The following is a 72,089-nucleotide window of genomic DNA, read 5'->3' on the forward strand; positions in this document are numbered from 1 at the left end:
GATGTAAGGTGTTTGATTAGTTTGGTAAATTCATCACATGATATAAAAAAATGATCAAGGTTTGTTGAATTTAATATGGGAAATTGATCATTGTTTGGTGAATTTGATCATTGTCTAGTGAATTTGATCCTATAATTCATGAAATCCTACTACCTGTATTAAGTGACTCTAAATATTTCCTCATATTACAAATTTTATCCTAGACTGAAATTTGATTCTATATCTCCAACTATCTTTTTGTGGATTGTAGAATTTGATAGTGGCCTAACAAAATGGATTATGGTCTAGGGATTTTAGTGTAATATCTATAAGAAAAGAAACTTTTCCAAAGTATTGATGGAAATTATTATGTTCACCTTCTACACTATGTCAAATTACTTTCATTGACTTCCATGATTTACTTTTTCTTTTTCTTTTTCTTTTTCCAGCTTAAGCTAATAATTTTTTTACTATAATTTCACATATAATTATGTATTTAGGTAATCAACCTTTCTTTTTTTACACTTAGATAATTTATTCACCCAAAATCACTTTATATTTTAACTTAGACCTCTAATCAATTGTGTAATGTCATTTTAAAAATGGTAATAGAATTTATTTTCATGATGTGCATTTAGTGTGCATATTAAAAAAAACAACAAAAAGGACATACAAATACTATCTTAATTTAAATATTTTTTAATTTAAATAATAAATCATTTTAGTTTTATCTTAGTCTTTGTAACACCCTCTCTGATAGTGTAAATATTGTCATTTACTTTACTATACAAAGACTTGGTAAATTATGAGTTATGTAAAGTTAAAAAAAAAAACTCCAAAAGTTAAAGTTCACTATTTGTTTTCATTTAAAAGAAAATGTTATGTTAAATCATAGAATTACGGGAGAAGATTTGAAAAGAGAAAATATTTTAATTTTCCAAGAAATTGGGATAGTTATATCCTCCTCCCTTGGAGATGAAAAGATCTTAGTTTTCGAAGCCATAGAGGGGACCAGGGAGAGGGAGAGAATCTTGAGCACGATGTTGCCGAGGCCAAGAGCCAATGGAAACCCGGAAGTTAGAAAGTTCTTGGGTGGACAATTACAAGAGGCTGGGGGATTTTTGGACGTAATAGCCAAACTCATTGGTTGGGAGGAAAAGTCTTATGTTCGAATTAATTCGGTGAAAAGTTTAAATTAGATAGATAAATACACTGAACTTTTGGGTTGAATATAGTTCAATTCTATGCAATAATGTTTTCTATGTTCTCCAACTGTGGAAAATTACAAGAGGCTCAGGGGATTTTTGGACGTAATAGCCAAACTCGTTGGTTGGGAGGAAAAGTCTTATGTCCAAAATAATTCCGCGAAAGGTTTAAATTATATAGATAAATACATTGAACCTTCAGGTGAATATAGTTCAATTATGTGGAATTAAGGAATTAAAACCGATATTGACTCCTGAATAAGAGGTTTATTTTATAAGTAAAAAATTATTTTCTTTAAAAAAAAAAATGAATATATTTCCTAGTTTAGACATAACCATGTTTGGGGTAAGTTACTCGTTAAATATAGTTGTATAAAAGATTTTGGTAGGCATTCTTTGTACTAAAAGAAGATATTTCTATGAATAGAAGGAAAAATGCAAGAAAATAACGTAAGTGTAAAGACCATCATCTTGAAAACCAATATAAAGGTTATTATTGTATCATAACTAGTCCATGTAACAATGCTTGCAAGAACAAAATGTAGAATAGATATAAAAATGTGTAATGATAACCCTTGACATGAATCACGGTAAATAAAAAAGAAAGGGAAACCTACACTATAACATTAGAGATTATCCAAGCAAGATGAGAAATTCTCATCCAAAACCCTAGGTGGGTTAGGGTTTGTTGCAGAGGAGCTTCAACAAGAGGGAGGAACAAAAACGCAGATGGAGGGGGGTAGGGACAAGGTCATTACCATAACCTTCCTTGTGTAGCCAGAGCCCATGATGGATATGTGAACAAGTGTCCCCATGCGGGAAGAATATGAACAAACATATAGGACACCAACTGGAGAATGCATGAAGCTTCTTAATGACTCAAACCATGTCAATATTTTTACCAAAGAACAATAATACATATCATACCCATGCTCAGTTATAAGAATAACATAAAAGTTATGTGCATGTGAAATATCTTATTACAGAGATTTTATGTATATAACAATATGAACACACACACCCAAGGTTTCGTAAGTTGGTAAATGAGTTACTTTATGTGCATGTGAAATATCTTATTACAAAGCCTTCATGTATAACAATATGAACACACACACCCAAGGTTTCGTAAGTTGGTAAATGAGTTATGTGTTTCTCAAACCTTAGATTATGAAATGGTAGGAAGATATACCTCATTCCAGTGGTAATTAATTAATTAATTAATTATTATTATTATTATTATTATTATTGTATTTACCCTGATGGATGTTAGAAGTGGTATCAAAGCCAAGTTGCAATACTATGATCTAACTCGACACCTAAATAACAAGATGTACATGTTGTTTTCATAGAGAAAGCTTAATAAGAAGAGGAGTTGGGTGTACTTAGCCAGTAAGACCAACAACATAAGTTGGGCCGACATCCACCATAGGTGTGGGTATAGTCAGGTGGAGAACATCGAAACCCCACAACTATGATTTTGGAAATAGTTCAACAACTGAGGGTTGAGATGGATCATTTACGAATTGATAATGAAATATTGATGAGAGATCAAGAGCTAATTTTAAAGAGCCTCTCTGACTGACAGAATCATAGGCATTCTATACCAAGCTCTAGCAATGAAGACCGAGATGAAGCGCAAAGGCAGAGAAGTGGAGATATACCAGTGAGAAGCCACATTTAGCATCTGGAAGGAGACAAAAATGAAAATGATGAAGATGGAGAAGGATCTGACAATGTTTCAGTCCCAAATAAAAGAAAGAAGCAGAAGATATAATTAAAAGGGGAATTCAAAAAGATAAAACCTCTCATTTTTGATGGAGAAATTGAGGAAGTTGGTGAAGCCTGGTTGATCAATATAAATAAGTCTTTTCAAATAGTTGAGTATGATAACTTGAAGGTGAGATTAGCGGTTTACCAACGACAGGGTAAAGCCATATTGTGGTGGGAAGAGATAAAAATGGTCCATGCTATTGATGAGTAGAGAGTAACTTGGGATAATTTCAAAAATATTTTAAGTATAAGTATCTAACTGAGTGGGTGAATTAGGTACTAGAAGATATGATATTGATGTATATAATGCAACAACCCAATAAGTGGGAGGAATAAATTCACTTAGTGGAATTCAATTACAACAATAGCTATGATGAATCACTTAAGATGAGTCCTTTTGAGGTCCTATATGGAAGAATTTGTAAGACACTAGTCAACTGGAACAACCCAAAATATAAGTTACTTTTGGGACCAGATATGCTGGATGGAACAAACGGTGAAGAAAGTTTGGTAGAATTTGAAAGTTGTCAAAGATAGGAAGAAAACATGTGCAGATAAGAAAAGGTACTACAAAGAATATCATGTGGGGGACCATGTTTACGTTTGAGTGAAACCGAGGAAGAGTGCCTTACAATGGGATGGGTGTGCAAAATTAGCTCCTCAATATTGTGGACCTTTCCAAATTTTGGAGAGAATTGGACCAATTGCATATCAGCGTGTGTTACCCAACCATATGCGAGTCCATAACATGTTTCATGTCTCTTTATTAAATAAGTATGTGTATGACTCTAGATATATTATTAATTGGCAAGATGTACAAGTAAGAAAAAAGAGGAAAATGTGTAAAAAAATTTATCTTTGTATTAATTAGTCATACCTGTTAAGAACTATTATGCATTAATAAAATTTCCCTGTTGTGAATAGGTCGAACCCAATGGAGAATTCATGGTAGAGCCTCTGCACATTCTCGATCAGAGAGAAACAACATTACAGAGGTGAGTTATCACCCATGTTAAAGTGCATTGGAGACACTTTATCCTAGAAGAGGCCACCTAGGAATATGAAAGGCTCATGCAGAAAGCATACCCGAACCTGTTCCAAGGGAAAAGATGGACGTTGAGGATTGTGTTTTGCTTAAGGGGGGGAAGATGTAATACCCTCCCTAGAAGTGTAAATATTGTTAGTTACTTTACTATGCCTTGGTAAATTCTGGATTAGGTAAAGTTAAAATAAAAAAACTCTAGAAGTTAAAGTTTATTGTCTGTTTTCTTTTAAAAGAAAATGTCATGTTAAATCATGGAATTACAGGAGAAGACTTCAAAAAAGAAAATCTTTTAATTTTCCAAGTAGTTGGGACAATTATATCCTCCTCCCTTGGAGATGAAAAGATCTCAGTTTTGGAAGCCGAAGATGCAACAAGGGAGAGGGAGAGAGATTCTTAAGCAGGATGTTGCCAAGGTGGAAAAGTGGTTGGGGTGTTCTTGAGCTCGCCAGGAGCCAGTGGAAATCTAGAAGCTATAAATTTCTTGGCTAGACTGAGAGTTTTGAGGTCCAAGAACCTATATTGTTTGTTAACCAACTCTGGAAAATTACAAGAGGCTTGAGTCGAGGGGAGTTTTGGACGCAATACCAAACTCATTGGTTGGGAGGAAAAGTCTTATGTCCATAATAATTCCCTAAAAGGTTTAAATTATGCATATAAGTACACTGAACATTCGGGTTGAATATAGTTTGATTATATGCAATAATTTTTTATATGTTCTATGGAATTAAGGAATTAAAACAGATATTGAATCCTGAATAAGGGGCTTATTCTGTAAGTAAGAAGTTCTTTTCTTTAAAAAAAACGTGATTATATTTCCTAGTCTGGACATAACCCTGTTTGGGGTAAGTTACTAGTTGAATAGAGTTGTATAAAATATTTTGGTATGCACTCGCTGTACTAAAAGAATATGTTTCTATCAATAGAACGAAAAATGAAAGAAAAGAACGTAATAGTAAAGACAATCCTCTTGAAAACCGTATGAGGAAATATAAAGGTTATTGCTGTAGGAGAACTAGTTACTATAACAATGCGCGCGGGAACAAAATGTAGAATATATATGAAAAAGTGTAATGATAACCCTTAACATGAATAAATGAATAAAAGGACTAGAAGCAGGTTAGCCCATGAGGAACTAGAGGTTCATCTTGGGAGGAATCCGAGTTTTGTGGGACTTTTATAAGAAAGACATGGCACAATACAGACGAATTTTGTCTACTTAGTGGTGCCGACCAAACTTGTTATAATAAGACAATAATAAACTTGCAAAGATTATAGAGGAATAAAAAACTATTGTTAGAATAATTTGAATATAAAGAAACAAAGTGACAGGTAATCATTTCTTTTTCCGCCTTAGGGTTTGAGATATCTAAACAAAAATAACGCCAATCATAAATGCATGATATACTCAGAACTGAGGATTAATTTGAAGATATATACATATATATATATATATAATAAAAAAAACTTGAATACCATTGTTTGATCAGAGCAACCAGACTTTAGAATTAATTGATAAATTTTCAAGAAATTCTCTATGCATATATGAATGGTATTAACAATAACTTAACATAATTTTCAATGGAATAATGTACCATGGCGTAGGGTTTGTACCCACAACGTCGAGAAGGAAACTTTCAACTGTTTCAAAACTAAAGATACAATCACTATTAAATCTTGAAAGATAATACAAAATTTCCAATCATGCGGCTTATGCCCAACGAATCGTGAAAACAAATATCGCTATACAACAAGACCCTTGAAGCAAGGGGCCAAAGTAGATAAATCAAGGTGTCAAATTGTAGGCCCATGACCTCCAAAAAAAATAAAACCATGATCATTTAGGATGACATAAAATAAGAACTTGGAAACAAAACAGAGACTCAGAGTGAGAGTTGAATCATCATGCAAAGGGACCTAGGCAGTTTCGAAGTAGTAGTCGTTTTAGAAGGTCGACCCGACATACCTATAGAGTAACCTAGTCGTAAATAAGTAACCCTAATTCAATTTGGGGAAACCAAGAAATTCCCTCTGGAAGATAGCATCGCTAAAAAATTTACCTCATGAATATGTTGGATTCGAAGCGGGAAGGTAAATATCCTGTCAAAGGGTTAAGGCCAGTCATATTTTGTAATCCCTCTGGAGGAAAGCATAAGAATATATGGAAGAATGGCTACTGGGAAGAGTTGCAGATAGCCAACATAACCACCCTTCCAGCAATTTGGCACTTGCAGCAAAAGAGAAGTCAAACCATATTGATTACTTGCATTCATTTGAATCAAGGTAAATAAAAAAAGGGAAACCTCCACCATAACATTAGAGCTTACCCAAGCATTCTGAGGAATTCTGATCCAAAACCCTAGGTGGGTTAGAGTTTGTTGCAGAAAAGTCTCAAAAAAAGGGAGGAATAACAATGCAGATAGAGGGGGTCAAGGACATGGTTGTTTCCATAACCGTCCTTGTGCAGCAAGATCTAATCGATTGTCGCCTAAACAATCGATGGTGGATATGTGAACAGGTGTCCCCATGTGGGCATAATATGAATAAACATCTAGGTGTTGGCATTATGATACAAGTGTTGTCCTTGATGGCAACTCACTCAGAGGTTGATACAGGTGATGGCAACTCAATTAGAGGACAGATCTTAGTACAGCAGGTCAAGTAAGATATATACGCAGGTTCATTGTGGCAAATTAGTGTATACACGTGGGTTGGACGTGCCGAAGTTGCGTATGCGTATACACGCACTTTCACACAAGGAAAAGCGCGTACATGTGGGAAAACTTATGTCTTGGCCCGTGGTAGTTAGTCCTCGGTATTTGAACCTATGGTTTTGGACCTGGTATCGCCTCAGAAGTGTTGACCCCAGGTATTGGGCCCTTGGTATTGTTTATTATGGTTTTGGACCGTGGTATTGAAAGAAGCCTAACCTATATAAGGAGAAGATCATTAGGAAAAAGAGATAAGCAAGGAATGGACGTCTGACGAAGTGGGAAGATCTAGTATTGCTGGCTATCTATCTGTGATGCTTGGCTATGGTTGGATATGATAGCGAAGGTATAAGTAATTATCCTTAGATCTGTACGTGGGTTGTCTCTGGTGAAAGCGCGTATACATGCGGTTTTGATATAGTCAAGTAGCGTATGCATTATGAGATTTGGTGTTTCAGGTTGCTGTTGATTCTAGTGGTTGTTGCAGAGTTCTGGGCTCTGGTTTGTGTTTTGTGTTTTGATGACAGGGTTTCAGTGATTAAGTATTGGGTGATTTAGAGATTTATGATGCAAGTATAAGTTGATGATTGTATTGTAGCAGTGATTGTTTTGTACTCCTGGATCCAGTCTGAAAATTTATGAAACGTGGTCCCTAAAGAAAAGAAGGTTGTAGCCTTCTATAGGTCAGCACCTACGTACTAGTATATTAGCTAGTACAAGAGCTGAGGGGGTTGTAGCTCCCTTCCAGAAGTAGCTGGAAAACGAGAGAGGGTTGTAGCCCTCTGCAGGTTGAAGCCTGCGTGCTAGTAAAGGACTGCACCAGTACATTGTAAAAAAAGTTTCTTATTAAAGGACGAAAGAGACGAATTGCAGCAGGTGGTTTTCACCCACATTGGGTTTCCACCTTATATCTTGGTGTTCATGTGTGCTTCTTATGTGTGATGATCTATTCTGTTTTACTGCACCTGATTACTGTTATTATGGTTAGTAATGTTCTGATGACTTTACTGAAGATAAGCTAACTGAATTATAAGATTACTGCATATACGCTAGTTGCATTTAACACAGTTGCGTATATACACTGATGTACTAAATTGAAGCCGCGTATATGAATCTGAGTATGAAATTGAAAAGTATCTGATTTGATAATACTGATTCACCCCCCCCCCCCTCCCTCAGTATTATTTCCAACACTAGGACACCGACTTGAGAACGTGTGAAGCTTCTCAATAACTCAAACCATATCAATATTTGTACTAAAGAACAATAATACATATCATACCAATGCTTAGTTATAAGTAGAACATAAATGCTATGTGTATGTGAAATATCTTATTACAGAGCTTTTATGTATAACAATATGAACACACACACCAAGGTTTCATAAGTTGGTAAATGAGTTATGTGTTTCTTAAACCTTAGATTTTGAAATGGTAAGAAGATATACCCCATTTTAGTGGTAATTTTTTTTTTTTTTGGATCTTGATGGATGTTATAATCTTGGTAACAACCTATTTTTTGATAACATCAAGTTCTGTTTATTCTTGCTGCTAAACCAATGTAGCATTTGTGTTGTTTCACTTATTCTAGTTGATGTGACATATATAAATATGGTGGGTTCTTTGGTAAATCAATTTACTTGATTGATGGGACATATTTTAGAGTTTAGCACTGTGTCTCGAAAAAAAATGAAATATATATATTATTTAATGAAATTTTATAGTATGTGTGGTTAGAGGTTAACATTAAGTTTCTAGAAAAATTAATTATATTTATATTATTTAACAAATTTTAAGAATTTGTACATTTAATAGTGTGAGTTGCAATTTATTAATAAATAAAATTGGAAAATATAAATTTTAAATAGAAATTATATAAATGTGTATATATATATATATATATATATTTTTGTTGACACAATAATATTATAATATTTATATTGATTATTAATAATATAATATTTAAGTAGAGATTATATTAATGTTTTTATATTTTTTTGTTATTATAATAATATTATTATATTTATATAATTTTAAATATAAAAATAAATTATACATTCTAAATTAATATTAAATTAAAAATATTTTTAATTTTAATAACAAAATTGATGTTGTTGAATGAATATAAATATTTATGTTGTAATAAAGATTTAATTTACTTTAAGTAATAGTAAAGAAGATAATAATAAAAAAATTCATCCCTCAAAGAACATTTTCATTATATTTTTTTCTTGTTTTTTATTATTGTTTTATAGTGGCCGTTAAATGCTTTTTTCTTGTTTTTTATTATTGTTTTATAGTGGCCGTTAAATGCTTTCAACACTACAAGAAAAATAATATTATTATTACATAAAGTGACAATTTTCTCTTTTATTTGATGGTTTAGTATTTTTATGTCACGTTTTTTTGTTTTTGTTTTTGTTTTTTTTTTTTTTAAATTAAAAGTGTTTGTTATATACTTTGTTAGCTTTATAGTTCTAGAATTTGTATTATATATTTATTTAACATATTATTGAATAAATTGACATAACACAAACATAGTTTTATCTCAAATCAAAATCTATTAAGCATTAAGAGATCAAGAGGGATGGAATTTCTTAACGGGTAAATATTTTTATCATTTAATTCCATCTCATGTATTAATCTCTTAGATGGATATATGATGGTTTATTTTTTAAAATGTGATCATATACATGTTTATATACATGATTTCTTAATTTTTTAATTACTTTTTTAATGTACATAAAATAAACTTATTCTAAAATCTATTTTAATTTTATTTTTCCTTTGCTAAAAAAGGTTAAATATTTGTTATTATAATTAGTGTTTATATCATCCCGTGTTTTTTTGGAGAATTTTACATTGGTGAAACAGGGCGGTCTATTAATCAAAGGATTAAGGAGCAAGTTGCTCATATTAAGCACAATAGAGATGACGGATGGAAGATTAGTAGTTGTTGGGTTCATGCCCTATCCTCCTAGATTCTTTCCCTATCTTATCTGATTCCTTTTCTATTTCAGAGAATTTTACATTGGTGAAACAGGGCGGTCTATTAATCAAAGGATTAAGGAGCAAGTTGCTGATATTAACCACAATAGAGATGACGGATGGAAGATTAGTAGTTGTTGGGTTCATGCCCTATCCTCCTAGATTCTTTCCCTATCTTATCTGATTCCTTTTCTATTTCACTCTTCTCGTTCCCATTTCTGCTTTTTTGGGTCTCCTTCTCCTTAGGTTAAGGTATTTCTCTCCTATCTATATATATATATATATATATATATTAAGGTATTTCTCTCCTATTATATATATATAATTATAATTTTTGTTGTATTTAAATATATTTAAATTCATCATTTTTATGGTTTTAATACATATTATTTATTAAAGAATGTTAAAAAAAATTGTTTATTTTACCACTATGTTAGTTTTTAGATTAGTTAAAATCTATCTAATTGATAATATACTTATTGGAAATCATTATTCTACCCTTTGACTATTAGTTTAAATTCCATTAAAATAATATCTATTATTTGACTTGTAGTTTTCTTATATTAAAATAATAATAATAATAATAAAAATAGTAATACATTTTTTTCCAATCTAACTAACTAAAATCCCTTCTCATTTTTCTAGGTTTTCCTCGCCAGGTCAAACATAACCGTTTTTATATTTGTTTCTTTTCGCTGTTCAAAGGTCCATCTCCCTATTTAACCTACGTCTATGATCTAATTCTTCATGTGATTTCTTCCGAAAATATTTTTATTCAAAATATAAATCACAAAAACCTAAATTCGAATATTATTAGTGATATATAATAAAATTAAATTACATAAATTTATAATCCATATATAGAGTTGTCTAGGCTCTTTCCTTACAATAAATATATAACTTTATAAAACATTATATAATCTATAAATTAAAGAATATGATGCCCAATGAGTCTTAACCTTGGATAATTACATATATAAAATATTGTTGTTTTTATTTCTTTCTTTTTTTAATGGATAATGTTCTGAATGTTCTCATGAAATAAAATAAGTTAATAACTTTATAATCTCAATTATCAACCTCTTCTGATTTTCCTTCCACATTCCAATTCTCTATTTCATTTACTTAATCATTTGAATATTTGTTTCCATCTACACATTTTGATTCTCTTTTTTATCCTTTGATCCTCTTAAATATATTCTTCTTAAAGATTTCCTTTAATCCTCTAAATATTATTCTTCATGAATATTTCAAATTACATTTTCTCATTTTTAAAAGATTCAATGTGTGAATTGGAACTTATAATTTATCTTTACATTACCTAAACCTTCATTGCATATTATTCCTCCCTCCTATTTATTTTTTTAATATAAACATTGTGTTTACAAGTTACGCTGGTCTTATTTTCTCAGTCTCAAATGAGAAAAATAAATCCCAAAACATATATAAAATTTCCGACAATGCCACATGAATATCTGAATATATACCCACATGAAAGTTGTGATGTACACACGTGAAAACATTAAATACCCCAAGCCACTTCTCCATGGTCCCTTTTTTAAATGTGCTTCATCCTTATTGTGGTTACTTGCAAATCCATAAATATATAGGACATGACAATGCATTAATTAATCTTTCCCATTTATCATTTAACCTACTCTATATTTATATTAGTTAGTATATTAGTTAGTATTTTATTTGTTTGTTTGTTTAGGTTAAAAGCATTACGATATTTAAGTCGTAAATAATGTGTAAACTTTTTTAGAGTGCAAAATACAATGTGTTCTTTACATGTAAACTTTTTTAGAGTGCAAAATATAATGTGTTATTTTTCATTTTTAAATTGTATTTTTGAATGCTAAATAGAGTATATATAGTACTAAATAAAAAATTTTACCATAAAAAATTATATATATATATATATATATAAGTTGAAGTTGATATTGGCATACATTAGTTAACTGTGCTATCCCCAGACCTTGTAAATATTTTAATTACTGCATATCAAACAAACTATTTATTTTCTTAGTTACAAGAAAACTATTTCTGGAATTTAATTATTTTTTAAAATAAAGCAACAATTATCAATAAATATTGTTTTTACTTAATAATCAATTGTGGGAAACAGTTACCTGCTCCTAACTGATTTCTTGAGAATTTATTCAGGAAGATCAAGAGAATAAGGGTATTTGAGATCAAGAGAGAAAGAAAGGAGGAGAACTCTGTGGTGATAGGTCAGGCAGTGTTTAAGTGGGTATGTCTAATTTGGACCAGATAGTAGTGAGACTGTGAGTTCTCATAGAGAAGAAGTTCCTGTACACAAGGACAACTCAGGGGGAGACTATTTGGTTTAATAGTCTCAAAAGTTTTAGACATAAGTAAGAAAAATATGCTATGTAAGCTAATCACTATCATAAATATTGATCTAGTGGAAAACTAATCTTCATCATAAATTAGGAAACTGTTTAGATGAATTATGGCATTTTCATAAGAAATTACTAAATATTTATTCCATACAAGAAAAGGAATTTTCAGTGCTCAGTTAAATATTATAGTTCGTTCATAGTAATTCATTCTAGAAAAACATAAAAGATTGAAAAGGGAGAAAAACTCTCTCATAGTTATCCGATAAAAAAACAAGTAAAGAACCATCTAGGGTAATAAAACCTCCTTGACATAGATTGTCACTTACATAGATTGTCATTGAATGCATCAACCAAATAATAAGGAAATCAAGTTGTCTGTTACAAAAGATCTCGGCTTCCCAAGTAGTTGAGAGGGTTTGGAAGAAAAACTGAGCAAACCGAGAAAAGTAGTTCATACAACAACATCCTTAGAGAGTTGGAACCCCAAATCAATTAAACTGAATAGAGAGAACCATAATAGTGCGAGATACTCGGTGATAGATACATCGATTTTTGCCGCGAACCAAACATTGAGGGAGGGTTTCATTCTGCCTTCGCCATGGCACTGCGACCCCTTCCATTCCAACGAGGAAAAAGATGGGGATTTAGATGGCCTTACCTAATTAATAAGACTGAGGGAACCATAATGAAGGAAATGAAAAAAAATGAGGAAAACAATATACCTGGGATAAAATCGATAGAGAAATCTCTCCGCTGGTGACGGTGGCGCCATGAAACCTGAGCCCTGTAAGAATAACCATTTGTTAGACATTGTGTAATGACACTGTAACAAAGCAAAGCTATGAACTAGTATTCAAATGTGACACATTACCAGCGTAAGGGAATAAACCTCTGCATCAAATGTCGGAGCCACCTCTCGCAAGGAAATAATGAGAGGGAGAATGCACCTGATGGGGCATAGAAACCTGAGATGCACATCCTCCGTTCGATCCTCGAAATGTCCAGAGACTGTCGATCTAGAGGGAATTGCAAACCGCAGTCGGAGTATTACTGCAATAACGGCTCCAACCAAGAAGCATCACCACCTAGGCCGAGTAATCACAGCCAGTTAATGCGAAGTGGAGTATGGAAGGATTGGTAAGTAATTACAATGCAAAGGTCCGGACAATCACCGAGGGTGAAATATGTACACGACATAGGGCTAAATAATAGATTGATATACGGATGGACAACTATTGTTACATAAACCAAAATCAACTTGTGTGATGACAGGTGGACTAGTTCAACAACGAACCATCCAGTTTATAGCTTAGTATCGAGTCATTTGTAACACATTATTAAACAATCAATTGCATTGTATTATATATATATATATATATATATATATATATATATATATATATATATATAAGTTCAATGCCTAATGAGATTATTGCTTAACAATTTCTTGTATTGATTACATTTCATTTCATAAGTGTCAAGATAGATTTTCGTGGGTTATGTGGTGATGTGGTAGTATTAAGTAAATATTTTTTTTTATTATGGTATTATTAGCTAGTAGATGTGTGACATATGGTATCAGAGTTAGGTTTCCAAAACTGAGACCTCTGGAATATAGAAATAACAAACTCTGTGATATGCACGTAGGAAGAAGGGGCGAAAAACATAAGGAAAATTGGGAATTTTCCACACGGGTCTATAATGGGAACATGACCAACGTCATTTTAGGAAGGCAATCCTGAGGTGTGGGTGCAACTTGGTGATGAACTAAGAAATACCAATCCAGATATTATGGTGACTGTACAAGAATTGAAAGGTGAAATGGCCTGGCTCCGGGCAGACAACAAAAGATTAATGCAGGAGCAGGAAAAGATCCTGAAAAGTTTATCAGATGGACAAAATCATCGACCACTAGTCCCCATCCCTGAGCACAGAAATATGATAGGGGAAGAAGAGTTTTGAACTGAGAATGTGGAAACAAAAGGTGGTGAAGACAATCAAGAAAAAGAACAAGATAATGTGTCCAACCACAAGACTCAGAAAAGGCAGAAAATTGAAGTCCAGGGGGAGTTTCGGAAAATCAAGCCTCCTCTCTTCGATGGTGAACAAGAAGAGGCGATAGAAGCATGGCTCATTAATATGAACAAGTATTTCCAGTTGTACGAGTATGATCATAATCTGAAGGCCCATTTGGCCATTTTCTAGCTACAAGGGAAAGCCACACTGTGGTGGGAGGAAGTAAAAATAGTTTGCAGAGTCAATGAACAAAGCGTATCCTGGGAAAAACTTCAGAAACATTTTAAAGAAAAATATCTAATGGAAAGATTTTATGATGAAAAAACAAAAGACTTTCATTACCTCCGACTGGGTCAAATGACCATGGATGAGTTCATAACAAAGTTTACATCATTATTGAGATATGTCCCTTATATTCGTGAAGAAAAAGCTAAGGTGAAACTATTTATCAGTAGTATTTCGTTGTTCATGAAGGAACAACTGGAGTTTGACAACCCAAAAACCATGGACAAAGTTATTCGTAAAGCACGAATCTACTACCAACAAAATAAACCAAAGGGAGATATGAGCAAGAGGTGGGATGACAAAAAGGGAAGTAAATTTATTCCCAGCCACAAGGGGAATAAGGGCAACACCAACAAAGGATTATATAAAGGTCAAACTAACCGAAATATGAATAAGAATCAGCCCAAATTTGAAGCACCAAGTGAAACTAGGACAAACGAGAAAGTTGGCAGCAATGAAGCAGAATTAATTAACAGACCACCTGTACAGTGTTGGGGATGTGGAGGCCCGCATTATGTCAAAAACTGTCCTCACCACAAGGGAGCAGATCAAATCTCACAAATACAAGAGGCATCTACTGTGGGAGAAGTGGCTAGGAGCATTCCTAAAATTAATGCAGCCCTTGAAGATCATCAGGTAAAATTTCAACCAACCATGGTTGAATTTGAAGGTACTGTTTTTTACCAAACCTGTTCTATTTTAATTGATCCTGGGGCCACTTTAAGTTACATTAGTCCCAAGATAGTGGAACGATGTAAATTGCAAGTTGTTAAATTTAAAAATCCTTGGTTAGTACAGCTAGCCACATGAGCAAAAAGGAGAGTTTTGTCTAAAGTAAGTAACTGTCCTTTAAAATTAGCTAATCAACCTATCATAGCTGATTTGAATGTGTTACCCCTGGGGTCATACGACATCCTTATAGGAATGGACTGGTTGGAAAAACACTGGTCCCTCATCAACTGTAAAACCAAAACTATTAGTTACCGGGATGAGGAAGGGGAGAGACAGGAAATTCAAGGTGTTCAAAAACCTCTGCAATTAAGACCTATAACAACTTCCCAATTAGAAAAGTGCATTAGAAAAGGCTGCCAAGTTTATGAAATACAAGTAGGGTATGCTGACTCTAAAGATAAAACTGTTTCATTAGAGAATATACCTATGATACAAAATTTTCTAGATGTATTTCCTGAGGAAATTTCGGGTCTACCCCCAAAGAGAGACATAGATTTTACCATTGAGTTAATTCTAGGAGCTGCCCCAGTTTCCCAAGCACCTTACCGAATGAGCATATCGGAGCTAACATAATTAAAAATGCAACTTCAAGAGTTGCTTGATAAAAAGTATATTTGTCCCAGTGTGTCCCCTTGGGGAGCTCTGGTATTATTTGTTAAAAAGAAGAGCGGAACCCTGTGAATGTGCAAGGATTACCGTAAGCTAAATAAGCTGACCATTAAGAACAAATACCCCCTCCCCCATATAGATGAGTTATTTGATCAGGTAAAGGGAGAAACTATATTCTCAAAGATTAACCTCCGATCAAGCTATCACGAGATCCTGATAAAGGAGGAGGATATAACAAAAACAACATTCAAAACTTGTTATGGACATTATGAGTTCATAGTGCTACCTTTTGGGCTGACTAATGCCCCAACAACCTTCATGTGTCTCATGAACAATATATTTCATCAATACTTAGACAAGTTTGTGTTAATCTTTATTGATGACATACTGATCTACTCTCGGAACATAGAAGAACATAAGGAGCATCTCCGTATTGTTCTGCAAGTCCTAAGAGAACACCAACTGTACGCCAAGTATAGTAAATGTGATTTCTTTAAAGAGAAAATCCAGTACTTGGGACATGTCATCACCAAGGATGGAATCACAGTAGATCCAGAAAAAATAAGAACTATCATGGAATGGTTGGTACTGAAAGATGTAGCTGACATAAGATCATTCATGGGTCTAGCGGGATACTATCAAAGATTTGTGGAAGGTTTTTCTAGAGTGGCATATCCTATTACCTCTCTGCAAAAGAAAGGAAAAGCCTTCAAATGGACCCTCGACTATCAAAGGAGCTTTGATCAGCTCAAACATCTACTTACCACCACACCCATTTTGAGCATTGTTGATCCCAATAAAGAGTACGTGGTTTGTATGGATGCTAGCAAGGAAGGTGTAGGTGGTGTATTAATGCAAGAAGGCAGGGTTGTTGCCTACGAGTCAAGAAAGCTTAAAGAGTACGAGAAAAAGTATTCAACATACGACTTGGAGCTGACAGCGGTGATTCATGCCTTAAAGATGTGGCAGCATTACCTGTTGGGTAAGAAATTTATGTTGATGACTGATCACCATAGTCTGATTAACTACTTCAAACAACCCACTTTAAATGCTAGGCAAGCTCATTGGGTAGATTTCCTAAGTGAATTCGATTTTGAAATCAAACATTTGAAGGGGAAAGAAAACTGAGTTGTTGATGCCTTAATCCGAAAGGTAAATTGTTTATATGAAATTTGTTTCAGTGAATCACAGACAACTTTTTTTTAGCAGATTCGTGAAACAACCAGACAAGATTTAGTATACAAACATTTATGGTAGCAAGCAAAAATTTCAAACAACCATGAACAACAATTAGGATAAGAGATAAATGCAGAAGATTTATTGATTTATAGAAAAAGGATATATGTTCCTAACCAGAAACATCTTAAAAATTTAATTTTAGTTGAATATCATAAGGTCCCTTATTTAGGCCACCCTGGTTACCATAAAATGATTTATGCCCTGAGAATAATATTTAGCCAAATGTCTGGAATGCCAGCAAATAAAAGCTGAGCACCAACACCCAGCAGGATTACTCCACCCTCTGCCTATCCTGGAAAGGAAATGGGAAACCATATCCATTGATTTCATTACTGGACTGCCTAAGTCAAAAAGACAAAATGACTCCATCATGGTGGTAGTGGACAAGTTGAGAAAATCTGCACATTTCATACCTGTCCAGTCAACTTATAAAGAAGTACAAATTGCTAACATTTTTATGCAATTTTTTTTATAGATTGCATGGAATACTCAAAACGATCATTTCTGATCGTGATGTGAAATTCACATCAGCCTTATGGAAGGCCCTTTTTGAAGGTTTGGGCACACAACTACACTTCAGCATTGCTTATCATCCACAAACGGATGGACAAACGGAGCGAGTAAATCAAGTAGTTGAGGACACACTGAGAACTTATGTAATGCAACAACCATCAAAATGGGAGGACTACCTGCACTTGGTAGAATTTTCATATAGCAATGGACCAGATGTGCTAAGCTAGCACCCCGATTTTGCGGGCCTTTTCAGATTTTATCTCGAATCGGACCAGTGGCTTACCAACTGGCCTTACCTAGCCACATTCGTGTGCATAATGTGTTTCATGTTTTTCTACTTAAGAAATACATTTATGATCCTAAACATGTAATCACTTGGCAAGTTATTTAGGTAAAAATATTTAAGAAATTTCTCTTTTAATAAAGATTTCTTAATCAAACCGATTGATGAATTAATTTTTTTGTTGCTATGTAGGTCGAACTGGAAGACGAGTTCTTAATAAAACCTCTGGTTATACTAGATTAGAGAGAAGTAATGTTGCAGAAACGAGTTATCACCCAGGGTAAAGCGCAATGGCAACACTATGGGCCAGAAGAGGCCACCTGGGAAGATGAGTAGGTTATGAAGCGGACGATTATGGGTTTGCTTTTAGAGGGAAAACATCAGGACTATGTTACATCTTAGGGGGGAAGATGTGATATCCCTAGACCAAACAAACTATTTATTTTCTTAGTTACAAGAAAACTATTTCTGGAATTTAATTATTTTTGAAAATAAAGCAGCAGTTATTAGTAAATATTGTTTTTACTTAATAATCAGTTGTGGGAGACAGTTACCTACTCCTAACTGATTTCTTGAGAATTTATTCAAGAAGATCAAGAGGATAAGGGTATCTGAGATCAAGAGAGAAAGAAAGGAGGAGAAAATCTGTGCTGATAGGTTAGGCAATGTTTAAGTGGCTATGTCTGGTTTGGAACAGATATCAATGAGACTATCAATTCTCATAGAGAAGAAGTTCCTGTACATAGGAACAACTCGGGGGGAGACTATTTGGTTTAAAGACTCAAGGTTGGGAGGCAAAGAAACCATAAGCAAGGTCTGGTTTTGGACTGAAGTAGGAAAAATCTGGGAAACAACGGTCCAAATAAGTAAAAGAATTCTCATATTTTAAGCTAGAAATATATCATGTGTTGATATGATCTATGCAAGATAGTCAATATATATATATATATATATATATATATATATATCCTATGTTTGATATCAGCTATGTAAGCTAATCACTATGATAAATATTTATCCCGTGCAAAACTAATCTTCATCGTAAATTAGGAAACTGTTTAGATGAATTATGGCATTTTCATAAGAAATTACTAAACATCTATTCCATGCAAGAAAAGGAATTTTCAGTGCTTAGTTAAAGATTATAGTTCGTTCACGGTAATTCATTCTAGAAGAATAGAAAAGATTGAGAAAGGAGAAAAAAACTCTCATAGTTATTCAATTAAAAAACAAGTAAAGAACCATCTAGGGTAACAAACCCTCATTGATAGAGATTGTCACTGAATACATCAACCAGATAATAAGGAAATCAAGTTGACTGTCAGAAGACATTGTAAGCGATAGATTAAACTCTCTTTTTTTATAGCTTAATACATTTAAGAAGCTAGCCCAAATGAGAAAGGGGCAAACCCTGAGTAGGTGTTTCCAAAGCTTGAGATATTCGAGGATACTTCGACACCTTTTCCCTTAACACAGAGTACGAATGCTAGGAAACAACGTAATTTTATAAGAGTAAGGGAGACGAAATGTGGTAAAAATTTCGAGACAAACCTAGCTAATTAAACGAGATAAACAATAGCGAGAATACAGTTCTAGAAATATCTTAAACATTCAAAGCACTGAAAGGAAAAACATAACAGTAAACTCTAAGAGAATCTTCCAATAATTTCAAGCCTTAACTAATGCATAGTGACAGAGCATAGCTGCTTCAATAGAAATTTGAAGTGCTTAATTTGTATGGAAAATGGCATTATTTGTAAACCCTTTACTTATGAACTATTAAATTGGACGGAGGTACTGTGGCAGAAATCACCACCATTAGAAATTATACAAAGATACGATGAATGAGGTCATTAGGACAAAATTCATAATATTCATGAAAACATAAAGATTGTCATAATTTAAGTTACAGGTGACTAAGCCAGGGTATTGGATACACCAACCCTCAGCCCACAGGCCGTTATAAATAAAAATCCATACCCAAAACTTTTAAGAAACTAGGAGGACAAATACCCCTTTCAGTTACAAAATATCTCGGCTTCCCAAGTAGTCGAGAGGGTTTGAAAGAAAAACTGAGTAGAACTAGTAAAGTATTTCATACAACAACATCCTTAGAGAGTTGGAATCCAAAATCAATTAAACTGAATAGAGGGAACCATAACAGTGCAAGATACCTTGTGATAGATAAGCCAGTTTTTTCCTTGAACCAAACATTGAGCGAGGGTTCCATTCTACTTCGCCATGGCACTACGAACCCTTCCATTCCAACAGGGAAAAAGACAAGGATTTAGATGGGATTACCTAATTAATAAGACTGAGGGAACCATAATGAAGGAAATGAAAAAAATATGAGGAAAACAATATACCTGGGATAAGCTCGACAGAGAAATCTCTCCGCTGGCGACGGTGGCGCCATGAAACCCAAGCCCTGCAAGAATAACCATTTGTTAGACATTGTATAATGATACTGTAACAAAGCAGGGCTACGAACCAATATTCAAATGTGACACATTACCAACGTAAGGGAATAAACCTCTGTAACAAACACCGGAGCCACCACTCGCAAGGAAAGAATGAGAGGGAGAATTCACTTGACTGGGGGCATAGAAACTCAAGATGCACATCCTCTGCTCGATCCTTGAAATATCCAGAGACCATTGATCTAGAGGGAATTCCAAAGCCGCAGTCAGAGTAGTACTGCAATAAAGGCTCCCGCTAGGAAGCATCACCAACTAGGCCAAGTAATATGCAACCAGTTAATGCGAAGTGGAGTGTGGAAGGATTTGTAAGTAATTAAAGTGCAAAATTCCGGACAACCACCGAGAGTGAAATATGTACATGACATAAGGATCATTAATAGATTGATATATGGAGGGACAATTGTTGTTATATAAACCAAAATCAACTTGTGTGATGACAGGTGGACTGGTTCAACATCGAACCATCTAGTTTATAGCTTAGTATCGATTCACGTATAACACATTATTAAACAATCAATTGCATTACATTATATATATAAGGTGAATGCCTAATGAGATTATTTCTTAATGATTGTTTGTACTGATTACATTTCATTTCATAAGTGTCAAGATAGATTTTCGTGGGTGCTGTGGTAGTATTAAGTAAATAAATTTTTTTATTATGGTATTATTAGCTAGTAGATGTGTGACATATGGTATCAGAGCCAAGTTGCCAAAACTGAGACCTATGGAATATAGAAATAACAAACTTTGTGAAATGCACGTAGGAAGAAGGGGTAGACAACATGAGGAAAACTGGGAATTTTCCACACAGGTCTGTAATGGGAACAGGACCAAAGTCATTTCAGGAAGGAGATACTGACGTGTGGGTGCAACTCGGCGATGAACCAAGAAATACCAATCTAGATATTATGGTGACTGTACAAGTATTTAAAGGTTAAATGGCCCGGCTTTGGGCAGACAACGAAAGATCAATGCAGGAGCAGGAAAAGATCTTGAAAAGTCTATTATATAGACTGAATCATCGGCCACTAGTCCCCAGCCCTGAGCGTGGAAATATGATAGGGGAAAAAGAGTTTTGAACTGAGAATGTGGAAACAAAAGGTGGTGAAGAAAATCAAGAAGAAGAATCAGATAATGTGTTCGACCACAAGACTCAGAAAAGGAAAAAAATTGAAGTCCAAGGGGAGTTTCGAAAAATCAAGCCTCCTCTCTTCGATGGTGAACACGAATAGGCGGCGGAAGCATGACTCATTAATATGAACAAGTATTTCCAGATGTGCGCATATGATCATAATCTGAAGGCTCATCGGGCCATTTTCCATCTACAAGGGAAAGCCATAATGTGGTGGGAGGAAGTAAAAACAGTTTGCGGAGTCAACGAACAAAGCATAACCTGGGAAAAATTTCAGAGATATTTTAAAGAAAAATATCTAACAAAAAGATTTTATGATGAAAAAGCAAAAGAATTCCATGATCTCCAACTGGGTCAAATGACCATGGATGAGTTCATAACAAAGTTTACATCATTACTGCGATATGTCCCTTATATTTGTGAAGAAAAAGCTAAGGTGCAATGGTTTATCAGTAGTCTTCCATTGTTCATGAAGGAACGGCTGGAGTTTGACAACCCAAAAACCATGGATGAAGTTATTCGTAAAGCACAGATCTGCTACCAGCAAAATAAACCAAAGGGAGATATGAGCAAGAGGTGGGCTAACAAAAAGGGAAGTAAATTTATTCCCAACCACAAGGGGAATAAGGGCACGGGTAACAAATGATTATATAAAGGTAAAACTAACAGAAATATGAATAAGAATCAGCCCAGACTTAAAGTACTAGGTGAAACCAGGATAAATGAGCAAGCTCGCAGAAATGAAGCAGAATTAATTAACAGACCACCTATATAGTGTTGGGGATATGGAGGCCCACATTATTTAAAAAATTTCCCTCATTGTAAGGGATCAAATCAGATCTCACAAATACAAGAGGCATCTACTGTGGGAGAAGTGGCTAGGAGCATTCCTAAAATTAATGCGGCCCTTGAAGATCATCAGGAAGAATTTCAGCCAACCATGGTTGAATTTGAAGGTACTATTTTTGACCAAACCTATTCTATTTTAATTGATCCCGGGGCCACTTTAAGTTACATTAGTCATAAGATAGTGGAACGATGTAAATTGCAAGCTGTTAAATTTAAAAATTCTTGGTTAGTACAACTAGCCACGGGAGAAAAAAGGAGAGTTTTGTCTAAAGTAAGTAACTGTCCTTTAAAATTCGCTAATCAACCTATCATAACTAATTTGAATGTGTTACCCCTGGGGTCATATGACATCCTTGCAGGAATGGACTGGTTGGAAAAACATTGGTCCCTCATCAACTGTAAAACCATAACTATTAGTTACCGGGATGAGGAAGGGGAGTGTTAGGAAATTCAAGGTGTTCAAAAACCTCTACAATTAAGACCTATAACAGCTTCCCAATTATCAAAGTGCATAAGAAAATGTTGCCAAGTTTATGCAATACAAGCAGGGTATGCTGAATATAAAGATAAAACTGTTTCACTAGAGAAAATACCTGTGATACAAAATTTTCTAGATGTATTTCCTGAGGAGATTTCGTGCCCAGCCCCAAAGAGAGACATATATTTTACTATTGTTAATTCTGGGAGCTGCCCCAGTTTCCTGAGCACCTTACCGGATGAGCATACGGGATCTAATAGAATTAAAAATGCAGCTTCAAGAGTTACTTGATAAAAAGTATATCTGTCCCAGTGTGTCCCCTTGGGGAGCTCTGGTATTATTTGTTAAAAACAAGGATAGAACCTTGCGAATGTGCATGGATTACCATAAGCTAAATAAGTTGACCATTAAGAAAAAATACCCCCTCCCCTGTATAAATGAGTTATTTGATCAGGCAAAGGGAGCAACTGTATTCTCAAATATTGACCTCTGATCAGGCTATCACAAGATCCGAATAAAGGACGAGGATATAGCAAAAACAACATTCAGAACTCGTTATGGACATTATGAGTTCGTAGTGCTGCCTTTTGGGCTAACTAATGCCTCGACAACCTTCATTTGTCTCATGAACAATATATTTCATCAATACTTAGACAAATTTGCGTTAATATTTATTGATGACATACTGATCTACTCTCGGAACATAGAAGAACATGAGGAGAATATTCGTATTGTTTTGCAATTCCTAAGAGAACACCAACTGTACGCCAAGTAGAGTAAATGTGATTTCTTTAAAGAGAAAATCCACTATTTGGGACATGTCATCACCAAGGATGGAATCACAGTAGATCCAGAAAAAATAAGAACTATCATGGAATGGGTGGTACCAAAATATGTAGCTGACATAAGATCGTTCATGGGTCTAGCGGGATACTATCAGAGATTTGTGGAATGTTTTTCTAGAGTGGCATATCCTATTACCTCTCTGCAGAAGAAACAAAAATCCTTCAAATGGACCTCCGACTATCAAAGGAGATTTGATCAGCTCAAACATCTACTTACCACCGCCCATTTTGAGCATTGCTGATCCCAGCAAAGAGTACGTGGTTTGTACGGATGTTAGTAAGGAAGGTGTAGGTGACGTATTAATGCAAGAAGGCAGGTTTGTTGCCCACGAGTCAAGAAAGCTTAAAGAGTATGAGCAAAAGTATTCAGCATACGACTTGGGGCTAACAACAGTGATTCATGCCTTAAAGGTGTGGCGGCATTACCTATTGGGTAAGAAATTTCTGTTGATGACTGATCACCATAGTCTGATTAACTACTTCAAACAACCCATTTTAAATTTTAGGCAAGCTCGTTGGGAATATTTCCTAAGTGAGTTTGATTTTGAAATCAAACATTTGAAGGGGAAAGAAAACCGGGTTGATGACGCCTTAAGCTGAAAGGTAAATTATTTATATGAAATTTGTTTCAGTGAATCACGAACAAATTTTTTTGAGCAGATTCATGAAACAACGAGACAAGATTTAGTATACAAACATTTATGGTAGAAAGAAAATTTTTTGAACAACCATGAAAAATGATTAGGATATGAGGTAAATGCAGAAGATTTGTTGATTTATAGAAAAATGATATATATGCCTAACCAGAAACATATTAAAAATTTAATTTTAGATGAATATCATAAGATCCCTTATGCAGGCCACCCCGGTTACCAAAAAATGATTTCTTCCTTGAGAAAGGAATTCTTCAGGCCTGGAATGAAGAAGGAGGTAGCAGAATACTTAGCCAAATGTCTGGAATGCCAACAAATAAAAACTTAGCACCAACACCCAGAAGGATTACACCATCCTCTGCCTATCTCGGAATGGAAATGGGAAACCATATCCATTGATTTCATTACATGACTGCCTAAGTCAAAAAGACAAAATGACTCCATCATGGTGGTATTGGACAAGTTGAGCAAATCTGCTCATTTCATACTTGTCCAGTCAACTTATAAAGTGGTAAAAATTACTAACATTTTTATGCAAAACATTTTTAGATTGCATGGAATACCCAAAATGATGATTTCTGATCGTGATGTGAAATTCACATCAACGTTCTCGAAGGCCCTTTTTGAAGGTTTGGGCACACAACTACACTTCAACATGGCTTATCATCCACAAACGGATAGACAAACGGAGCGAGTAAATCAGGTAGTTGAGGACATGTTGAGAGCTTATGTAACGCAACAACCATCAAAATGGGAGGACTACTTGCACTTGGTAGAATTTGCCTATAAAAATGGGTACCATACATCTTTATAGATGAGTCCCTTTGAAGTGTTACATAGACGCAAGTTCATAACACCCTTGAGTTGGAGTGGTCTATAAGACAAGTTGATGTGAGGACTGGATATGCTAGAAGAAATGGAGGAGATGGTGAAAAAGGTATGAGCTCATTTGAAATCTGCTCAAGACCGGCAAAAGAATTTTTTGATTGGAAAAGAAGCTTTCGGGCATTCCAAGTAGGGGATCATGTGTACATTCAAGTAAGAGCCAAGAAGAGCAACTTGTAATGGACCAGATGTGCTAAGCTAGCACCCCAATTTTGCGGGCCTTTCCAGATTTTAGCTCGAATAGGACCGGTGGCTTACCAACTGGTCTTATCGAGCCACATCCATGTGCACAATTTCTTTCATATTTATCTACTTAAGAAATACATTTATGATCCTAAACACATAATCAGTTGGCAAGATATTCAGGTAAAAATATTTAAGAAATTTCTCTTTTAATAGAGATTTATTAAGCATACCGATTGATGACTTAATTGTTTTGTTGCTATGTGGGTCGAACCGGAAGGTGAGTTCTTGGTCAAAACTATGGTTATACAATATCAGAGAGAAGTAACGCTATGGAAACAAGTTATCACCTAGGTTAGAGTGCAATGGCAACACTATGGGACGGAAGAGGCCACCTGGGAAGATGAGCAGGTTATGAAGGAGACCTTTCCGGGTTTGTTTTTAGAGGGAAAACATCGGGACAATGTTACATCTTAGAGGGGGAAGATGTGATATCCCCAGAATTTGTAAATAGTTTAATTACTGCAGATTAAACAAACTATTTATTTTCTTAGTTACAAGAAAATTATTTCTAGAATTTAATTATTTTTTAAAATAAAGCAGCAATTATCATTAAATATTGTTTTACTTAATAATCAGTTGTGGGAGACAATTACATGCTCCTAATTGGTTTCTTGAGAATTTATTCAAGAAGATCAAGCAGATAAGGGTATCTGAGATCAAGAGAGAAAGAAAGGAGGATAAATATGTGATAATAGGTCAGGCAGTGTTTATGTGGCTATGTCTGGTTTAGACCAGATAGCAGTGATCATAGAGAAGAATGTAGTGCCCCGCTCTAGTTGACTAACAGTGATATGACACTAACATTCATTTAGCCCTAAGGCCCACTCATTATTCTTTGAGGACCTCAGGTTGAGGATCCAGGCACATGACTCTATTATTAGTGGTTGAGACGTTTATGTATGTTCTCCATTGATGTTATGATAAAGATAACATTAATGGTTATGTATGTTATCTATTGGTATTATGATGATTGTAGCATTAATGGTTATGCATGTTCTCTATTGATATTATGGTGATTGTAGCATAAATGGTTATGTTTGGTCTCTATTGAACTTATGATAATGATGGCAATAAAGGATATGTATGCTCTCTATTGATATCATGAGGATGATAAATTTGATGGATAGTTATATTTCTATTGATGTTACGATGTTGATAACTTGATGGATATGTAGGTTTCCATTGATGTTTTGATGATGATAGCCATGATGGATGTATCCCCTATATTAGCTACTTACATTAGTTCTGGTTCACAATGAACAATGATGTGAATGACCAGGTGATGGTAATAATGCTATTATGACAATGACTAACACTGATAAAAAAAAAAAAAAAACAAACAAACAAACCTGGTTACTGATTATTATTGAGTATGGCAGGAAACCACCAGAGGCACTCGCACATGACGAGTTGACGACACCTAGTTTGATGAAAATTTATATTATTTTATCTTTGAAATTCTAATCGATTTTGAAACCTGCTATATATGTTTATCTATATTCTGATGATATGGTAATGGTTGCAGGCACATATGAGTTGCTTGGACGAATGACTCACATATGGGTGATGGGGTTGTACAAGTGGATGGAACTACATGGGAGGGGTGTGACAGTGTCCCTGATTTCACCCACTAGCACTCCCGCCGTGACTTGGGCTGGAAGGGTTGAAACACCTTCTCCTTGAAGATAACGATGCCATGACGGCAGGTTCCCAAGTTGGGTTGCTCATGAGGATTTTACCGGGGGGCGCGCATCAAGGCAGATTCCTTGATCCCTGACACCATTAGTCTCACTATAACAGACAACATAAGAGATGATAGCGGTCTATGATGTTGCACCTATACTTTCCCCTTGTAGTCACTGAATGCTTGAAGGGCAAGTGGCGTGGCACCCTTAGAACTTCAAGGGAATTTCTTGAAGGGCACGACCAACCTGGCACCCTTGGCATCACAAATAAAATGTTAGGCGTGGCACCTTTGGAACTTCAAGGGACTTTCTTGAAGGGCACGACCAACTTTGCACCCTTGACATCACAAATAAATTGTTAGGCGTGGCACCCTTGGAGCTTCAAGGGAAGTTCTTGAAGGGCACGACCCAAACTTGGCACCTTGGAATCATTAAAAACAAATAAATTAATAAATATAATCAAGAAATGAAAACTAAGAAAATTTACATCAAGGGTAAATGATGTTAGAAACCGAGGTAATTAAATCAAAAATAGAACTTGGGTTAAAAGGATCATAGGTAGAAATAAAATAGATTACATTAAAAACTCTACCCTTCCCATGTTGGAAAATATTAGGTAGATTATGTAGCTTAATTAGGGAAAAAGGGTAAAGAGGAACATATTATAAGGATAAATATTAATCCTAAACTAATTAAACCTAATTAAGAGAAGAGGAAGGTGAATTAAAATAAGAATAATAAAAGTATGGGGGATTTACGCAGTGCATTATATTAGATATCATTTAAATTAAATTAAATTTAGAGAAATGTAGAGAACTTCATGTGGCAACAACCAACATAAGAATATCCATCTAAGAGATAACTTGAGTTAAATTAGGGAGTAGACAGGGGATCAAATCTTGACTCATTAATTGAATTTTAGTAATGAACACAAATTAAGGAATAAAAAGGGGGATAAAGAGGCAACTAGGAGAAGAAATAGGAATCTTGTTGAGGTGAGGAAAATATTAGTTTTAAATTAAAATTTAAGTAAATAATTTTGGGAGACCCTTGATGAGAGAGTGACACTTGGGTGGGTGAACAATCAAGCTATTGAATTATAAAAAAATAACTAATTATGCATGACATGCCAAGTGTCACCTATGAGGACTCCTATAAAAGAAGGGGCAAGCCATGAGAGAAGGGACTTTTTTTGGGAACCCTATTGTTGGATGGATGAGATGATGTCAAAGCAGTGATTACGATCCTATAGTGAGTTTGGTGAGGTAGAGGATTTTAGAGAGGGGACTCTTGATCCAAGGAGTGCTCTCCTCTACCAGTTATTGCAATTCTCCATTGTACAACCCCATTGCAGCTCGGGGGTCCGCGGGGAAGAAGATTACCCAAGGAGTAGGCTGGGAGGTTAACTGGTGGGTCATCGCATTCGGATCAAGTACATTGCCATTCATTCATGGAGGTGACCGACAACAAGGGAATACTAGCAACAACAAAGCAAATGGAGTCTTGTCTTCTGGTGAACGGTAGATATGTGTTGCAATACTATTTTGGTCTTAGTTAAATGTATGTAAATGTTATGATATGTTTCTTGAAATGAAATCCTAATGTGTTTCTCTTCTAGTTGCATTTTGTTGTGATTTTAAAGAAAAAAAATGTATATAGTCAGGATGTGGTCCTTACACTTGGTATCAGAGCTATGTTGAACCCTTGAGACCTATGGGCCCATGCATGCATGACTAGTTTTGTTAATTATCTTCTTTTGATCAACTATGGCATGGGGAATTTGGGTAAATTGTATGAAAAACAAGCCAGGACCATAACAATTTCTCACATGTTAATGTCCCAACACCATAACAATTTCTCGCATGTTAATGTCCCATGGCCTGTCATTAAATTTTTCAATTAACAAGAGCAGCAGTCAAGTTGAATATTAGGAAGCCTATTTTAATGTTGCATACTTGGTTGCAAAGGAAGCATAACTATATCCACTCAAATTGACTTTTCAAAAAAAAAAAAAAACTGTTGAATCTTTGACGTTTTAGTTTTAGACTTGAAAAAAAAAAAAACCAACTATCATATAAAGAAGGTTCGTCCCTACAGCCGAATGCAAGCAGTGCAATATAGGAACCCATTTCATAAGACATATTTCATTATTTTTAACACTCAAGCTATTTATAATTTTCTTAAAGTTTGAGTTTATATGTCCATTCTTTTGTTAGTGGTTGAACATCCCTTGAATATTAGTACTGCATCATCATGAAATATTGCCTGTAGATCATTTGCAGACGACTGATATTCCATTATTGTGTTACTATTTTGTTGTAACTTGTGTATTATAGCATTTCGTTTTTTTCTTAAGCAGAACATTCAGTAACATCTGAGTTCATGTCCTTTAGCAAATTGAGATGAAAACAATTGATGATTCCCAAAATCCCAATGCAGATGTGTTCCATTTCTTTTATGATTTACTTGCCAGTAATTTTGACCTTAGTAGGAATGTAGAAAAGCCCACACAGCTAAAACTAAGAGCTTGCTTTAGAATGATTGCAAGTTTGACTAGAATTGTACAAAACTTAAGTAGAAAATTGCTAAGGATTAAAGTGTTCCAAGGGAAGACGTCTCAGTTGTTATATATATATATATATATATATATATATATATATATATATATAGGGTTGGTCCATTTGTGGGTGTATAAAAGAGGCAGGTCAACTGTTTGACAAATTGCCTCAACGCAATTTCGCTGCATGGAATGCGATTATTATAGGATATGCACAACATGGGCTAACAAAGGAGGCCCTTGAGCTCTGTTCAGAAATTGAAATCACAGGAATGAAACCAAAGACATAAATAGGCAAGGAGTTTTTGACAATTAAACCTTTCTGGTTTTACAAAAACATTTCTGAATGGGGATATTATCTGGGAAAGTTTTCCATTGGGAATTCTCAGTTTACATAAGATTTACACCTCAAAACTTTTCAAGTTTTTTTTTTTTTTTTTGTAAAAATTATTTGCCATAATCACCTTCTTCAAATTGCTTCAGAAACACTATCCGAAAGAGATGTAGCAATGTCTGGAAGGTACATAGGCTCGTGCTTCTTTTCTTCCCGACACCAATATTCAATGCGCAGGCTTACACTTCTGAGAACAACAAAAGCTTTTTCTGGAAATTGACCCATGGCTGACTCACCAGAGAGCATCAAAGCATCAGCACGCTGCCTTACTGCTTCTGTCACATCAGCAACCTCAGCTCTTGTTGGTAAAGGATACTCTATCATTGACTCAAGTAGCTGAGAGGCAACAATAACTGGCTTGTTGAGTTGCCTGCATAGCTGGACTACGTGCTGCTGGACAGCTGGAACTTGCTCAAGTGGAATTTGTGCACCAAGATCCCCTCTTGCCACCATGGCACCATCAGATGATTTAATGATATCTTCTAGATTATTGAGAGAATCAATGCTTTCAATTTTAGCAATGACACCAATATCACTATCACGAGATCGAGCAGCAATATAGCTTTTCAAATGTTTGATTACTTTTGCTGATTTCATAAAAGATATTGCAATGAAATCAACACCCTCTGCGATTCCAAAATCTATATCAAGCCAATCCTTGGAAGAAATTGTGGGAAGCATAACATTCCTCTCACGCACCAATCTTCCCTGCCTCCAAAATGTAAGGTTAGCACGTGGCAATAGCAAACCAGGATCTGTACATTGGCACTTCACATCTGGACCTTGTTTCTTAATCACCTCAAACCTTACCATACCACCATCTACAACTAGTTCATCGCCAACTTTGACATCTTCTGCAAAGCCATCGTAATTGACTTGGATTGTGTGAGGTGGAAGAGACCCATTGAAATCACAAACACTGAAAGTCCAAACTTCACCGTCCTCGACTTTAACTGATGCAGCGCCTTCAAGATCCCCCATATGAATCTCAGCCCCCTCTGTATCCATCATAACAGCCACTGCATAACCCTTCTCTTCGTTCAATTTCCTCACATTCCTGATAACATTGTGATGCCAATCCCTGGTACCGAGCACATATTAATCCTCGCCACATTCATCCCTTCCATGGCCAGAGCTTCAAGCTGTTCGAAACTACAGGAAACGGGCCCAATCGTGCACACCAGCTTCGTCCTTTTCGTACTTCGAAACCCGTTTTCCTTCAAGTCAGCCTCCGTTACGCTGTCCACCTCTATAACCGATGGCGCCATTGCGGCACTTTTCTTGACCATAACGCCATTAGAAAAACCGTTATTGTTATTTGCGATCTCTGGCTCTGAAATCACTGGAGATTTACCGGTTTCCAGTACTGCGGAGATCTTATTAATCCGTAGCTTTTGCCTGGGCTTTGGTGGCCGCCATTGAAGGCTTTTAATGGAGGAAAGCACCGGGATTCTAACCTGGAGCGGGGAGTTGTGAATCAAAAGTGGATTTTGCATCAACTGCGCCATTAGCTTGAAGGTATCAATTCGAGGTCTGTTAGTGCCCTATATGCTTAAAAATTAAGCTCAGAAACGCCTGGAAGAGCGAATTTGAACGATTTAGCACTTCCTCAACATTCCTTGAAGCAGAATGATACATATGTGAACCCAGCCTACCCACAAAATATATAAATCAAATCCAGATTTTAAGCTGAGACAGTGAACCTGTCTGCCCTCTTCCAGAGCCGCAATTCCGGTGCCTGCCTTGACCACGCTGGCAAATGTGAATTCATTCAATCTCATTCGTGCTCTCTGCATCCGCCCAAATAATTTTAAGGCTTCCTCTGCGGGTCCATTATGAGCATACCCAGTGACTATGGTGGTCCATGTGATTGCTTCCCTTGATATAAAAAATATATATATATATAGTATAGATCCGATCTTTAGAAAAAGGCTAAGATCTTACCAAATGCCAGCTTACAAGGCAAGCATAAAAAAAAGTAGCTGTGCCTTTAGATCGATCAAAGATCGAGCCTTGCAACAATGAAGTTTAAAAGTAGTTAATCACCAACTTATGACATGTAAAGACAATGTCAATATGCAACAAAATGAAGACAGATCACCAAATCTTCTTAGCTCCAATATGCTGGTCTCTTATGCAACGTTACAGTTTTTGGTAAGCACGAAATCTGTTGCATAATTTCTGGAGAGCTGCAATTGAATGTTGCATTGCATTCAGTTTCATGTCCCTTGACATAACCTGGTAGTCATTTCCGTGCATCTTAATCAGTCGACCAACATAGACACGCTGCATAGTTGTGAGCCTTTGTAAAGCTGCAGTTTTTCTATCCCTCTGTCTTTTGCCAAATGCAAATTTCAGATCATCCTCTTCTAAGTCACTGCCACTGTCGATAACTTGAAACTCGGGATCCTTAATTTCACCATTGTCTTCATTGGGCAGATTCGGCTCCAGCGGCTTCTGCAAGCTTTCAACCTCGACAATGTTCTCACAACGGCTTACTGCCTCAATCCAATTTGGATTAGAGGCCACCTTGAACGAACGATAGATTTGAATAACGGTGCTAATCTCGTCCCACTTTCCACTTGTCAGTTCTCCGAGCTTTGGAGAGGCAGGCTTGAAAACATGTGGCTTAACCCTTGAAAGACACCTATGCTTTCATCAAATCTAGTAGTGATATTAGATATTCAAGATAAAGGGTTTCTTGAACTGATGTTGAACTGGAAGTGCAACAATGAGTGGCCTGCGAAATTTCTAATCATCAGATCTTATTTTGTATAACCCACGTTGATTGACACGTATAACCATTTGCGTCATATTTTTATTTGTTCTTTAAGAAAGAAACAGTTTCCAGATTCATTTTTTGTTCTCAAAAACATAGAATAATGTCCTTTTTCAATAATGCTCTGGGCGAATTCAAGAATATGAGCAAAATTTGATTTGAGAAATCCAATATTACCGTTCTGATTTTGTTTCGTGATGGCTATTTAGAAATTTACCTGTTTATGAATTAACACTGTCCACGATTTTCATTCTCCTTGTTACATCTTGTCCCTTTAATGTCAATTTAGAACTTTGGTTCAACCCAACAGTTCAGAAAGCAAGAGATGAGGATGAAATATAATTATCCATTTAAATTAAGTAAATAAAAATAATCTCACCTGCCAAATAAAAAAAAAAAAATTATAAAATTATTTTCAAGATAAATCATTGTATTATGGTGTGAATTCATGAGATTGATGTCATTGCATTTATGGTTTTACTTCTGTGCAACTATAAATGATTATTCATTGACGTTGTTTATATTGTTATGATTCATGCATGTTATATTAGTAACTGCATGTAGAACTCAGAGGTTCTATTCATAAGTTATTTCCTACGTTGCAATAAAGTGTAAATGAAGAATCCTCCGGATTTGATGTCCTATACTTTAAAGGAATGGATAATCGGTGCATTGCCTTGAAGACTAGACGTTACATAGAGAATATTTGACTATAAACATAAGGTTCTACATATTCAAATAAAATATCTTTTGAATGTTTCGAGGCGAAGACATTATTCATTTAGATGAATTTCTGAGCCATTCCAAATAATGGTTTATAGATTGATTCCAAAAGGTTACATGTCAAGCGTTATGCGGTTTTCTTAGGAGGCTAAATGCAAAGCGTGAGCAAGTGTTGAGAGGAAATAGATTGAATAAAAGATACAATATAAGGAAGAAATAAAATAACCTTTGGTTGGTTGAGACCAAATCTCGTTTGCAAATGGCTAGATAATGTTGCAGGCACATTACAAGGTTTTGAACAATGCGTAAAAAAAAAAAAAAAAAAAAAAAAACTTGCATATGGCAACATGTCGAAAGAAACGAAGAAGACCCGATGAGGAGGGGTGGAGATATCAATATATCTCTAGATATTTTGCATTTGCGTTCATGTAAGTGTATTCATGTACTCATGCAACCATATATTGAACTTTAGGTCTAGATAATGTTAAAAATAGAAAAAGAGATTTTAGTGTGTCCATATAATTACTTTTGAAGTGCTTCAGAATTTGTCTTTCAATATGTAGTGCAGAATCCCTAATGTGGTCAACGAGACTTTTATTTAGCCCAAATTGTATTTAAAGGAAGCTTCCATGAAGGTTGTTAAATGTTTATTTAAAGTTTATATGAAGGTTGTTGAAAATGATGGCTTGGAAGTTTATTTGCAAAAGTTATAGAAATTTAAGAAATATATTTGTTAGTTTAAATGCTTATTTAATGAAAGTTTACATGAACATTGTTGAACGAGAGTTGGAAGTTTATGAGCAAAAGTTATGTTTATGAAATATTTTTGTTAGTATGTACTGAGTAGTATGTTTAATTTTATTGAATGATGATAAATAAAGTGATACATGGTTATGTTTTTTTTTTAAATGTAATGTAATAGGAATATTGTTAAGTAATATGGTTAATTTTATTGAATGATGGTTTGGAGTTTTATATGTAAAAGTAATTTTATGAAATATTTTAGTATGTAAATTAATATAAATATTGTTGATTAATATGTTTAATTTTTAAAAGTCAATAAAATGTTAAACTAAAATAATAAAACATGTTTGTTTCATTTCAATAAAATGTTAAACTAAAATAATAAAACATGTTTGTTTTCATTTAGATTCATTTTCTGTTCTCAAAAACATAGAATAATGTCCTTTTTAAATAATGCTCTGGGCGAATTCAAGAATATGAGCAAATTTGATTTGAGAAATCCAATATTACCGTTCTGATTTTGTTTCGTGATGGCTATTTAGAAATTTAACTATTAATGAATTAACACTGTCCACGATTTTCATTTTCCTTGTTACATCTTGTCCCTTTAATGTCAATTTAGAACTTTGGTTCAACCCAACAGTTCAGAAAGCGAGAGATGAGGATGAAATATAATTATCCATTTAAATTAAGTAAATAAAAATAATCTCACCCACCAAAAAAAAAATAAAAAAAATTATAAAATTATTTTCAAGATAAATCATTGTATTACAGTGTGAATTCATGAAATTGATGTCATTGTATTTATGGTTTTACTTCTGTGCAACTATAAATGATTATTCATCGACGTTGTTTATATTGTTATGATTCATGCATGTTATATTAGTAACTGCATGTAGAACTCAGAGGTTCTATTCATAAGTTATTTCCTACGCTGCAATAAAGTGTAAATGAAGAACCCTCCGGATTTGATGTCCTATACTTTTAAAGGAATGGATAATCGGTGCATTGCATTGAAGACTAGACGTTACATAGAGAATATTTGATTATAAACATAAGGTTCTACATATTCAAATAAAATATCTTTTGAATGTTTCGAGGCCAAGACATTATTCATCTAGATGAATTTCTGAGCCATTCCAAATAATGGTTTATAGATTGATTCCAAAAGGTTACATGCCAAGCATTATGCAGTTTTCTTAGGAGGCTAAATGCAAAGCGTGAGCAAGTGCTGAGAGGAAATAGATTGAATAAAAGATACAATATAAGGAAGAAATAAAATAACCTTAGATTGAATAAAAGATACAATATAAGGAAGAAATAAAATAACCTTTGGTTGGTTGAGACCAAATCTCGTTTGCAAATGGCTAGATAATGTTGCAGGCACATTACAAGGTTTTGAACAATGCGTAACAAAAAAAAAAAAAAAACCTGCATATGGCAACATGGCGAAAGAAATGAAGAAGACCCGATGAGGAGAGGTGGAGATATTAATATATCTCTAGATATTTTGCATTTACGTTCATGTAAGTGTATTCATGTACTCATGCAACCATATATTGAACTTTAGGTCTAGATAATGTTAAAAATAGAAAAAGAGATTTTAGCGTGTCCATATAATTACTTTTGAAGTGCTTCAGAATTTGTCTTTCAATATGTAGTGCATAATCCCTAATGTGGTCAACGAGACTTTTATTTAGCCCAAATTGTATTTAAAGGAAGCTTCCATGAAGGTTGTTAAATGCTTATTTAAAGTTTATATGAAGGTTGTTGAAAATGATGGCTTGGAAGTTTATTTGCAAAAGTTATAGGAATTTAAGAAATATATTTGTTAGTTTAAACTTTAAATGCTTATTTAATGAAAGTTTACATGAACATTGTTGAACGAGAGTTGGAAGTTTATGAGCAAAAGTTATGTTTATGAAATATTTTTGTTAGTATGTACTGAGTAGTCTGTTTAATTTTATTGAATGATGATAAATAAAGTGATACATGGTTATGTTTTTTTTATATGTAATGTAATAGGAATATTGTTAAGTAATATGGTTAATTTTATTGAATGATGGTTTGGAGTTTTATATGTAAAAGTAATTTTATGAAATATTTTAGTATGTAAATTAATATAAATATTGTTGATTAATATGTTTAATTTTTAAAAGTCAATAAAATGTTAAACTAAAATAATAAACCATGTTTGTTTCATTTCAATAAAATGTTAAACTAAAATAATAAAACATGTTTGTTTCATTTAGATTTAAAATGAAACTAAAATTCTAAGAGGAACCATGCTAGAAACATTTAAATAGACAAAAGTAAAAGGAAAATGATATATATTAGACCAACTTTAAAAGAAAAATAAAATAAATAGAGCATTCATTAGCAAGAGAAAATTCTTGGTAAGAGGTCACATTTGAGTATTTCTTGTCTAAGAAACACTAATATTGACTTGGTGGAAGACTAGTAAGTTACAAGTGAAAATGTAATTCCTTACTATAAATATCTTTGGTTTACACAAAGGCGTTGCATTGATAGCCAAATATGAGGGGTGGGGGATTTTTCGTTTTAAAAGAGAATCACTAGTATGGATAATGAAGGAAGAATCATTTCAAACTAATTGTTAGTGATTCATAATTGATCAACTATGGCTAGCATGATTCACCAACATGAATCCTAAAACTATTTTTTAGATATAACCTGTTTTTTTTATGTGCTTATTACTATTATGTGATTACCAATCATTGTAAATTCAAATTCAAACAAGCTTGGTGCTGCAAATGACCAAAGTCAATAACATGCGAAGGATCTGAAATATAATGACGTAAAACAGAAACATGAAACGCATCATGCATACATGCTAAAGATGGAGGTAAGGCAAGCCTATATGCCACCGACCCTTTCCTTTCTAAGATTTCAAAAGTTCCCTCAAACTGTCCCATTAATACTCGATCCTCTAGTCGGTCCCAACTGAGAGGTGTTCTGCAGAATCTTCCATATAAGAACCCAAATGGTGCCCTCTTGATGGAATTCTGATAACTACTTTGGAAGACACCAAAGAGATGCGTCACTGTTTTCCTTACCTATTCCAAGGACTTCGAGACGAAGTCTATTATTAAGAGGGGGTGTATGTAGTGCCCCGCTCTAGTTGACTAACAGTGATATGACACTAACATTCATTTAGCCCTAAGGCCCACTCATTATTCTTTGAGGACCTCAGGTTGAGGATCCAGGCACATGACTCTATTATTAGTGGTTGAGACGTTTATGTATATTCTCCATTGATGTTATGATAAAGATAACATTAATGGTTATGTATGTTATCTATTGGTATTATGATGATTGTAGCATTAATGGTTATGCATGTTCTCTATTGATATTATGGTGATTGTAGCATAAATAGTTATGTTTGGTCTCTATTGAACTTATGATAATGATGGCAATAAAGGATATGTATGCTCTCTATTGATATCATGAGGATGATAAATTTGATGGATAGGTATATTTCTATTGATGTTACGATGTTGATAACTTGATGGATATGTAGGTTTCCATTGATGTTTTGATGATGATAGCCATGATGGATGTATCCCCTATATTAGCTACTTACATTAGTTCTGGTTCACAATGAACAATGATGTGAATGACCAGGTGATGGTAATAATGCTATTATGACAATGACTAACACTGAAAAAAACTGGTTACTGATTATTATTGAGTATGGCAGGAAACCACCAGAGGCACTCGCACATGACGAGTTGATGACACCTGGTTTGATGAAAATTTATATTATTTTATCTTTGAATTTCTAATCGTTTTTGAAACCTGCTATATATGTTTATCTATATTCTGATGATATCGTAATGGTTGCAGGCACATATGAGTTGCTTGGCCGAATGACTCACATATGGGTGATGGGGTTGTACAAGTGGATGGAACTACATGGGAGGGGTGGGACAGTGTCCTGATCTCACCCACTAGCACTCCCGCCGTGACTTGGGCTGGAAGGGTTGAAACACCTTCGCCTTGAAGATCACGATGCCATGAGGGAAGGTTCCCAAGTTGGGTCGCTCATGAGGATTTTACCGGGGGGCGCGCATCAAGGCGGATTCCTTGATCCCCGACACCATCAGTCTCACTATAGCAGACAACATAAGAGATGATAGCGATCTATGATGTTGCACCTATACTTTCCCCTCGTAGTCACTGAATGCTTGAAGGGCAAGTGGCGTGGCACCCTTGGAACTTCAAGGGAATTTCTTGAAGGGCACGACCAACCTGGCACCCTTGGCATCACAAATAAAATGTTAGGCGTGGCACCCTTGGAACTTCAAGGGACTTTCTTGAAGGGCACGACCAACTTTTCACCCTTGACATCACAAATAAATTTTTAGGCATGGCACCCTTGGAGCTTCAAGGGAAGTTCTTGAAGGGCACGACCCAAACTTGGCACCTTGGAATCATTAAAAATAAATTAATTAATAAATATAATCAAGAAATGAAAACCAAGAAAATTTACATCAAGGGTAAATGATGTTAGAAACCGAGGTAATTAAATCAAAAATAGAACTTGGGTTAAGAGGATCATAGGTAGAAATAAAATAGATTACATTAAAAACTCTACCCTTCCCATGTTGGAAAATATTAGGTAGATTATGTAGCTTAATTAGGGAAAAAGGGTAAAGAGGAACATATTATAAGGATAAATATTAATCCTAAACTAATTAAACCTAATTAAGAGAAGAGGAAGGTGAATTAAAATAAGAATAATAAATTAAATTTAGAGAAATGTAGAGAACCTCATGTGGCAACAACCAACATAAGAATATCCATCTAAGATATAACTTGAGTTAAATTAGGGAGTAGACAAGGGATCAAATCTTGACTCATTAATTGACTTTTAGTAATGAACACAAATTAAGGAATAAAAAGGGGGATAAAGAGGCAACTAGGAGAAGAAATAGGAATCTTGTTGAGGTGAGGAAAATATTAGTTTTAAATTAAAATTTAAGTAAATAATTTTGGGAGACCCTTGATGAGAGAGTGACACTTGGGTGGGTGAATAATCAAGCTATTGGATTATAAAAAAATAACTAATTATGCATGAAATGCCAATTGTCACCTATGAGGACTCCTATAAAAGAAGGGGCAAGCCATGAGAGAAGGGACTTTTTTTGGGAACCCTATTGTTGGATGGATGAGATGATGTCAAGGCAGTGATTACGATCCTATAGTGAGTTTGGTGAGGTAGAGGATTTTAGAGAGGGGACTCTTGAGCCAAGGAGTGCTCTCCTCTACTAGCTATTGCAATTCTCCATTGTACAACCCCATTGCAGCTCGGGGATCCGCGGGGAAGAAGAGTACCCAAGGAGTCGGTTGGGAGGTTAACTGGTGGGTCATCGCATTCAGATCAAGTACATCGCCATTCATTCACGGAGGTGACCGACAACAAGGGAATACTAGCAACAACAAAGCAAATGGAGTCTCGTCTTCTGGTGAACGGTACATATGTGTTGCAATACTATTTTGGTCTTAGTTAAATGTATGTAAATGTTATGATATGTTTCTTGAAATGAAATCCTAATGTGTTTCTCTTCTAGTTTCATTTTGTTGTGATTTTAAAGAAAAAAAATGTATATAGTCTGGATGTGGTCCTTACAAAGAATTTCATGTACATAGGAACAAATTTGGGGGAAACTATTTGGTTTAATAGCCTCAAGGTTGGGAGGCAAAGAAACCAGAAGCAAGGTCTGGTTTTGGACTGAAGTAGGAAAAAAATATGGGAAACAACAGTTCAAATAAGTAAAAGAATTCTCATATTCTAAGCTAGAAATTTATCCTGTGTTGATATAATCTATGCAAGCTAATCAATACTATAAATATGTATATCTTGTGTTTGATATCAGCGATGTAAGTTAATCACTATCATAAATATTTATCCTGTGCAAAACTAATCTTCATTGTAAATTAGGAAACTGTTTAGATGAATTATGGAATTTTCATAAGAAATTACTAAACAACTATTCCATGCAAGAAAAGGAATTTTTAGTGTTCAGTTAAAGATTATAGTTCGTTCACAGTAATTCATTATAGAATAACAAAAAATATTGAAAAAGGAGAAAAACTCTCTCATAGCTATCCAATAAAAAAACAAGTAAAGAACCATCTAGGGTAAGAAACCCTCATTGCCATAGATTATCACTGAATACATCAACCAGATAATAAGGAAATCAAGTTGTCTGTCAGAAGTCATTGTAAGTGATAGATTAAACTCTTTTTTTTTTACAGCTTAATACATTTAAGAAGCAAGCCCAAATGAGAAAGGGGAAAACCTTGAGCAAGTATTGTCGAAGCCTGAGATATTCGAGGATAGTCTGGCACCTTTTCCCTTAACATAGAGTATAAATGCAAGGAAATAACGTAATTTTATAAGAGTAAGGGAGAAGAAATGTGGTAAAATTCCCAGACAAACCTAGCTAATTAAACGAGATAAACAGTAGCGAGAGTACAGTTCTAGAAATATCTTAAACATTCAAAGTACTGAAAGGAAAAACATGACAGTAAACTCTAAGAGAATCGTCCTCTAATTTCAAGCCTTAACTAATGCATAGTGACAGATCATATCCTCTTAAATAGAAATTCGAAGTGCTTAATTTGTATAGAAAATGGAATTATTTATAAACCCTTTATTTATGAACTATTAAATTGGACTGAGGTATTGTGGTAGAAATCGTCACCATTAGAAATTATATAGAGATAAGACAAATGAGGTAATTAAGACAAAATTCATAATATTCATGAAAACTTAAAGATTGTCATAAGTTGAGTTACATCCGACCGAGCCAGGGTATTGGATACACCAACCTCAACCTACAGGCCGTTATAAATAACAATCCATAGCCAAAACTATTAAGAAACTAGGAGGGCAAATACCCCTTTTCAGTTACAAAATATCTCGGCTTCCCAAGTAGTCGAGAGGGTTTGAAAGAAAAAATGAGCAGACCAAGTAAAGTAGTTCATACAACAACATCCTTAGAGAGTTAGAACCCCAAATCAGTTAAACTGAATAGAGAGAACCATAACAATGTGAGATACTCAGTGATATATAAACCGGTTTTTGTGGAGAACCAAATGTTGAGCAAGGGTTCCATTCCACCTTCATCATGGCACTGCAAACCCTTCCATTCCAACAGGGAAAAAGATAGGGATTTAGATGGGCTTACGTAATTAATAAGACTGAGGGAACTATAATGAAGGAAATGAAAAAAAATATGAGGAAAACAATATACCTGGGATAAGCTCGACAGAGAAATCTCTCCGCTGGTGATGGTGGCGCCATGAAACTCAAGCCCTGTAAGAATAACCATTTGTTAGACATTGTATAATGACACTGTAACAAAGCAGAGCTACGAACCAATATTCAAATGTGACACATTATGAGCTTAAGGGAATAAATCTCTGCAACAAATGCTGGAGCCACCACTGGCAAGGAAAGAATGAGAGGGAGAATGCACTTGACCCGGGGCATAGAAACCTGAGATGCACATCCTCCATTTGGTCCTCGAAATGTCCAGAGACTGTCGATCTGGAGGGAATTCCAAAGCCGCAGTCAGAGTAGTATTGCAATAAAGGCTCCAGCAAGGAAGCTTCAACACCTAGGCTGAGTAATCCGCAACAAGTTAATGCGAAGTGGAGTATGGAAGGATTGGTAAGTAATTACAGTGCAAAGGTCCAGACAATCACCGAGGGCGAAATATGTAAAGGGCATAAGGCACATTAATAGATTGATAGATGGAGGGACAATTGTTGTTACATAAACTGAAATCAACTTGTGTGATGACAGGTGGACTGGTTCAACAACGAACCATCCAGTTTATAGCTTAGTATTGAGTCATTTGTAACACATTATTAAACAGTCATTTGCATATATATATATATATATATATATATATATATATATATCATATATATATATATATATATATATATATAAGGTCAATGTTTAATGAGATTACTGCTTAACGATTGTTTGTATTGATTACATTTCATTTCATAACTGTCAAGATAGATTTTTGTGGGTGACGTGGTGATGTTGTAGTATTAAGTAATTTTTTTATATTATGGTATTATTAGCTAGTAGATGTGTGACATATGGTATCAGAGCCAGGTTTCCAAAATTGAGACCTCTAGAATATAGAAATAACAAACTCTATTATATGCATGTAGGAAGAAGCGGCGAACAACATGAGGAAAACTGGGAATTTTCCACACAGTTCTGTAATGGGAACATGACCAACATCATTTTAGGAAGGCAATCCTGTGGTGTGGGTGTAGCTAGGCGATGAACCAAAAAATACCAATCCATATATTATGGTGACTATACAAGAATTTAAAGGTGAAGTGGCCCGGCTCCAGGCAAACAATGAAATATTAATGTAGGAGAAGGGAAAGATCCTGAAAATTATATCAGATAGACAGAATCATTGGCCACTAGTCCCTAGCCCTAAGCACGACAATATGATGGGGGAACAAGAGTTTCAAACTGAGAATGTGGAAACAGATGGTGGTGAAGACAATCAAGAAGAAGAATTAGATAATGTGTCCAACCACAAGACTCAGAAAATGAAGAAAATTTAAGTCTAAGGGGAGTTTCGGAAAATCAAGCCTCCTCTCTTCAATGGTGAACATGAAGAGGCGGTAGAAGCATGGCTCATTAATATGAATACGTATTTCCAACTATACGAGTATGATCATAATCTGAAGGCCTGTATGGCCATTTTCCAACTACAAGGGAAAGCCACACTGTGGTGGGAGGAAGTAAAAACAATTTGCAGAGTCAATGAACAAAGCATAACCTGGGAAAAATTTTAGAGATATTTTAAAGAAAAATATCTAATAGAAAGATTTTATGATGAAAAAGCAAAAGAATTTCATGATCTTTGACTGGGTCAAATGACCATGGATGAGTTCATAACAAATTTTACATCATTATTGCGATATGTCCCTTATATTCGTGAAGAAAAAGCTAAGGTGCAACAGTTTATCAACAGTCTTCCACTGTTCATGAAGGAACGACTGGAGTTTGACAACCCAAAAACCATGGATGAAGTTATTCGTAAAGCACAGATTTGCTACCAGAAAAATAAACCAAAGGGAGATATGAGAAAGAGGTGGGCTGACAAAAAGGGAAGTAAATTTATTCACAGCCACAAGGGGAATAAGGGCACGGGCAACAAAGGATTATATAAAGGTTAAACTAACAGAAATATGAAGCCCAGATTTAAAGTACCAGGAGAAACCAGGACAAATGAGCAAGCTCACAGAAATGAAGCAGAATTAATTAACATACCACCTGTAGAGTGTTGGGGATGTGGAGGCCCGCATCATTTCAAAAACTGCTCTCACTGCAAGGGAGTAGATCAGATCTCACTGAAAGAGGCATCTACTGTGGGAGAAGTGGTGAGGAGCTTTCCTAAAATTAATGTGGCCCTTGAAGATCATCTGGAAAAATTTCTACCAACCATGGTTGAATTTGAAGGCATTGTTTTTTACCAAATCTGTTCTATTTTAATTGATCTCAGGGGCCAATTTAAGTTACATTAGTCCCAATATAGTGGAACAATGTAAATTACAAGCTGTTAAATTTAAAAATTCTTGGTTAGTACAACTAGCCACAGGAGAAAAAATGAGAGTTTTGTCTAAGGTAAGTAACTATCCTTTAAAATTAGCTACTCAACCTATCATAGATGATTTGAATGTGTTATCCCTGGGGTCATACAACATCCTTATAGGAATGGACTGGTTGGAAAAACACTGGTCCCTCATCAACTGTAAAACCATAACTATTAGATGAGGAATGGGAGAGTCAAGAAATTCAAGGTGTTCAAAAACCTCTGTAATTAAGACCTATAACAACTTCCCAATTAGCAAAGTGCATCAGAAAAGGCTACCAAGTTTGTGCAAGACAGTAGGGTATATTGACTCTAAAGATAAAACTGTTTCACTAGAGAATATACCTGTGATACAAAATTTTCCAGATGTATTTGCTGAGGAAATTCTGGGCCTACCCCCAAAGAGAGACATAGATTTTACCATTGAGTTAATTTCGGGAGCTGCCCCAGTTTCCTGAGAACCTTACCGAATGAGCATACCAGAACTAAAATAATTAAAAATGGAGCTTCAAGAGTTGCTTGATAAAAAGTATATCTGTCCCAGTGTATCCCTTGGGGAGCTCAGTATTATTTGTTAAAAAGAAGGACGGAACCCTGCAAATATGCATGGATTATTGTCAGCTAAATAAGCTGACCATTAAGAAAAAATACTCCCTCCCTTGTATAGATGAGTTATTTGATCAGGTAAAAGGAGCAACTGTATTCTATAAGATTGACCTCTGATCAGGCTATCACTAGATCTTGATAAAGGAGGAGGATATAACAAAAACAACATTCAAAACTCCTTATGGACATTATGAGTTCGTAGTGCTGCCTTTTGAGCTGACTAATGCCCCATCACCCTTCATGTGTCTCATGAACATTATATTTCTTCAATACTTAGACAAATTTGTGTTAATCTTTATTGATGACATATTGATCTACTCTCGGAACATAGAAGAACATAAGGAGCATCTCCGTATTGTTTTGCAAGTCCTAAGAGAACACCAACTGTATGCCAAGTAAAGTAAATGTGATTTATTTAAAGAGAAAATCCAGTACTTGGGACATGTCATCACCAAGGATGAAATTGCAGTAGATCCATAAAAAATAAGAACTATCATGGAATGGCTGGTACCGAAAGTTGTAGCTGACATAAGATCGTTCATGGGTCTAGCGGGATACTATTGGAGTTTTGTGAAAGGTTTTTCTAGAGTGGCTGATGAATCTCATCATTGAGCAAGTATATGGACCTTAATTGGCCTTAATTCACCTCCCAGCTTGGTCAAACCAACTATTCTTACAACTTATTGCATACTTTTGATTATATTTTGTTTATGAAATGAGTTAGAGTTGGATATTTGGCTTTGTGGTCTAATGTGCATATAATTCACGAATAAAGGATAAAAGCAAGGAGAAATGCAAGTATAAAGGGTAAAAGCAAAGAACTATAGCAAAGACCTTGGTCAAGATTTGAATAGGACAAGGTAGAGGAATTCTAGGAGGTTAATCCTCCTCATCTACTACCCTTCCATTCGAATATTCCTCCATCAGCTCGGAGTGCAAACAACCACATCATGAGGACTAAAGAAGACAACCAAGCAAGTGAAAGGGACAACAAGAAGTTTTCTTTCGTTAGAGGCCAAGCCTCCCTAATGGGAAGGAAGTTGTTAGAGATTTCAAAATGTATAAATAGAGAGGTTTAGGACCTCACTAGGATTCAGACTTCATTTGTAAAACTCTGTTTTATTTTCTAAACTGCAAAGACTTGTGAATTTGCTCTGTAATCCATGGTTTCTATAATAAAGATGAGTTCTGTTTAAGCTAGCTCTAAGTTAAACTTCGAGGGTTGAAGCTCTTGGGTTAGGGCCTGACCCAAGTAGCCACAACTCCTCTTTACTGTTCTGTTATTCTAGAATATAATTCTTTTCTGTTTATTTGTTAATTAGTTTCATGGTTTGCTGATGCATTTTCTCAAGAAGTTTTGGTTCCGATTCATTTGGTTAAGCAATTTTCTGGCTCTGTTCATTTATTTGAATAACTTCATGTTTCTGTTCATCTATTTCAGTAGTTGCATTTGCTGTAGTTTACTGTCATTTTTTTTTTAATTCATAGGTTAGATTAGAGGAAAATATTACTATCAGGTTGTGCATAGGTGTCTCGGCCTCATCTCCTCCCTCTGGGACCATGACTTGAGGCAGAGACCCGCCAGTAACCCCAAAAACACAGTTTCTGGTTCTTGCATAGGCTGTGGAGTTCATTGATTGAATGCAGTTAGTTGTATACCCTCACTGGTTTTCTCTGTTATTTTCCTTTGAAACCGCCTCTAGCACGTTCTCCCTCCATCGCTTCCTTGTCATCCGATCACCAACAAACCTTCACAATCACCATTTGATTCACTATTTTCTTCAACTGCTACCTCACATGGAGTCCACCATTCACTTTATGAACTTTAAGTCCCCATCGTCGATCTGCCTTGCCCGATCTGACGACTGTCACTTCACTCAATCTCTAACCAGCTTGGCCGATCTCCACCGTTGATAAGCCCCGCTTGATCCAACGGCTATCGCGCAATCTCGTGTGGATTAATGCATGAAAGTTATCCACCCGAGAGCATGCGAGAAAAGTGGTTTTCTCTTGCTATGTGTCGTGCAGTAAGTCGAATCATGTGAAAATTATGAAAATTGCTTACTGCCTGAAGGGCGTGCAAGAAACTAATTTCCGCCTTAGAAACTTGCTCCCTCATTTCTGCACATTTCTTTTCCCTGCGATGTGATCTCCGTCATCCATCTCTGACCTTCACCTGCACGATAAGATCTTAGCCGTCCATTGCTCCTGTTAGCCTCGCCTTTCCATCTCTTGACCTCAGCAGCGGGATTAAATCTCAGCCACTCATCTCCTTTGTTCCCTTATCCATCCATCCACTCACCTAAATCCCTCGCAACACGATCTTCGCCGTTCATCCACCTTGCTCCCTTGTTTGTCCATCCCTTCACTTAAAACCTTCGTGATAAGATCTTAACCGTCTATTTCGTTAGCAACCCTATTCACCCATATTCCTACGTAACCTTCCACGATCAAATCTCCATCGTTCATTACCTTTCACCTACTGATCCAACGGTTCTTATGCGCTATTGTTCCCTCGCACCCTCCTTTCACTAATTTCGACCTCCGATCGCTTTTTCCGCCTGAAACCCGACTTAGCCTAAGTTTCTTTGTTACTCCTTAGTCTAGTTTTTATGTTTTTACTTATGCAAACATAGATAATTAGCCTTAGGTTGATGTTAAATTACAAATTCTGCTTAGCACAGTTGTTTGGTTGATTAAGTTAGGTTATGGTGCAAGTTTAGCCTTTCATGCTATTTTCTTCATTACTGCAATAGAAGTAGCTCTCTCTTAGAATAAGGTTTGCTCTCCTTCCATAAAAAAATTAAAGTTTCTTCTGACTCTATAAACAGTGACAATAGGCAGGACCTTCACTTCTACTTGTGCATATAGCACTGTCACCTCCAAGTTTGTACGAAACTTGGGTTGATAAGTAAAGCTGGTAGCCCTGGGAGTTGCAACATTATTGTTGCAATACCTAGGCTCATCGTGGCATATCCTATTACCTCTCTGCAAAAGAAATGAAAAGCCTTCAAATGTACCCCCGACTGTCAAAGGAGATTTGATAAGCTAAAACATCTACTTACCACCACACCCATTTTGAACATTGTTGATCCCGACAAAGAGTACATGGTTTGTATGAATGCTAGCAAGGAAGGTGTAGGTGACGTGTTAATGTAATAAGGCATGGTTGCTTCCTACGAGTCAAGAAATATTAATAAGTACGAGAAAAAGTATTCAACATACGACTTGGAGCTGACAACAGTGATTCATGCTTAAAGATGTGGCAACATTACCTGTTGGGTAAGAAATTTTTGTTGGTGACTGATCACCATAGTCTGATTAACTACTTCAAACAACCCACTTTAGATGTTAGACAAGCTCGTTGGGAATAGTTCCTAAGTGAATTTGATTTTAAAATCAAACATTTGAAGGGGAAAGAAAACTGGGTTGCTGATGCCTTAAGCCGAAAGGTAAATTGTTTATATGAATTTTTTTCAGTGAACCACGAACAACTTTTTTTGAGCAGATTCATGAAACAACTGAACAAGATTTATGGCAACAAGAAAAAGTTTTGAACAACCATGAACAACAATTAGGATATGCGGTAAATGTAGAAGATTTACTGATTTATAGAAAAAGGATATATGTGCTTAACCAGAAACATCTTAAAAATTTAATTTTAGATGAATATCATAAGATCCCTTATGTAGGCCACCCTGGTTACCAGAAAATGATTTCTGCCCTGAGAAAGGAATTCTTCTGGCCTGGAATGAAGAAGGAGGTAGTAAAATATTTAGCCAAATTTCTAGAATGCTAGCAAATAAAAGCTGAGCACCAACACCCAGCAGGATTAATCCACCCTCTGCCTATCCCGGAATAGAAATGGGAAACCATATCCATTGATTTCATTACCGGACTGCCTAAGTCAAAAAGACAAAATGACTCCATCATGGTGGTAGTGGACAAGTTGAGAAAATCTTCTCAATTCATACATGTCCAGTCAACTTATAAGCGATACAAATCGCTAACATGTTTATGCAAAACATTTTTAGATTGCATGGAATACTCAAAATGATCATTTCCGACCGTGATGTGAAATTCACATCAGCCTTTTGGAAGGCCCTTTTTGAAGGTTTGGGCACACAACTACACTTCAACACTGCTTATCATCCACAAACGGATGGACAAATGGAGCGAGTAAATCAAGTAGTTGAGGACATGTTGAGAACTTATGTAATGCAACAACCATCCAAATGGGAGGACTACCTGCACTTGGTACAATTTCCCTATAAAAATGGGTACCATACATCTTTACAAATGAGTCTCTTTGAAGTGTTATACGAATGCAAGTGTAGAACATCCTTGATTTGGAGTGGTCCAAAAGACAAGTTGATGTTAGGACGGGATATGGTAGAATAAATGGAGGAGATGGTGAAAAAGGTACAAGCTAATTTGAAAGCCACTCAAGACTGGAAAAAGAATTTTGCTGATCGGAAAATAAACTTCCGGGCATTCCACGTAGAGGATCATGTATACATTCGAGTACGAGCCAAGAAGAGCACCTTGCAATGGACCAGATGTGCTAAGATAGCACCTCGATTTTGTGGGTCTTTCCAGATTTTAGTTCGAATCGGACTGGTGGCTTACCAACTAGCTTTACCTAGCCACATCTATGTGCACAATGTCTTTCATGTTTCTCTACTTAAGAAATACATTTATGATCCTAAACCCGTAATTAGTTGGCAAGATATTCAGGTAAAAATATTTAAGAAATTTCTCTTTTAATAGAGATTTATTAAGCAAACCGATTGATGACTTAATTGTTTTGTTGCTATGTAGGTTGAACTGGAAGGTGACTCCTTAGTCAAACCTCTGGTTATACTAGATCGAAGAGAAGTAACACTGCGGAAATGAGTTATCACCTACGTTAAAGTGCAATGACAACACTATGGGCCGGAAGAGGCCACCTAGGAAGATGAGCAGGTTATGAAGGAGACCTTTCAAGGTTTGTTTTTAGAGGGAAAACATCGGGACAATGTTACATCTTAGGGGGGAAGATGTGATATCCCCAGACTTTGTAAATATTTTAATTACTGCAAATCAAACAAACTATTTATTTTCTCAGTTACAGGAAAACTATTTATGGAATATAATTATTTTTTAAAATAAAGCAGCAGTTATCAGTAAATATTATTTTTACTTAATAATATGTTGTGGGAGACAGTTACTTGCTCCTAACTTATTTCTTGAGAATTTATTCAAGAATATCAAGAGGATAAGGGTATCTGAGATCAAGAGAGAAAGAAAGGAGGAGAAATTTGTGCTGATAGGTCGGACAGTGTTTAAGTGGCTATGTCTGGTTTGGACCAGATAGCAGTGAGACTGTGAGTTTTCATAGAGAAGAAATTCTTGTACACAAGAGCAACTTAGGGGGAGACTATTTGGTTTAATAGTCTCAAGGTTGGGAGGCAAAGAAAACAGAAGCAAGGTCTTGTTTTCGACTGAAGTAGGAAAAATCTGGGAAACAATGATCCAGACAAGTAAAAGAATTCTCATATTTTAAGCTAGAAATTTATCTTGTGTTGATATAATCCATGCAAGCTAATCAATATTATAAATATATATATCATGTGTTTGATATCAGCGATGTAAGCTAATCACTATCATAAATATTTATCCTGTGCAAAACTAATCTTCATCGTAAATTAGGAAACGAATTATGGCATTTTCATAAAAAAAATTACTAAACAACTATTGCATGAACAACTATTCCAGGCAAGAAATGGAATTTTAAGTGCTCAGTTAAAGATTATAATTCGTTCACAATAATTCATTCTAGAAGAACATAAAATATTGAAAAAGGAGAAAAACTCCCTCATAGTTATCTAATAAAAAAGCAAGTAAAAAACTATTAGGGTAACAAACCCTCATTGACAGAGATTGTCACTGAATACATCAACGAGATAATAAGGAAATCAAGTTGTCTGTTAGAAGTCATTGTAAGCGATAGATTAAACTCGTTTTTTTTACAGCTTAATACATTTAAGAAGCAAGCCCAAATGAGAAAGGGGCAAACCTTGATCAGGTATTTCCAAAGCCTGAGATATTTGAGGATCTCCGGCACCTTTTCCCTTAACACAGAGTACGAATGCAAGGAAACAACATAATTTTATAAGCGTAAGGGAGAAGAAATGTGGTAAGCGAGAAAACAGTTCTAGAAATATCTTAAACAATCGAAGTACTGAAAGGAAAAACATGATAGTAAACTTTAAGAGAATCATCCTCTAATTTCAAGCCTTGACTAATGCATATTGACAAATAATAAAAACGACATGAGAGAATTTTTTTGGCCAACTCTTTTCGAACCAACAAGTGTGGTTGGTTCATCAAGGGACAGAATTTGACAAAGGCTTAAATAGAGAACACTGCAGAGACATAATTTCAAGTAACAACAATGTAAAGACATAATTTCAATATAGATAAACGTCATTATGCAACTGATTTATTTTTTCCAAATCAAATTTAATATTTTTTATAAAATTTAATTAACAAAAACACCCTGTACTATACACAACAGAAAACAACACTGAATTAGTTCCACAGGACAAAGGACGAACGCCTGCTTTACAAACAGAATTATAGAAAAGGGGCCAGGGGCCAGATTTTATTTCAGAAGCAATTTGCACCCGCAGACGTTGTAAGTGTGCGTTTCTTACGAATAGAATAAATCCAGGTCCATGGTTCAAATCTCAACAGAATAGGAGGATGATGCCCTGTTATAAGATTACTATTATGGGAATAGAGTCAGCCAGGTTCATGGTTCAAATCCTAAAGTATAAGTCATGCAAAAATCTTCTTCATCATAAATAAATATTATTGGGCTAAATAATAAAGAAATGATCAATATTAATAATTAAATAAAATAATAAAATTTAAATATTTTTTTTATAATCAAAATAAATTTATTTTTATTTTTTGGTATAAATATATATATATATATATATATATATATATAATAGTAAATTATTGAGAATGTTTTAGTTATAGGAATATTTTTTGAAATATTTTATTATTTTAATTTTGGATTTATTATAAGTTAAAAAGAATTAAATTTTAAAAAAAATTTAAGAAAAAATTTGCATTTTTAGAAATTTGATCTTAATGTTTGATAAATAATTTAAACTAAGTTTTATATTTTTTAATACTAAAAAACTTTTAATTTAACTAAAATTCAACATTAAATTAAATTAAATTAAATTAAATTATATATATATATATATATATATATATAAAACCAAGAAAATTTTTAGATATATCAATAAGTTGCGAAAGTGCTACCTAATACAGAAACACATTGATTTAAGCTATAAAAACCAAATAATATGCATTGATATGTTATGATTAAAAATATCATGTTCAAGTTTCTCATTCTTATTTATGTTTTATTTTTTTCCAAATTCAAAAATGGCTAATTCACTCTATGAAAATTCTAATGGCATAAATTTTATATTCAAATTATGATGATGGATAAAAATTTATTTACTACTTAGAAATTAAGTATATATATATATATATATATATATATATATATAATATAATATAATTTATTTATTTTATTTTATTGTTGATTTTATCTTAGTAATGTTTTGAATATTAATATTTATCTCTTATAAAATTAAATAAATATTTTCTAATATATTAAAATTTTTATTTTTGTCTTTTTGTTAGTTAAAATTATTATATATATATATATATATTTTTATAGTATATTAAAATTTTATTTTTTTTTGGGTTAAAACAAGTTTTATTGCAAAATTGAAATGAATAAAAAAAGCAAAATAATATTATAAAAGCAAGTAAATATATAGAAAAAAAAAACACGTACAAGTAATTAGAAGGCCAAAATATATTTTCTCTACTTTAAATTCCTAACGAAGATTTTTTAACATCATATAAATTAATGTATATCATATAAATATAATAATAAATTTTTCTTTCTTAAACTGGAATGAGTATAGATTTATGGTTCATAGCAAAACCTGGAAATTACAGTAATTTATCTAAGCTTCAAAAAGTTAGTAATGTTTTCTTTCTTCTTCAATTCTGTTACTGGTGGTGTATCTATTCTTCCTGCAAAAGTTTCTCATTCATGGACTTTTACATTTATATATATATATTATATCTCTTGTCCAATTGCACAATATTATATAACTAGTATATATATATGAGATGGTATAAATATATTATGCCAAGATGTCAATACTTAATTTATAATACATAATTATTTATGTAAATTTGTTCTTCTAAATATTTGAATATTTTTTACTTTTATAATTAAAAATTCAACCATTCTCTATATATTTTATAAATTTCTCTATAATTTTTATAAATAAACTATATTATTTTACATATTTCTTAAAAAACTCTTTATTTATATACTTATTTATATTAAATTCAATTATCAATTATATATCTTTTAACTTCTTTACCATGAACTAAACTTCCATACAATACAATTTTTTTAATATCACTTTATTTAACGTAACAACATCTCTCCCATTTTAAATTATAAAATGTTTCTAAACATAAAAATAACTAAACATAAAAATAAATATTAACATATTATTTATAATAAAAATTAATTTTTTAAAAACTATAATTTGTTAATTAGATAACGCATTTTTTACTCTATATATTATTAAAAATTAACATTACATTTTTATTTGATTATTTATATTAAATAAATTATTAAATAAAGACACAAAGCCTGGTTAAACTATTGGGAGATCAATGAAAATGATGCATTGCAAAACATAAATAACATTAAAGATATTGTTACTTCTAAGTTCAAAGAAAAAATGATGTGGTGTGAGAAAGATTTAGGTGCTAAAAGAAAATTAAGTTATTATAAGAATGTCATCAACACCACCCTAGAAGATCAAAAGTATCTCTCTATTTTAACTAGCTCAAAGAAGAAAATTAATATAGCAAAGATTAGAATGAATTCTCATGAGATCCATAGTGAAACACTTTGTTGGGCAGTTCCTAAAACGCCATGGACGGAAAGGATCTGCCATATATGTGAGAATAGGAACATCGAGGATGAAAACCACTTCCTCTTAGAGTGCCCCCGTATAACCACATTAGATCTCAGTTTCACAATCTTTGTTATAATACTGACCTTCCTAACCTTTTACAATGTCAAAATTATAATGAGCTCGGGAGGCTTCTCTCCAAGCTTTTTGAGTATAGGAATAAAATCTTAAATCAAAATAGATAATTTGTTTCTTTAGGTCCCATAGACCATTATTTGGTCTCAGTGGACTTTAACCACCATCATCATCATTAGAAAAAATTATTAAAAAGTAACATTACATCATTTTATTTATAATTTATATTAAAATGATTTTATTGGAAAAAAAAAAACAAGTTAATAGAGTGATTGATAAATAAACATACTAAGGAGGCCGAGTGAAAGTCGAGGTGCAGACAGTGCAACATTTCTTGCCCACTGCACACTCCATACAGTCCTGAAAAGCATCAGTGGAGTAAAACGCCGACTCACTTTTGCCTTCTGTTGCGACTACGGTGTCGTCGACTCCTGGTAAATCTATTAAAATCCATTAATGTATATAAAAAAAATGAGTTATTTTTGTATAAATTGTGAATTTTCGGAATATTTTAAAATTTGATAAATATATTAATAAATTAAGAAATTGAAGTCGTTTTTGTCTTTCCAACTATAATTTTTTTTTTGTAGAATCAGATTAAATTTCAATAAAAGAAGTAAAACAAAATTATTTGAAAGTATAGAAAAATTTAAGGGTTATTTCAATTTTTTTTTAAACATCATCAAACTAATTTTTAAGTATAAAATTATTTTATATTAGCAAAAATTGTATAGAAACTACATAAAAATTAGATATCAGATTGAAACTAGTGAAATAAATCACATAGCGTCAATCATCATTTTCTGGGCTTCACCTGGTAATCATCATTCCAGGGCTTGCACCGGACTTCCCAGTAGGTCAAACTAGTGTAATCATCACTTCTAAGGCTTGCAGGAGGTCAAACTAGTGTAATCATCACTTCCAGGGCTTGCACCCGACTTCCCGGGAGGTCAAACTAGTGTAATCATCACTTCTCCCCTGGAGGTCAAATTAGTGTAATAATCACTTCCAAGGCTTGCACCAGACTTTCAGGGAGGTCAAACTAGTGTAATAAATTAATAATCACTTCAAGGGCTTGCACCGGACTTTCCAGGAGGTCAAGCTAGTGTAATCATCACTCCCTAGGCGAACTTCCGGGAGGTCAAACTAATGTAATCATCACTTCTAGGGAGGTCAAACTAGTGTAATAAATTAATAATCACTTCAAGGGCTTGCACCGGACTTTCCAAGAGGTCAAACTAGTGTAATCATCACTCCCTAGGCGAACTTCCCGGGAGGTCAAACTAATGTAATCATCACTTCTAGGGCTTGGACCCAACTTCCTCAAAGGTCAAACTAGTGAAATCATCGACCCGACTTCCCGGGAGGTCAAACTAGTGTAATCATCACTTCCAGGGCTTGTACTCGACTTTCTGAGAGGTCAAACTAGTGTAATCATCACTTCAAACTAGTGTAATCATCACTTTCGGGGCGGACTTCCCGGGAGGTCAAACTAGTGTAATCATCACTTCGAGGGCTTGCACCGGACTTCCCGGGAGGTCAAACTAGTGTGATCATCACTTTTAGGGCTTGCACCCCACTCCCCGAGAGGTCAAACTAGTGAAATAAATCACATAAACTAGTGAAATAAATCACATAGCGTGAATCATCACTTTTGGGGCTTGCACCTGACTTCCCAGGGGTCACCCATCCCAGATCCCCTCTGGCTCAAGCGCGTTTAACTGTGGAGTTTTCCCCCACAATCAAGCCCACTTAGCTTGCTACCCCATTTGCAAAACCTTAGCAAGTATTGTGCCTCATGAACCATTCAAGTAGAGTTCCCTTAACTCTTTTTGAATTAAGTATTGGGGGTTTTCACAGTGCATTATATTAGATATCATTTTTTGGGATTCAACTGGGTTAAGTAAGTCATTCATCTATGACCATTTCTATCTATGAGAGGTAGTCCTAACTGACTAAAGTCATTCATCTATGACCATTTCTATCTATGAGAGGTAGTCGTAACTGACTAATTTCTCATTATTTCTGAATAGTCCACTTAGCACTCATTGCATCAGGGGATACTGACAGGGGTGAAGAAGTAAAGCTATTCAGTTTAGAAATTTTTTATATAGTTTCTATACAAATTTTGCTAAAGTAAAATAATTTTATATTATAAAAGTTTGGGCTAATGATTTTTAGAAAATTTTGAAATTAACTCTTTAAAACAAACTATGCACGCTGTAAAATGCATTTTACAGCGTGCATAGTTTGTTTTAAAGAGTTAATTTCAAAATTTTCTAAAAATCATTAGCCCAAACTTTTATAATATAAAGATATTAGTAACATTTATACAAAAACTATATAAAAACGTTTGGAAATTTAAACATTTTCACTAGCTAACATTTTACAATTTACATATTAAAAACCAGTGATATTCTCCAAAATTTCTAAATTTTAAAATAAATTCCTATCCTTGTAATTTTGTGTGTGCCGACATACCTGAAGACTGAGAGGAAAAACAGTTGGGACAGCATTTCTTGATGAAAACACAACGAGCGCAGATCTCAAAATCATCCTGAGGCTTTACCTGAGAAGACATTGAGTAGCTTCCACCTGCTGCAGCATCAATATGATCACCATTAAAAGAAAAATAAATAGAAATTATCTATAAAATAATCTGTTTTACAAGCATTTAAAAAACTACCTGCTGGCATTGGAGCATAATCCGTAGTCAGATCTGGCGCTGTTGCTTGAGAAAGCAGCGCCATGAACGTAAAACACAGTACAGATATGGCCATAGTTATTGAAGAATTATGAACCATCTTCAATACTTTTAATCACAACACCACCCGGTTTGTTTGTGTTTTCTTTGGTTTTTTTGACCAATGTGTTTAAAGCGGTGCAGGTTGTCCAGAGCTGTGCGCGTTTTTATAGTGGTTTGCATTGGCGATAATTGTTTAGGATTGGGCGTTACCAGGAAGATTTATCGGGATTTTCCACAAGTGTGGTAACAGATAAAATCATTATATAACATTACCGAGCGTTTTGACAACGATTTTGCCCGCATTTTCCGTTTTCTGGAACTGGCTTGACTGCCCAACACTGAATCGCTCAATGCCATTAGTGGGGAATTTAGTGCTATTTAATCCTTTTATTGATTCGGAAAAACTCCGGTTTTCGTTTGTTTTTTATTTTTATTATTTTATGTAGTATTTGATTGGGGAGTAAAATAGTAATCTGTTATTATTATTAAAAGTTTAAATTATATAATAGATGATGCTGGTGGTGGTTAATATCCACAGATCTAATTTTGGTGGACTTAAAAGGAACGAATTATTTAGTTTGATTTAATATTATATTCTTATTTTCAAAAAGTTTGGAGAGAAGCCTACCGAACTCACTATAATTTTGACATTGATGAAACGCGCACACACACACACACACACACACATATATATATATATAATTTTTTTTGTTATTATTATTATTTTTAATTTAAAATGCTTATTATTTTATTATTTTAGGAATTTTAGGATGGTATATTGACTAAGCACATGAGAAGGGAGGGGATTGACCCTTATTGTCACCAAGTTTCATAGGGGAGGGCATTGACCCTTATTGTCACATAGTTTCATAGGGGAGGGCCAATCCCACTTTTTATCTCGCTATAACATTTAACATTTATGAAATATGAGGTACAAAATCTACCCAAGGTACTATTTGGTGCAAAGAGGATGAGTATTATGTACATTGTAATAGTATTTTTAACTACATCGCTACGTTGGAATGTAAAAGGGGCAACTTGCCATTGTGAGTTTGAGTAGTATTTTTAACTACATCACTACGTTGGAATGTAGAAGGGGCAACTTACCATTGTGAGTTTGAGTAGTATTTTTAACTACATCACTACGTTGGAATGTAGAAGGGGCAACTTGCCATCGCGAGTTTGAGTTTCCTACCCAACTTTGTTGTTTCCATTTCTTTGGAGGGGAAGGCACAAGTCCTCTTAACATGGTTTTCCCTGAGTTTAAACTGTCTCTGAAGAATTCTATTGATACTCAATGGAAGGAGGCCACTAAAATTTGCTAGCACCTATAGGTCCTTCTGCTCGTGGTCATCAATGGTTCATGGGTCGATTCGAATGGTTGGAGGCTTGGGCCCTACAATTCTCAACTCCAATGCACTTTTGTCTTTGACGATGTTGGGAAACAAGTGCCCTTTGATGCCGTTCGTGCTTGGTCTCAGTCCCAATTTCCTTTACAGGTATGTTGGAAATTGGTTGAAATTATTCGTGTTTCCCAGTCATATAATTCATGTGATATAAGTCATTGCATTTCATTCCTTCTCTAAATACACAATGATTCCATGTGTCCTAACTCATATTCATTCCATTATACCAACACTCACACTGTTTGGACATTGACATTTGTGCCCACGCTATGCTTTGACACCATTGCAATCGATTTACCTGATTTCCTTGCACAACATGTTTACTTCTCACCAATTACTCTGCCTTAGCTTAGCTTCATTTGTCAATTACAACTCATTTTTATTGCTCTCAACTCTATTGTGCATTCTTGCTATCCTTTTCTCTCTCTCACCACTCTTTTGGTCATTTTTTGTCAACCTATCTCCTACAACATGCCTCACCAATGCATGAGAAGCAAGTGTGGCTCCTCTAGTAGAAGTGAGGGGAGTTCGTGAGACCACTTTTGAGCTCAAACTGTGGTGCAAAGGTACCATGACCACACCGTAAAACACATCCAAACATGTGTGAATCAAGCAAACATTGAAGCAATGACTAAAAGGAATGATCACAATGGTAAGGAAATCCTCTCCTCAACAGTTGATTGGATTTCGAATCGGGGCCACACTCAAGGAAGACAAATTCAGTACCTATGAACTGTAGAATTATATTGGCACATCAAAACACTCACTAGCAAGGCCCTTAATGATAAAGAAGACACTAAAAGGAAACTCTTTCTTCAGCTCGATGCCATCCAAACAGAGTCAGGAGACGTATCTTGAACTCAAGGACATGGCTCTCCGGTTAGCATGAATTGAGGCCATCCTCTCCCAGGGAAAAGGCACAACCTCACCTCAGAACACTAGTGACACTAAGTGATGTTTCAACATCTAACTAATCTATTTCACGACAACTCTTTATTTTCATTGTAGCATCTTCTCTTCTGTTTGGAAATTCATAGTTATCATGGACAACTTTAAAGATCATAGTTTCCATTTTAATGCACTTAAACTTAAGCATTTGCATGATAGTTTGGTAAACATGTTAAGACATGGTATGGATACAGTGTTTTTAAATTATATGTGAAATTTTAAACCAAAGAACTATATTTCAACCCTTCATCTAATTTCCCCGTGGCAAAGATGCCATTTTGATACACTTAATCTTATGCATTTGCATGATAGTATTGATAAACATGTTGAGACATAATATAAATACAAATTTTTTTAATATATTTGAAATTTTAAACAAAAGAACTATATTTCTGCCCTGATTTTGGACAAGTGGCCAACCACTAAACATATAATGAAAATATTACGCTTGATTAATTATTTAAGAAATAAAAAATAACATAATCCTAGCTAATAAATGGTTCAAGTTATGAGATAAATTAAGATTATTAACCTTTATTTTTACTATCAAAAGTCTAAAAATTTCACAAACAATTCTATTTTCTTTTTATCTTTTAAATTTTAAATTCAATAATTTATTAGTTTTTCGTCATCTTTTGAATTTTAAATTTAAAATATTTACTAAACTTAAAATGCTTATTCATCCGTGTGAATAAATGGTTCAAGATTCATAAATGTAAATCAAGGTGTATTTAATCTAAAGTTCTAATCTATGAAATCGATAAATTATTTTATTTGATGAATGATAAACTTTGAGAATTTATTTAATTGTATAAGGCAATTTTTTTTAATTAAGATGTTAAATTTAAAGTTTTGATGACACATGTTTCTAATTTTATTTGATTTTATAGGAAACTTTTATTTAAATAAGGGGAGTTGGGAAGAGCAAGTCTTGATGTTAATTGAGAAAGTAAAAGTTACTCTTTTAATGTAAAATTGAAAACATTAAAAGCAATTGAAAAAAGTAAAAGCTACTTTTAGGAATGGAAAATTGAGGACTTAGATAAGATTTAGAATTGTCTAATTAAGAAAATGAGAATAGTTGTAGTGCTTTGAATTCATTGAAGTTTAGTTTTGCAGGTCCCTTTGAGTAGACTAGAGACTCAACCAATCACTAGTCTAGCGGAACATGGGGTGATCTCATAAACTATGACTCATCTGTAAGTGCACAAATCTAGAAAGCATGTCCCAATTGGGTACTTGACATGAAAAATGTCAAAGAATGTTCTCAAGTAGCAAGTTTATATGCCATAGACTTTTATGTTTTGGCCCTTGATGACAATTTGGCCCTTGATGATGATTCCCAACATGGTATAGACATGGTTGTCAAATTTATTGAAGACAAACATGACAACTCTGTTATTTTTTTGCTACTAACTAGACTGCAGTTGGCACTATACCTGGAACATGGCATTGGCATAAAATGAGGTGCCAAAAGAATCAATACAATCTATTATACAAAAATTTTCCAGAGAAAGCAAACAAACAATATCAATCCCTAGTCCCCTTTGTTTCACAATGAAACCAATTGGAAATCAGTTAGTTTATACTAAAATAAACCAACCTTACAAACATCTTCCAGTGAAAATCCAAATGGAATAACTGCAAAACAAAACAAGCTAGGTTTCAATAGATTATGTACAAATACAAATACAAGAATTTGGTCAATTTGGCCAAGTTTTCAAAGAGATTTATAAGCACTAGTAGTTGAACCTTTGTATGATATTAGAACATCACCATAATGGGATTAGAGCCTAATGAGCTTAGCTTAGATTACAAACAAGAGCTATATGGAAACCTTAACCATGTTAGTATTAGCCCTTGTAACAAAGCTAGTGATATCACTTTCCCATCTATTGAAGTAATGGTGTTTTCTCTTCAGTTAATCATAATGAAACCATTGACCTTTGCTTACTATTACCTGTATACACATGTTCATCCCATTGTCCTATAAGTAGATCTATAATCTTAATATGAGCTGAATATAAGCTTAATACGAGCTACATATAACTACAAAGTTTATCATGGGTATAGCTTATCTGTAATTAGTCATGTAACTTCTTACACAAATAAGGTAACTAGTACCAACCGTATCACTTAAGTAGTAGCTCTTACATATTTTCAGCTATCACGGATCAGGACTTGGTTAATGTTACGCCAGGTGGAAGGCATCTTTGGCCAGTTCCTCGGGTGTAGTCTTCCAAGGAAAGAGGGAATTTGTGGCATTATGTTGTAAGAGCTTTGGTTTTGTGCAAGCAGAAGTCTATCATTCAGCTGGTGCTCCAAAGAAAGTATGTCAAAGTTTATCTATCATGCTGGGTGTGATGGGTCTTATCCTTGGAACAAGGACGGTTATAGAGTTATTGTTATGAAACTAGCTCACAAAAAGATAGAAAATATAGATCAATGCCTTAGAATTCAACCTCTTCGAGGGGGCAACCTCCTTTACATTACATAAATGAACAATTATTGGATGATTCAAATGACAAAACCTCCTTTCTATATATAGGAGTCTAAGGAGTCACAATATAACCTAGCCGACATAACAATAAAAATATAAAGCAACAAAAATAACAATAGAGGGATTCTATGGGGCACAATAATAACAATATTGGGATAATAGGGGCACAACAATATTAATAAGGGATACAACTACAATAGTAATGGGGTAATCACTAGTATTATAGGGACCTAACATGCCCCCCTCCTTCAAAAAAGTGTTTCCCTCAATGCTTGAGTAGTTCTGGATGATTCTGTATAAAATTCTCATCCTCCCATGTGGAATCTTCAGTGGATAAGTTCTTCCACTTGATGAGATACTTCGAAATTGATCGATTTCGTAGCTGTCGAGTTCTTGTTTCTGTGACTGCTTCCGGTTCCAATATAATTTTTCCTTCCTCGTCAAGTTCTGGCAATATTGTTTGAACTGGGAGCTTGTCACCTATAACCTTCTTTAAACATGAAACATGGAAAACTGGGTGCACTCGAGAAGCTGAAAGGAAGCTCCAATTTGTATGCCATAGTACCAATCTTTTGCAACACCTTGTACGGACCATAATACTTTGGTGATAATTTATTATCCTTCTTAGCTTGCTTGAGGGACATTTGTTTATATGGTTGTAGCCGTAGGAATACCCAATCACCTACATCAAAACTTCTTTCACTGCGATGTTGATCTGCCTGTTGTTTCATTCTATTCTGTGCCAACACAAGGTTATCCTTTAAGAGTTGGAGGACTTGTTGTTGATGTTCGATGTGATGTTCCACTACTTGAACCTTAGAATTTTCTCTTAAATATGATGTGATGGATAGTGGCTGATATCCATAAAGTGCCATAAATGGGGTCATTTTTGTTGTTGTATGGAAGGAAGTGTTATACCACCGTTCAGCCAGAGGCAACCATTTGACCCATTGTGTTTGTTTATCAGATACAAAGCAACAAAGATATCCTTCCAAACATTCGTTTACTATCTAAGTTTTCCCATCAGATTGAGGATGATAAGATGAACTATGAGCTAACAGAGTACCAAGACAATGTAGAAATTTTGAATAATATGACACTTATTCACAGAGATTATTGATGAGCCCCAAAAATGGATAATTATATGGGCTCATTCAACCTCCTAATTTGACTTAATCCACCATTCTCATTAGTTTATTGCATGTTTTTGATTACATTTATGCTAATAGAGTGAATTGGGTTAGTCATTATGCCAACAAGTCTAATGGGTGCTTTGTTGCAGATTTTTAGTCAATTTTGAGACAAAATCAAAGGTTTTAATGAGCACTTGACAACCAAATTCGTGGGAGAACAAGGGAGAGGATTTGTAGGAAGGTGTCCCCTTCATTTATGGGCCCTTACCTCGAATTCTCCACCATCAGCTCGGAGTTCAAGGGCCACCAAATCAATTATCACAAGGGCAGCCGAGCAAGTGCTGTTAACTACAAGTTTTGGCAGCCGAGTTCCTAAAGTTTAGGAGGGTTGTTGGGGTCCTCAATTTGTATAAATAAGAGGGCTTAGGGCCTCATTTCGGTTAGTCACTTTGTAGGTAGAAGTTAGCTACTTTGTAGTTGGATTTTAGTCATTTTTAGGCACTAGTTTAGCCCTGCATTTCAGCACATTTGTAAGCTTTTCCTTGTGGAAAGTTTTTGATGTAACTATTATTTATTTTGATCAATAAAGATGAATCCATCTTTGCACCAGCTCTAAATCTCTCTTAGGAGGCTGTAGCTCTTGGGGTTGGCCCCATCTCAAGTGCCCAGTACCTATTTTGTTTACTTTTATGTGTTTTCGCTGCATTCTTAGAATAAAATCTGCTATTTAGATTTAAATCTTACTTTGTTATTTAGATTGCTTTTGATGATTAAAATGATTTTTATGTTCAGATTGATTTGATAGGTTATTAAAAAGGAATATCTTCAAAAAAGGACCATCAAACACCTCTCATTTCACCTCTCCCTCAGTGGGATCAGGAGCTGGGATCAAGGTGACCTTGTTGCCCACAAAAACACTAACTTTGCTTTGCCATGTAATCACTAGTGTTTGATTTTCATTTGTAGAAATTGGTTACAAGTTCAGATTTTTGCTTGCTTAGTTGCATAAGTTAGTATACGTGGTTTCATTGCAGTCTAAACTTTTGTTCATTCTCTTTACTGTTAGCAAGATCAGATTAGGTCAACGTAACTAGGTCTTTGATTTTACAAGTCTTCGTTGGTTCAGTTGGAAAAACAACTTGCAGAGCACCTGTACCACTTCTCTACCTGCCCATACTCCATCAAACCCATTTGCTCCATCCCTCAACTCAGCTTCTTGCCTTACATTTGCCACATTTTCTCACATAACCCTCATTTTTGTACAACATTGCTTCACTCTCCCTTGAACAAATCCAACCATCCTCGCCATTCCTTAGCTCCATCCACCAAGTCTTGGACCTCCTCACACCCTTATCTCACCTCCATACCCACTCCTTCATATTTATTCCTCCATCCATCCTCCAAAATCCCATTTCTAAACATCCTGTAGAAAATTACAGAACATCCTGTAGAAATTCCAGAACATTTTGTAGAACCCCTGCAGACTTCCTGTAGAAGCTCACGAATGAGGTTTCTTGATAGACAAACTCTGTGAAACTCTCTGGAAGGGTGTTAGGGACCCCTTAGGCCCTCCTTGAACCTTTCCAACCTTCTGCAAGCATTTCCTCTCGCCAATCCACCTCTGCACAGTCAAAACTAGTTAAAAGCACATGCATGATAATTCTAACAACTTATTCAAAAGTACAAAAGATGTTTTTTTTTTCCTTTTCTTTTCTTTTCAGATGTTACTGTAGAAGTAGCTTAGATACATGCATCTTACCTTCCTAGAAGTCAATGTCATCTCTTTCAGTAGCTTGCATCCTCTTTCTTGCATCAGTGGGACTAGCTGGTAAAACTAGGGTTTACTAGGGTTTGCATTTCCTTTCCACTTTCAGTTTCTTTCTATAAGTAGATTAGCCTCCTTTGAGTTAGCTTTCGTCCATCAGTTAAAAATCTTCTTCTAAGAGCTCATAGGAGTTGGCTTAAGCTCCTAGCGGACTTGTGCCAACTGACCAAGTGACAACTATGGTAAGAGCTAGTACTTGTGCATACAACACCGTCGCTTCCAAGTTTGTTACAAACTATCGGGTTGATAAAAATTAAAGAAGGGAGCCTCAGGAGTTGCAGCATTATTGCTGCAATACTGGGGCTCACCAATTATCCCGATTATACACTATTGCGGAATACATGCATAATACATAACCTCCTCTACGTTGATCATCAATTTAGTAGTATTAAAAACAATGAAACATCAATCGCATGCACACATTAACACAATATGTAACCCGGGGAAAGCATACAGCTGAAAACCCCACACTATCTGTATATTATAATGATTGAGAACATGTAACAATACATAGTACAATACTCCTCACAAGTACTCAGTACTATCTCCACCTGTTACACACAAAACTAGCTCAGATCTGAATCAATCACAGGTTCAAATCTCCTCCACTGCTTTGCCTGCCTCCATTGCACAATCCAAAGTGAAAATCATGTGAGCACAAGCTACAATTGCCTTCATGTTGGCCCACACTGCGCAATCCTCATTGGCATTACTCAAATCCATGCATGTGCAAATCTCATGCACAATTGATAGTCACAACTCACCCTTTCACTTACCTCTAACACCTGTCTCTGTTGAACTGTCCATGCACTGAGTTAATTGATGTATTCTTTAGTTGCTTTATGAGTTAATAATTAGTGAATTAATTAATATTTAATTCACACAACTCATCACTAGTGTATTCTTTAGTTAGACTAAATACAACTAGTTCAACTAAGTCAAACTGAACACAACTCCATCAACTCCACATCCAACTCCACAGAACTCACATGCATGAGTTCTAACTGAAGTCCTCCATGCAATAGCTCAACTAACACATAAGAAACCACATGATTCCTTTTGTTAGCTGCATGTGCCACATCCGTAGCTCGAACTGAAGTGCTCCAAGAGAATAAGATAATGTTTAGAGTCCAAATATTACTAAGGGCTAATAATATTTGACTGTTTCTATTTTTAGCCTGACAGTCTAAAAATAGACTCTGATCACTCCGCTGTGAACCAAAAATAGAAGTCCATCTATTTTTCCCAAGATGACCAATCATCCATAAACAACATCCTGCAACTCATAGACCATGATCCATATGTCTAAAAATAGACATAGTCTAAAAATAGACTTTGTGCCAAAAATAGCCTGCGGGACCACTTAGTGGAGGCGACTCCTTTCCACTAAGATCCATCATCTTGTTGCATTTTCAACACTCCCTCTCAACAAGATATGGATTATCTAGAACCCCTATCCTGCAACTCTAGAATGTTTTGCATGCAACACATTTTCCCGGTCCACTTGCTCCAACAACACTTGGAACAAAAACACTCCCAACTGACCACATTGTTGGGCTAGGAACATACTCTGATGCTGAAGCTCTACCTCCTGTTGACAAGTGCTCCCTCTCTGAAATCTACGCTACTGCAACATCTCCATGCATCTCGCACCATTGCACACTTCTCTGTGCCACCTAGCACTGTGCAAAACACTTGTGCCTCTCGCATTGCTGCAGCCTGCTAGCTATGTGATGTCTTGGGATTCCCTACACTGTCGCTCTCTCTGCCGCTCCATCCACATTTGTCTCTACCCAATCAGTCAGTTCCTGCTACTCCACATCGGGGCTCATGTAGCAAGGTCTCATCCAAGAGGTTGGGTACCTCAAGGATCTTGCCCCTCCTCCTTGGGACAATCAATCCACATCATCCCACCTCCTACCTGGAGGTATGGCTGCATGCAATCCCTCAGCCCACCTGGCTCGAAGTTTCCCCCTATGGAGGTCTCTGCATGAGTAGATGTCTCTACTTGATCTCCTCTTAGCTTCCCTTGTTGTGGCTGCTCCATAACCTCCTGAAGCTGCTGCACCAATCGTGGCTCCTCCACAATCGTCTAAGACTTCTTCTGGCTCTGCATGTTGAGAGGTAATATACGCTCCCTCTCAACCACCAAGTCTCCATCATTTGCCTCGTTTCTCAAGGCTTTGCATGCATCTTGAACCTCAAGAGCATATAGGTTCTTGACCCGTGAACCAATCTGCTTCACCTGTCTAGTGATGATGTGTCCAAGGAAAACCTTTCCCTTACTGAAGACTACATCACAGCCTCTGTCTTCCAGCATCACGATCGACACCAAGTTTCTCTCCAGTCTTGGTACATACTTGACATCGGTCAAGGTAAGGTGAGCTCCATGCTCCCTCTGAAAAATAACCGTGCCTACACTTGAGACACTATACTTCTCATCATTACCCATCGTTATGAGTATGTGGAGATCTTTCTCCTCCAAAGTACTGAACAATATCTTGTCACTGGTCATGTGGAAAGAAGCTCCACTGTCAAGAAACCAACCACTTCCCACCATGGATGAAACCATGCATGCGAAGAGTGTGAAATCCAACTCAAATTGTGAAGCAAGTGCCTCACCTTCAGATCCTTCCCCGGATCCCTTCTTGGATTTCTTCTTTGGGAAATTAGTAGCATAATGGCCCAACTCATGACAACGAAAGCATCTCACCTTCGACTTGTCAACCTTCTTCCCATCATTGGAAGAACTGGATTCGGAAAGAGAACCCTTCTCCTTCCCCTTCTTTGCTTTGACAGCCAAAGTGCAATTTTCTTCATCAGATGCCTTTAATGAAGATCCGTCCCTGGTATTCCACCTGATCTCCTCTTGCACAAGATCCGACCAAAGTCTCTCCCATCCTGGCAATTTCTCCCAACCATTGACAGAGTCCTGATAGGAATGCCAACTCTTCGGAAGACCAAGGAGAGCCAAACTCACCAAGCCCTCATCATCAACAGTTACTCCCACACTTCCCAGCTCATCCCGGCATTGGGTGAACTTCGTGAGATACTAGGGAATACTGTCTCCATTCTCACACTTAGATGTTTCTGAGTTTATCCTTGAGCGCCATTCCACCAGCTCAAAACTCAACCGCTTCTGATCTAGAATTCGTGAGAACAAATTATTTCTCGTACAGAGATTGACTGTATGGGATTTTACCGGATATCTCACCTTCCAAAATAAGGAAGAATCCAGAGGCTACCTAGCCCGATTACAGACCCTGCCTGAAGAAATAAAATGTAAATACTTTCTGAATAATAGATTTGATGATCAACAGCTCTGATACCATGTAGAAATTTTGAATAATATGACACTTATTCACAGATATTATCCCGATTATACACTATTGCGGAATACATGCATAATACATAACCTCCTCTACGTTGATCATCAATTTAGCAGCATTAAAAACAACGAAACATCAATCGCATGCACACATTAACACAATATGTAAACCGAGGAAAGCGTACAACTGAAAACCCCACACTATCTGTATATTATAATGATTGAGAACATGTAACAATACATAGTACAATACTCCTCTCAAGTACTCAGTACTATCTCCACTTGTTACACACAAAACTAGCTCAGATCTGAATCAATCACAGGTTCAAATCTCCTCCACTGCTTTTCCTGCCTCCACTGCACAATCCAAGGTGAAAATCATGTGAGCACAAGCTACAATTGCCTTCATATTGGCCCACACTGTGCAATCCTCATTGACATTACTCAAATCCATGCATGTGCAAATCTCATGCACAACTGATAGTCACAACTCACCCTTTCACTTACCTCCAACACCTGTCTCTATTGAACTGTCCATGCACTGAGTTAACTGATGTATTCTTTAGTTTCTTTATGAGTTAATAACTAGTGAATTAATTAATATTTAATTCACACAACTCATCACTAGTGTATTCTTTAGTTAGACTAAATACAACTAGTTCAACTAAGTCAAACTGAACACAACTCCATCAACTCCACATCCAACTCCACAGAACTCACATGCATGAGTTCTAACTGAAGTCCTCCATGCAATAGCTCAACTAACACATAAGAAACCACGTGATTCCTTTTGTCAGCTGCATGTGCCACATCCATAGCTCGAATTGAAGTGCTCCAAGAGAATAAGATAATGTTTAGAGTCCAAATATTACTAAGGGATAATAATATTTGACTGTTTCTATTTTTAGCCTGGCAGTCTAAAAATAGACTCTGATCACTCCGCTGTGAACCAAAAATAGAAGTCCATCTATTTTTCCCAACATGACCAATCATCCATAAACAACATCCTGCAATTCATAGACCGTGATCCATATGTCTAAAAATAGACATAGTCTAAAAATAGACTTTGCGCCAAAAATAGCCTGCGGGACCACTTAGTGAAGGCGACTCCTTTCGACTAAGATCCATCATCTTGTTGCATTTTCAACAGACAAGAAAATAATTCTGTCCAAAATTTTCCAGTGAAAATGGGATCTCTGTCACTTACAATAATCTTTGGATTTCCATGTAGCTTTTTGAATTGTTTCCATAAATGTAGTAGAAACTGTGCTGGGTTTAAATGGATGTGATAATGCACAAAAATGTGCATACTTGGTAAGTCTGTCCACTACCACCATGATGACACTCTTTCCCTTAGACTTGGGTAAACCTATGATAAAATCCATTGAAACCTCCTCCCAATGTTGGTTTGGAATGGATAAAGGCTGTAATAGACCCAGGGTCTTAATTGTTTCAACTTTATTTTGTTGGCAAACCAAACATTCCACCACAAAGTTTTGAATATCCGATTTAAGGTCATCCCAAAAAAATTCCTTCTTAACCCTGTGGTAGGTTTTTAAAAATCTTGAGTGCCCTCCTAAGGGAGAAGTGTGCAATTCCATAAGAATCTTTTGTTTGAGTTGGGAATTCTTACAGAGGTATAAGCGATCTTTGTACCATAATGAATCATTTTGCCAGCTAAATGTATTCGATGTATTGGAATTTTGTTGTAACTTTCGAATAAGTGCCCACACTTCTTCATCATTCTTCCATTCCTCCCTTGCTTCGTTTATCCAATCTGGTTGGATAATAGAAATGGCACACAACAATGCTTCCACATGCTCATCCTTTCTTGAGAGTGCATCTGCCACCACATTTTGCTTCCCTTTTTTGTAGATGATTTCAAAGTCATAACCCAACATCTTTGTGACCCACTTTTGTTGCTCTTCAGAGGATAATCTTTGTTCTAAAAAGTATTTAAGGCTATCATGATCCATTTTTACCTTGAAGTGTCTCCCCATTAGGTAGGGTCGCCATTTCTTAAGTACATGTAGTATTTCCAACATTTCCTTCTCATAAATAGCTTTGTGTAAAAAATTTCCCTTGATTGGACGACTTTCAAAAGCAATTGGTCTTTCATCTTGCATTAAAACAACACTAATTCCATTTCTTGAAGCATCACATTCCACAATAAAGGTTTTTGTGAAGTCGCTGTAGCTAAGACCGGTGCTTGGCACATTGCCTCTTTAAGATGTTCGAAGGCCTTTGTTGCTTTTGGAGTCCATGAAAATGCATCTTTCTTCAATAATGTTGTTAGAGGTGTTGCTATTTTCCCATAATTCTTAACAAACTTGCGATAATAACCTGTCAACCAGAGAAATCCTCGCAGATGCTTTATGGATGTGGGGATTTTCCATTCCTTAATGGCTTTAATTTTGCTAGGGTCTACCTTAACTCCTTCATGAGATACAATATGACCCAAATATTCCACCTCTTGTACTCCAAAGAAACATTTGGATCTTTTTGCATATAATTGTTTCTCCTCCAATAGTTGTAGCACCCTATCAACATGTTCAACATGATCCTTCCAAGACTTGTTGTATATTAGTATATCATCAAAAAATACTAACACAAATTTTCGAAGGAAGGGTTTGAAAATGGAATTCATCAAACCTTGAAATGTAGAAGGTGCATTGGTAAGGCCAAAAGGCATGACCAAAAATTCATAATGACCCTCATGAGTTCTAAATGTTGTTTTCAGAATGTCTTCAATCTTCATTCTGATTTGATGATATCCTGAACGAAGATCCAACTTGGTGAAGTAAATTGATCCATGCAATTCATCTAGTAATTCATCAATGACAGGAATGGGAAACTTATCTTTAATACTGAGCTTGTTGAGCTCTCTATAATCCGAACACATGCGCCATGATCCATCCTTCTTGTGCACCAATACTACTGGAGCAGAGAAAGAACTTTGACTAGGTTGAATTATACCAGCCTCTAGCATTTCTGCCACCATACGTTCAATTTCACTCTTTTGGGCGTAGGGATATCTGTACGGCCTGATGTTTGGAGGAACACTTCCGAGAATCAGATGAATAGCATGATCATGATCATGAATAGGTGGGAGACCTTTGGGAGTCTCAAATACCTTGGAATGATTGTCCAATACTTTTTGGAGATCTGGAGAAATAGATGATTCCGATGTGGAAACATCTAGCGAACATAATTGTGCAATTACACCTATTTGTTCCTTTTTTAGAAGCTTTTTCATACCGTTAGAGCTGATTATCTTTCTCGGTTTCCCTGCAATACCCCTTAATTCAACTTCCTTTCCTTCCACATAAAATTTCATGAAAATTTCTTGAAAATTAAAAGCTATTGTACCCAAGGATTGTAGCCATTGGACTCCTAGTACAACATTAGCACCACCCATTGGAATGGAAAGCATTGGGCTAGTCAATACATATTCTCCCATCGATAGCTTGATATTATGGCACTTTCCAGAGAAATTTATCATTCCTCCATTTGCAACCATCACTTGACACTTTGGTGCTGGATATAGAAAGAAATTCAATTCTTTTTCTACCTTACAATGAATACAATTGTGGGTACTACCTGAATCAATCAACACTATTACCTTTTTCTTCTTGATTTGTCCTTCTATCTTGATGGTTTGAGGAGTGGTAATTCCAGCCAATGCATTACAAGATATGGTCGGATTCATTTCTTCTTTATCTAGACTTTGTTCCTAGAGTATATCCTCTTCTTTTGACATTTTTTGCTCCTTTTCTTCTTCCTCTTCACAATCTATGTAGAATAATTTCTTCTCAGCACACTTATGACCTTTAGTGTATTTGCTATCACAACTGTAACAAAGCCCTTTTACTCTTTTTTCTTCCAATTGTTGTGGTGTCAACCTTATAGGTTGTGGAAGACTAGGGGCAACAACACTTCCATCTTTATAGTTGTGAGTGGTATGCTTCCTGGTTGCCATAATTTTGCTTTCCATTTTTCTTGCTAACCTGAATGCCTTCTCTAATGAATTAGGTTCCCAAAAGCGAACATCATGTTGGATATTATCCTTTAAAGTCCCTATGAACACATCAATCCTATGCTCCTTTGGAATATTTTTTACCCTTATGTTCATTTTTTGGAGCTCTTCAATGTGCTCCATTATTGAACCCTTTTGTTTGAGACTTATCAATTGGCTAAAAAAAGTGTTGCTTTTTGTATCCTCATAATGTGCTGTCAATTCTTCCGTAAAAATTGCCCAAGTGATAATTTGTTTATGAGAGCAAAGCCATTGATACCATACAAATTTATTTGGTTCCAAATATAAAGTTGCAATACGTACCTTTTGTGTGTTTTGCACATTATTGATATCAAAAAATTGCTCCATCTGTAATATCCATGTTGTGGGATCCTTGCCATCAAACTTCCTCATATCAATTTTTGGAATATGGTGGGTCTTCGATCCAACATTAGAGTCGATGGAATCATGATTAACATTTCTTTTGTTCTCATCATGAGTTTCCTTTACTACACTTTCACCATTAGTAAGCATTTCTTGTAGAAACTTTGTCAAATCTGTCTTCAAATCTTCCA

At 35.2% G+C, this 72,089-nt stretch overlaps 3 protein-coding genes across 3 annotated transcripts; all 3 read right to left on the minus strand.

Annotated features, from left to right (window-relative positions):
• Nucleotides 1-30,019: 30,019 nt before the first annotated feature.
• On the minus strand, nucleotides 30,020-31,039 carry LOC149235726 (pyruvate kinase isozyme A, chloroplastic-like). The gene has a single exon (XM_089461447.1). It carries the CDS (start codon nucleotides 30,953-30,955, stop codon nucleotides 30,020-30,022), a length of 936 nt encoding a protein of 311 aa, XP_089317573.1. The 5' UTR covers nucleotides 30,956-31,039.
• LOC149235727 (uncharacterized) lies at nucleotides 30,966-31,725 on the minus strand. Its single transcript, XM_089368638.1, has 2 exons — nucleotides 31,648-31,725; nucleotides 30,966-31,488 (listed from the first exon to the last, which is right to left on the minus strand). Exons 1-2 carry the CDS (start codon nucleotides 31,723-31,725, stop codon nucleotides 30,994-30,996), a joined length of 573 nt encoding a protein of 190 aa, XP_089224764.1. The 3' UTR covers nucleotides 30,966-30,993.
• Nucleotides 31,726-32,086: 361 nt separating this feature from the next.
• LOC149235728 (uncharacterized) lies at nucleotides 32,087-56,393 on the minus strand. Its single transcript, XM_089368639.1, has 5 exons — nucleotides 56,300-56,393; nucleotides 56,095-56,208; nucleotides 53,935-54,053; nucleotides 41,474-41,535; nucleotides 32,087-32,591 (listed from the first exon to the last, which is right to left on the minus strand). The coding sequence occupies exons 1-5, from the start codon at nucleotides 56,391-56,393 to the stop codon at nucleotides 32,087-32,089; spliced, it is 894 nt and encodes a 297-aa protein (XP_089224765.1).
• Between the last annotated feature and the right edge of the window lie 15,696 nt (nucleotides 56,394-72,089).

The sequence above is a fragment of the Pinus tabuliformis genome, chromosome 8 (assembly GCF_031772625.1).
Source record: "Pinus tabuliformis cultivar Carrire ecotype Pingquan chromosome 8, CPIR1, whole genome shotgun sequence".
NCBI classification, from domain to species: Eukaryota; Viridiplantae; Streptophyta; class Pinopsida; order Pinales; family Pinaceae; genus Pinus; species Pinus tabuliformis.

Excerpts from the sequence above, each read along its gene's own strand:
- LOC149235726 (XM_089461447.1), bottom strand. The coding sequence starts at position 30,955 with ATGATGGATACAGAGGGGGCTGAGATTCATATGGGGGATCTTGAAGGC.
- LOC149235727 (XM_089368638.1), bottom strand. The coding sequence starts at position 31,725 with ATGAGATTGAATGAATTCACATTTGCCAGCGTGGTCAAGGCAGGCACC. Across the intron at positions 31,489-31,647 it reads CTCTGGAAGAGGGCAGACAG|GGCACTAACAGACCTCGAAT; the intron begins GTTCACTGTCTC and ends TTAAGCATATAG.
- LOC149235728 (XM_089368639.1), bottom strand. The coding sequence starts at position 56,393 with ATGGCCATATCTGTACTGTGTTTTACGTTCATGGCGCTGCTTTCTCAA. Across the intron at positions 54,054-56,094 it reads TTTTTCCTCTCAGTCTTCAG|ATTTACCAGGAGTCGACGAC; the intron begins GTATGTCGGCAC and ends GGATTTTAATAG. Across the intron at positions 32,592-41,473 it reads CTCTGTCGAGCTTATCCCAG|GTGTCTTTCAAGGGTTAAGC; the intron begins GTATATTGTTTT and ends ATGAAAGCATAG.